We start from the raw sequence: 72,089 nt of genomic DNA on the forward strand, positions 1-72,089 counted from the left end.
TAAACAAGCTGAAAAGGAGTGAAACCGGTGGCGTCCTTCACAGAGGTCCGGTAAGCCCACAAGGTGGGGAACAACATCAGATTCCAGTTAGACTTGTGCATATTCACGGTACATTGGAGCATTGTGATCAAAACTTTGTTCACGGCTTCAACTTGGCCGTTAGATTGAAGGTAATACGGCGTCGAGCTATCTTGACGCAAGCCTAGCTGGGTCGTTAGTTTCGTCATCATGTGATTACGGAAATGTTTTCCGTGATCCGTGACGATAGCCTGGGGTACTCCGAAGCGAGTAATGACATGATTAAACAAAAACTGCGCCGCCGTGTAACCGTCTTCATTCAATGTAGGCATCGCTTCGGCCCATTTGGTGAAATAATCGACGGCAACGATGATATACCCGTGCCCCCCGGCCGAACGAGGGTTACAGGACGTATAATCGATGCCCCATTTGGCAAATGGACCTACGGTAACAACAGGGTGCAGTGGTGCAGGAGGTGCACGCATTTTCCAGTGGTAGACCTGACATTCATGACATGCACGGACGACAAGAATGCAATCCTTGAAGATAGAAGGCCAGAAATAACCAGCACGGAGAATTTTCTGGGCGGTGGCATATCCGGACATGTGGCCGCCACAAGCACCGGAGTGGCAGTCATTCAATACCCGCTCAGCCTCCTCAAGAGTCAAACATCGGCGGAGAACAGAATCAATGCCGAGGCGGTACAGGGTATCGCCAATAATGCGATAGGGTTGAGATTGGTGACGAATCCTTCGTCGAGCGTCCTTCGATACATTAGGACGGAAGGAAGACGTCTGCAAATATACTATGATGTCCCCATACCAAGGGTCGAGGGTGTTGATTAGAAACAATGTTTCATCCGGGATATGCTCTTCCGAATGAGATGGTACAGAAGGGGATGGCAAAGAACAGAGCAATTCTGCAAAGACCAGAGATTTCTTAGACTTGGCTGCAGTAAATTCCAAGTCAAACTCTTGTAGGATGACAATCCATTTCGAGTACTTGCCCCCCAGCAGCTGATGCGACAAGATGTAGGTCATTGGGTTGCAGTCGGAAATCACGGTCGTAGTGCGCAACGGGATATAGTGCCGGAATCGTTGGACAGCGCAGACAGCTGCCAATGCCAACTTCTCGACATAAGCGTAACGAGTTTCCGTATCCAAGAGATTGCGACTAAGGTAATAGATGACATGCTCATTGCCATCATCATCATCCTGCACCAGAACCATGCCGATGGTGGTGTCAGTGGCAGCTAGATAGAGAGAATAATCATGGTGATAGTTCGGAGGTCTTAAGAGTGGGGCCGAGACAAGGAGGTCCTTGAGTCGCTCGAAAGACTCCTGGGCGATGGCATCCCAACGAAAGGGTGTGTCTCGCTTTAATAACCGTGTGAAACCCTTAGCCACCTCGGCATAATTTGGAATGAATCGTCTAAGGAAATTCGCTTTGCCCTGCAAGCTCTGCAATTGCTGCAAAGAGGCAGGGGGAGGAAGATTCAAGATGGCCTCAACTTTGAGGGGATCCAGACGGATGCCTTCTCGGGAGACGATGAACCCGAGCAGTCGGCCAGATTCTACGCAGAAGACACACTTATGAGGATTAAGCCTTATACGGTAGTGTCGACAGCGGAGAAAAATTTCGCGAAGATGAGAGGGATGATCCTGACGCTTAGCTGAATGAGCCGGGAGGTCATCCAGATAAGGTTGTACAATGTGACGAATATCATGAAAGGCATAAGACATTGCACGTTGAAATGTAGCGCCGGCATTCTTTAGACCGAAAGGAAGCTTCTTATAGGCGAAGGTGCCCCAAGGACAAATAAAAGCTGTCTTATGCTGGTCTGTGGGTGCAATGTTGATCTGGTTATAGCCAGAGAAGCCGTCCATAAACGAGTAAATTTCACTTCCTGCACACTCATCAATAAGCTGATCGATGAAGGGCGTAGGGAAGTTATCCTTCGGACAGGCACGATTGATATCTCGGTAGTCAACACAGACCCGGATAGTGCCCTGCTTTTTATTCACAGGGACTATATTAGACACCCAATCCGTGAGGGGAATGGGGTAAATGAATCCAGCTTTAAGAAGCTTTTCGACTTCGGCCTTGATGGCTGTGGCCTTTCGGGGGTGCACAGGGCGTAAGCGCTGACGAATAGGTTTAGCACCTGGATATGTAGGTATTTCGTGCACCACTATACTAGGATCGATGCAAGGCATTTCCTCGTAGGACCATGCGAAGACATCACGAAATTCGCGAAATAGAGCAGTATAGAGTTGAACTTCCTCAGGAGTGCAAGTGACTCCTATATGAATGTGTTCGACGATCCCTGGTTTGACAAAGATGTTGATCGGCTAGGTTTGCATGATATTTCCCATATTGCCCTCTGAAGACACTTGATAAAGCTGAATGGGTGTGTGGAGGGGCGTGGATGGGACACATGAAGCAAACCGTTCGAGACATGCGGTCATTTCCGGATGGGGAGGGAGAAACGAAGAGCGATGGTGGTGATCTGACCAAGGGAGCTCTTCGAGAGACATGGTCTCTATGATGGCTTCGTCGGAAGGAAATATTTCTTTCAGTGGATCCGAAGTAGCCTCATCTCCTAGCCAAGGGAAATGATCATATGAATCGGGAACACTGCTCGGGGGAGCAGGTTCATCAGGGGGAGTTGATGCAGCGACAATCTCGATGTAGTTGAGTTCGGCAGGACTCAACGGCATCATATCACCCCAAGAGTCTTCCTGATTAGGAGGAGGAAGAACCCACGGATCTGAGCGTATAGAGATCATGTTGATAGGGGTGAGATTCAGAGGTGGGTGGGGAAAGACTCCCATTAAAGTGGGATCTTTGAAAAGTCCGGCACCCACATTCACGAGTGACTTTGAGGTATGCTCCACGAATGGCACATTACCTTCAGAAGAAGAGGCGAAGAAGGAGAGCTGGTCCACCGTGACAATCTTCCCCTGGTGAGGGAAACGAATGACACGGAACAGGGAAGAAGCCACGGCTTGCATGGCGTATGTCCAGCTCCGTCCGAGGAGGAGGTTGTAGGTCAGATTGGCGTCGACAACTTCGACCTCCACTTCTACGGTCTTTCCTTCCAAAGAGATGGGTAAGCGTTGGAGGATACCGTAAGGATGAGATTCTCTTCCATCGAAAGCTTCTAACGTCGTAGGAGACTGACTCAAAGCAGGGGAACCAATCGCCTTCCAGCAAGCAACAGACATGATGCAGGTTGAGGCACCTTCATCAATAACCGTACGGTGAATCGTTCTGCTATTGATGATGACCTATATAAGGAAAGCGACTTGGTGAGGCAGTCGTGTGTAAAACCCTCGAGATCGAAAGAAATCAAATCTGAATCTGCCGGGTCGATGCCACCAATCGCTGATAGCAGGGACTTCCTCTGGGAGGGGCATCTCTGGAGGACTTCTAGAGCGGACATAGCAGATGGAGCTTGAGCTAAGTCCTCAACAATGCTATAGTGCTGGGTAGCACGAGCATTAGGGTTGTAAGATGACTTCCTGAGTACACCTTTTGGAGGGGGTCGGGGGATCGTCTCAGTGCAGGGCCTTTCGATGTGGAGAGGACCAGAACTAGACGGAGGAGCGCTGGAGGGAACCTCCGGCTCTTTCCCGGCACGAGATGGATAATCTTTCGCTCGAGTTGAAACATGGATGGGGATCATGCCAACCATGAACACTTGAGAACCGAACGAGGAAGAGGATTGAGACGGGTCTGCCACCATTTGGGTCTGCTGGGAAGGGAAAGGCTCTTTAAGCACGGCAGGGGTCCCAGGAGCACCTTTCAATAACCGACTAACTTCGGACCGTCTTGGGCAGTCCTTAGTGTAGTGATCCTCATCACAGATGAGACAAGGATACTTAGGTTTTCGTTTAGCTCCTTCCTCGGGTGGAGGTTTAGGGGCGTCCTGCTTGGGCTGACCAGATTTATCTTTAGCTTTCCCTTTCTTTTTCCCTTTTGAGGATTTATCCGCCGTGGTGGACTGAACGGCGTTCACCTCAGAGGTACTTCCAGGATTAGATTGGCCCTGAGGAGCATTTTCATTAGAAGCATTTTTTTTTTGCTTCCCAGGGTTCGCGGCCGATTTCTTCGATGACGAATTAACAGAGCCAATGACTCCATCAACATATGGTTTTGGCGGAGCCTTGGTCTGTCCAGGTCTCGGGGCATCCGGCAAATAATCATATAAAGTACCCGACTGAGAGTACACTAAGTCGAGGTACTGAGCACGCGCGATCTCTTGCTCTTCAGTTACACACGCTCCCATGGCGATGTCTTTTGCAATTTTGGGGACAAAGGAAGTCGTGAACCAACGGTCAGGAGTTGATCAGGAATCCAGAATTTGATCAAGCGACGACGCCTTCTCCATTCATGTATATGATCAAATATGTGCGTCGTCGTGTCTTGTTTGAGAGACGTGAGGAGATTTGTCCCTGTCTCGTACCGAATGGGTAACTGAAAGTGAGTTAAAAACGCCATAGCCAGCGAGTTGAAATCTTGAAACATGCCGCGATTCAGCTCAATGTACCACTTAGCGGCTGAGCCGGTGAGAGTTCTTTGAAAGAGGCGAAGTCGGATAGAGTCATCAAGCCATGAGTTCGATGAACACCAAAGGTGATAGGTCATAACATGTGCTTGAGGATCCTCACCTGCTTTGCCATCAAATTTTGGACAATCACCGGGTATTTTAGTCGGAACTGGTGGCCAATACACATTATGCAGAATGGGATCATTCGTTAACTTGGACACATCCGGAAGTTCCAACGTCGCTAAGAATGGCAACTGAGGGTTAAAGGACATTTGTGGCTGTGGATTTGAGGCAGTATTAGGGTTCCAACCAGATGGTGGTTGCCCCCATGGACTTTGTCCAGATGGACTTGGCCCAAAAGGGCCTGGCGCATAGGGACCTTGTCTGGATGGACCTGGCCCAAAAGGGCCTGGCGCATAGGGACCTTGTCCGTAGGGGTTCTGCCCATATGGATTCTGTCCATATGCAGACAACTGACCTTGGGTCTGCCCCCCAGCACCCCATGTGTTAGCAACTTGACCCGCAGGTGCAGCATACTGATAATTTTGGTAAGGCGTGACCTGCATCTGTTGATAATTTTGATAAGGGGTAAACTGAGTTTGCCCCTGGGGTTGCTGGTAGCCATACATTTGTTGGGCTCCATACTGAGCCTGATAAGCAGGCTGCGCTTGGTAGGAAGGTTGGGGCTATGGCCCGTCTTGCACTTGATAACCCATTTGAGTTTGAGGCCCAGAATAATGTCCTTGAACCGGCTGGGCTTGGATCATCTGGCCGGAAGGTTGGCCTGGTTGAATTTAGGATGGACCTGCTTGCCCAGAAGGACGTGCTTGCTGGGTGCCAGGTTGTCCTTGAGCAGCCAAGGATTGTCCTTGTGGAACAGATGGCCGAGCTGGCTGGATGGCTGGCTGACCTTGCGGTTGGCTAGCATGTCCAGCTGGATGAGTAGGACGGACAGTGGGTTGGCCTTGTTGCACAGAGGGCTGGCCCGTTTGTCCGGAGGGTTGTACTGGCTGAGCAATGGGTTGGCCCTGCTGTACGTAGGGTTGCCCCCCTTGCCCAGAAGGTTGCATGGACTGAGCAGTGGGTTGGCCCTGCTGTACGTAGGGTTGCCCCCCTTGCCCAGGAGGATTCACAGGCTGAGCAGTGGGTTGGCCCTGCTGTACGTAGGGTTGCCCCCCTGCCCAGAAGGATACCCCCGCTGGACTACTGGTTGACCTTGAGGAGCATAATTTTGCCCATCTTGTCCAGCGGGATAACCCTGCTGGAAACCAGGTTGGCCTTGTTGGATGTAAGGCTGTCCCGGCTGACCAGACGGATAACCTTGCTGGGTACTAGGTTGCCCTGGATAACCAGAAGGTTGACTCTGATAGGAAAAAGATGGACCTCCCATGGCCGAAGGTTGTCCCGGGTAGGGTTGTCCTTGTGGACCCCCAGATTGTCCTAGGTAAGACTGGCCATAAAGTGGTTGCCCTTGGGGGGCTTGCACATAAGGTGGCTGGCCTAGATTAGGTGGTCCTTGAGGCTGTCCAGGAATTGCCTGGCCCCCATGAAAGGAATGAGTAACGGGATCATAAGTAATGTTTAATGGTACCGAGACTTCAACGAAAGGTTGAAGAGGCGCGGATTGAACGTGCTGGAGGTACTGACCGTTAGAATCAAAATAAAAGAGTGGACCTTGGTAATTCGGGTCCACAATGGGTTGCCCATGGGCATCATACGACCCTCCCCTGGAACAAGACCAGAAGAGGGCTGAGCATTTTGTGCAGGATCGATGACTCCAGACGAAAGCCCTGGTTGGCCACTGCTCACTTGACTGTGAGAGGGACCAGCCCCAGGGTTTGTAGATGAAGATGCTGTCACAGCACTGACGACCGGAGTTGAGTACGCTACACAAACAGTTGGATTCGTGGGAACTGAGGTAACAGGTGTATTAGGGGGTTGTGAAAGAAAAGGTTCCGTGGTGGCAATGAGACTAGGATCCCATATAGTCGTAGAAGGCATTCTGGCAGCTATTCTATCCCTCATTGACTGATACCGTGGAGGGAGTGGAGAAGTAGCTGGAATGGGAGATTCAACATTTGACACCACGGGTGTCTCACCTGCGCTGGGAGATGTCTCATCCATTTGGGAAGTTGACATCGGAGACGACATACCGGGAGGGGTAACAGGAATATCGTCCTCGTCAGGTTCCCAGATAGGGTTACAATCTTCTTCGTAATCCTTGTCGCCCGGGGCATGTACGTTGATAGGCTGGATACTCGGGACAATTGGAAGAGTATCGCTTACAACTGGTACCTCTAGAGCAACAGAAGGTGGAGAACCTTGATCACTTGGACCGGGAGTTGACGGGTCAGCCAGGATGACAAACCCCACACAAAACCCTAAAGGAAACTAACGACAAATACCCTACTCAAACTCACGCATACAAAATCTAACCAGGTGATGTTATCGTGGCCGAATAAATTTTTAAGACACAGGAACTGAACTTGACCTTTTCATGTTTCAAGAGTCGAGAAAAGGACGAAAAGATGACTCTAGTCTCCTTCGAATGTTTAATGAGCACGAAGTGACAAGAAGCTCACTGGCACCTTTTCATTTAGGGAGTCCGAAAAGGATCAAAAGTGACTGCTCTGGAGATTCTAGGAAAAGGGTTTACCAAGCAATCCGTAAAACTGCTTATACACCTTGGCAATCGTATGAGAACCAAGGACTTTCCGTACTGCAGTCAATCTTCCCGAATGCTGTGTTTGGTGCGTTACGGTTCGCAAGGCGGCAGACTCAGCTTCCTATGGATCAAGGATAAAAGCCTAGTGGGGTCTCCCTATATACGCGACGGTACGTGGGAGCACAGTCCGTGTTAGACCACTATCGAGTCACAGAAGGAGGAATCACCCAACCGTAATGTGAAACAACAGTGACTATGTTTAAAGACGCCGGAACACGTCTCTAACCTAGACCTCTAGATGTTTGCGTTAAGTTCCAATGCGTTTTTAGGTTTATTCAGTTTATTTTACGGTTGATCTTGAATTAAGTTTTGGTTTCAGGCCTTATCGTATGATCTCTCACAATTTCCTAAATGCAAACTACATGCCAAAGAATACCATTTCGTTCGATGAATTCTAATTACGAGAGAGTTAAGAGTTTTCAATCAAACCAAAATGAACTCAAACAATCAAACAATCTAATGCAGCTAATGACAAAGAAATGAAATTTTTCTTTTGAGAACACAAATCAATGAAATGCTCTTCTTTTCATTAACTATTGAATGCAAAAGACATTAGTTTGATCTCTTTTTCAATGGCACCGTGCACTTTAAAATGAATTTGAGAGACAGCAACACTGAGCAAAAAGAATCAAAATCACTCAATGACAAACACAACAAGCGTGAAAAGAGCTGATTGAACCCTAGCAACCGTGATCTGTGTCTGGGTAGTGAAACAATCCGAGGATCGGTTCAACAACAATCACCTCAAGCAAACAAGCAAAGAAAGCAAAAAAAGGAAGGTTTCCGCAATAGCAAAGGCAAGTAGCAACGAACTCTGTGAACAAGTGAACAAGTGAATAAAACAAGGTCAATCCAGTGAAAACGGGATGATGGCACTAGGTCACGGGACACAAGAACGAAATTCATCCGACAAGACTTCGCAAGCAAGTGTGTAGCAGTTCAAACAATAAATATCAAGTCATAAACCAAGTAGAAAAATCTGGAGATAGTGAAACCAACAGGCTCAGGGAGCAAAATTGAAACAAATTCAATTTTACAGGATCAACGCGGGTAGCGCTCAGCAACAATGCGCTGACAAGAGGTCACGCGTAGCAACTTGGCACCGTCAGCGCGGAAGGACATGACTTAAGCGCGCTGGTTCGATTTCAGAACCGCCGCGACTGTTTTACGTACAAGCGCGATGACAACAGGTTTAAAGAAACAGCTATGCGCTGTCAGCGCAACTGTTTTGATATAAACCGCGCTGAGGCTAAAAAAAGGAAGAATCAAGCCAAAAACTCCCAAACCAAGGCCAGAACTCTTTAAACAATTTATACACCTCCCAGACTGAACCAGGAAGTCCAAAAAGCAGAGAACTAATCCCCAATTTCGAAAAGAGAGAACAATCAAACTCAAACACAAATATGGACACAAGAGACAAAGGCCAGCTCCCCTGTGGAGTCGCCAAATTGTTGGAGAGGTAAATCCCCTCTACGGATAGAGGCGATCCCTACTAGCCCAGAATGGGTCTAGCAACAATCAATCAATGCTACTGTGCAAGTTCCTAATTGCAATTACAAGAGAGGCAAAGAACACCTACTTGGATTCCAACACTATTGTTTGATGAAGAGATGCCGCTCTCGCTCCTTCGCTCCGGCCGGTCACAATCCTCCACGATCTCCGTGAATAGATACCTGCACACACGAAGAGAAAGACAAACACAAGCGTGAAATCTAATAAAAGCAATTATACATCAGTCAGAAAAGATGTAATTCACATTAACCATTATAAAGACAAATGAGAATGGAACCATAACAGTAGTCATCTATTATTAAATCAATGACAGAGAAAGGTACAACCAAAGTTCTGACGCTGAGTCCTTCTCTAGAGGGTCCAGCCAGCAAGTCTCTTAAGCATTCACCTTTGGAGGTAGATTCTCCCAACACAAAAGCTCTCTCTCACACAAGAAACACTCACAACCTTCCTTAAGCTTCCTCTAGCAAAACCACACTTGTCACACCAACTACCTACTAGCAGCAGCAATCCAAGCACTATGAATTCCACACTATCCAAAACTAGCTGCTCATGGTAATGGTGGAGGTTTAAATAGGAGAAGGAGTCTCCATGAATGGTGGGTGGACAAGCTTATCTTCAAGGAAGGTGGTTCCAAATTACGAACAGACATGCCATAGAAGGGAGGGCAATACTCACAAAGCCAACAAACAAATCTGGAACCATCTGGAAGGCTGGCTGTTGGAACAAATTCGCCCAAACTGGATCAGCGCGGGTGTAACACTGAACTGACGCGCTGACATCGCATCACAGTAACAGAGAAGGCTGTGTCAGCGTGGCTTAATACTTTCATAGGATGCGCTGGCACGTAAAATTCGACCAGCGCGGAAAACTCGTGTGCTTCCGCGCTGGCAGCGCATCAGTTTCACTATCAGCCACCTGTCAGCGCGATTATTTTAATAACAGACGCGTTGATGCAATAAACTTTGGCAAAGTGGGTCATTTGGCCAGTTTAGAGAGCATGAGCATGGTGCATTTGATTTCATGAGACAGTAGGGAGACTGACAGGGAGACAGTGACAAATTACTGCATAACAGCATGGATGTGTTCAGTTGCAAGGCAACATGCTTGAAACAAAAAGGTAAGGTAACTAGTATGTTGTTATGTTTATTTATGCATTGACAATTATGTGTTGATGGCAATATGATACAGGGGATTGCATGGAAAAGAGACTGCCATGAAATCTTGAAGAAGCCTTAGGTTGTTATTTCCTTTGGAAGCACTCGGAACCATGGGGATTGAGTCATGGTGCCTATTGTTAGTCTTGTTCTTTTGGTCCTTTTTGATTTGCTTGCGCTTGATTTGCAGTTTTGTTATGTCTAGTGCATGATCATGCCACTTTGTTTTTTGTGTCGTATTGTTGTTGGTTTTCCATGGTTTTATTATTGTTTTCTTGTCGGTCTTTCCTTTATTGTTTTGAGAGTCTTGGGAACTGGTTGGGAAATAGGAAAGTTAATGGAGCTCAAGGAGAGATGAATGAAACCTAGTAGGTAATGTAAGACCTAGATGAAGATCGGTACATGTGTAAGGGTAATTGAAAGTAAGAATATGGCAATCAGTTGGATTGGTTTGGTCCATTGGGATAATGGACGGTGGAAGGAAAATCATGGGAAAGGTAATCAATAAAGGTAGGGTGAATGGATTTGAGGTGTCATATGCCTTGGCTATGTTGGGAAAAATTGTTCTCAATGTTGTGCATGGTGTGATTAGATAAAGGGAGTTCTCTTAACCTTGATCTTATGATATTTGGTAGATATGTTGTGATCATGATTATGCTGGGTCGATAGTTTCGTCATCATGTGATTACGGAAATGTTTTCCGTGATCCGTGACGATAGCCTGGGGTACTCCGAAGCGAGTAATGACATGATTAAACAAAAACTGCACCGTCGTGTAACCGTCTTCATTCAATGTAGGCATCGCTTCGGCCCATTTGGTGAAATAATCGACGGAAACGATGATATACCCGTGCCCCCCGGCCGAACGAGGGTTACAGGACGTATAATCGATGCCCCATTTGGCAAATGAACCTACGGTAACAACAGGGTGCAGTGGTGCAGGAGGTGCACGCATTTTCCAGTGGTAGACCTGACATTCATGACATGCACGGACGACAAGAATGCAATCCTTGAAGATAGAAGGCCAGAAATAACCAGCACGGAGAATTTTCTGGGCGGTGGCATTTCCGGACATGTGGCCGCCACAAGCACCGGAGTGGCAGTCATTCAATACCCGCTCAGCCTCCTTGAGAGTCAAACATCGGCGGAGAACAGAATCAACGCCGAGGCGGTACAGGGTATCGCCAATAATGCGATAGGGTTGAGATTGGTGACGAATCCTTCGTCGAGCGTCTTTCGATACATTAGGACGGAAGGAAGACGTCTGCAAATATACTATGATGTCCCCATACCAAGGGTCGAGGGTGTTGATTAGAAACAATGTTTCATCCGGGATATGCTCTTCCGAATGAGATGGTACAGAAGGGGATGGCAAAGAACAGAGCAATTCTGCAAAGACCAGAGATTTCTTAGACTTGGCTGCAGTAAATTCCAAGTCAAACTCTTGTAGGATGACAATCCATTTCGAGTACTTGCCCCCCAGCAGCTGATGCGACAAGATGTAGGTCATTGGGTTGCAGTCGGAAATCACGGTCGTAGTGCGCAACAGGATATAGTGCCGGAATCGTTGGACAGCACAGACAGCTGCCAATGCCAACTTCTCGACATAAGCGTAACGAGTTTCCGTATCCAAGAGATTGCGACTAAGGTAATAGATGACGTGCTCATTGCCATCATCATCATCCTGCACCAGAACCATGCCGATGGTGGTGTTAGCGGCAGCTAGATAGAGAGAATAATCATGGTGATAGTTCGGAGGTCTTAAGAGTGGGGCCGAGACAAGGAGGTCCTTGAGTCGCTCGAAAGACTCCTGGGCGATGGCATCCCAACGAAAGGGTGTGTCTCGCTTTAATAACCGTGTGAAACCCTTAGCCACCTCGGCATAATTTGGAATGAATCCTCTAAGGAAATTCTCTTTGCCCTGCAAGCTCTGCAATTGCTGCAAAGAGGCAGGGTGAGGAAGATTCAAGATGGCCTCAACTTTGAGGGGATCCAGAGGGATGCCTTCTCGGGAGACGATGAACCCGAGCAGTCGGCCAGATTCTACGCAGAAGACACACTTATGAGGATTAAGCCTTATACGGTAGTGTCGACAGCGGAGAAAAATTTCGCGAAGATGAGAGGGATGATCCTGACGCTTAGCTGAATGAGCCGGGAGGTCATCCAGATAAGGTTGTACAATGTGACGAATATCATGAAAGGCATAAGACATTGCACGTTGAAATGTAGCGCCGGCATTCTTTAGACCGAAAGGAAGCTTCTTATAGGCGAAGGTGCCCCAAGGACAAATAAAAGCTGTCTTATGCTGGTCTGTGGGTGCAATGTTGATCTGGTTATAGCCAGAGAAGCCGTCCATAAACGAGTAAATTTCACTTCCTGCACACTCATCAATAAGCTGATCGATGAAGGGCGTAGGGAAGTTATCCTTCGGACAGGCACGATTGATATCTCGGTAGTCAACACAGACCCGGATAGTGCCCTGCTTTTTATTCACAGGGACTATATTAGACACCCAATCCGTGAGGGGAATGGGGTAAATGAATCCAGCTTTAAGAAGCTTTTCGACTTCGGCCTTGATGGCTGTGGCCTTTCGGGGGTGCACAGGGCGTAAGCGCTGACGAATAGGCTTAGCACCTGGATATGTAGGTATTTCGTGCACCACTATACTAGGATCGATGCAAGGCATTTCCTCATAGGACCATGCGAAGACATCACGAAATTCGCGAAATAGAGCAGTATAGAGTTGAACTTCCTCAGGAGTGCAAGTGACTCCTATATGAATGTGTTCGACGATCCCTGGTTTGACAAAGATGTCGATCGGCTAGGTTTGCATGATATTTCCCATATTGCCCTCTGAAGACACTTGATAAAGCTGAATGGGTGTGTGGAGGGGCGTGGATGGGACACATGAAGCAAACCGTTCGAGACATGCAGTCATTTCCGGATGGGGAGGGAGAAACGAAGAGCGATGGTGGTGATCTGACCAAGGGAGCTCTTCGAGAGACATGGTCTCTATGATGGCTTCGTCGGAAGGAAATATTTCTTTCAGTGGATCCGAAGTAGCCTCATCTCCTAGCCAAGGGAAATGATCATATGAATCGGGAACACTGCTCGGGAGAGGAGGTTCATCAGGGGGAGCTGATGCAGCGACAATCTCGATGTAGTTGAGTTCGGCAGGACTCAACGGCATCATATCACCCCAAGAGTCTTCCTGATTAGGAGGAGGAAGAACCCACGGATCTGAGCGTATAGAGATCATGTTGATAGGGGTGAGATTCAGAGGTGGGTGGGGAAAGACTCCCATTAAAGTGGGATCTTTGAAAAGTCCGGCACCCACATTCACGAGTGACTTTGAGGTATGCTCCACGAATGGCACATTACCTTCAGAAGAAGAGGCGAAGAAGGAGAGCTGGTCCACCGTGAAAATCTTCCCCTGGTGAGGGAAACGAATGACACGGAACAGGGAAGAAGCCACGGCTTGCATGGCGTATGTCCAGCTCCGTCCGAGGAGGAGGTTGTAGGTCAGATTGGCGTCGACAACTTCGACCTCCACTTCTACGGTCTTTCCTTCCAAAGAGATGGGTAAGCGTTGGAGGATACCGTAAGGATGAGATTCTTTTCCATCGAAAGCTTCTAACGTCGTAGGAGACTGACTCAAAGCAGGGGAACCAATCGCCTTCCAGCAAGCAACAGACATGATGCAGGTTGAGGCACCTTCATCAATAACCGTACGGTGAATCGTTCTGCTATTGATGATGACCTATATAAGGAAAGCGACTTGGTGAGGCAGTCGTGTGTAAAACCCTCGAGATCGAAAGAAATCAAATCTGAATCTGCCGGGTCGATGCCACCAATCGCTGATAGCAGGGACTTCCTCTGGGAGGGGCATCTCTGGAGGACTTCTAGAGCGGACATAGCAGATGGAGCTTGAGCTAAGTCCTCAACAATGCTATAGTGCTGGGTAGCACGAGCATTAGGGTTGTAAGATGACTTCCTGAGTACACCTTTTGGAGGGGGTCGGGGGATCGTCTCAGTGCAGGGCCTTTCGATGTGGAGAGGACCAGAACTAGATGGAGGAGCGCTGGAGGGAACCTCCGGCTCTTTCCCGGCATGAGATGGATAATCTTTCGCTCGAGTTTAAACATGGATGGGGATCATGCCAACCATGAACACTTGAGAACCGAACGAGGAAGAGGATTGAGACGGGTCTGCCACCATTTGGGTCTGCTGGGAAGGGAAAGGCTCTTTAAGCACGGCAGGGGTCCCAGGAGCACCTTTCAATAACCGACTAACTTCGGACCGTCTTGGGCAGTCCTTAGTGTAGTGATCCTCATCACAGATGAGACAAGGATACTTAGGTTTTCATTTAGCTCCTTCCTCGGGTGGAGGTTTAGGGGCGTCCTGCTTGGGCTGACCAGATTTATCTTTAGCTTTCCCTTTCTTTTTCCCTTTTGAGGATTTATCTGCCGCGGTGGACTGAACGGCGTTCACCTCAGAGGTACTTCCAGGATTAGATTGGCCCTGAGGAGCATTTTCATTAGAAGCATTTTTTTTTTGCTTCCCAGGGTTTGCGGTCGATTTCTTCGATGACGAATTAACAGAGCCAATGACTCCATCAACATATGGTTTTGGCGGAGCCTTGGTCTGTCCAGGTCTCGGGGCATCCGGCAAATAATCATATAAAGTACCCGACTGAGAGTATACTAAGTCGAGGTACTGAGCATGCACGATCTCTTGCTCTTCAGTTACACACGCTCCCATGGCGATGTCTTTTGCAATTTTGGGGACAAAGGAAGTCGTGAACCAATCGGTCAGGAGTTGATCAGGAATCCAGAATTTGATCAAGCGACGACGCCTTCTTCATTCATGTATATGATCAGATATGTGCATCGCCGTGTCTTGTTTGAGAGACGTGAGGAGATTTGTCCCTGTCTCGTACCGAATGGGTAACTGAAAGTGAGTTAAAAACGCCATAGCCAGCGAGTTGAAATCTTGAAACATGCCGCGATTCAGCTCAATGTACCACTTAGCGGCTGAGCCGGTGAGAGTTCTTTGAAAGAGGCGAAGTCGGATAGAGTCATCAAGCCATGAGTTCGATGAACACCAAAGGTGATAGGTCATAACATGTGCTTGAGGATCCTCACCTGCTTTGCCATCAAATTTTGGACAATCACCGGGTATTTTAGTCGGAACTGGTGGCCAATACACATTATGCAGAATGGGATCATTCGTTAACTTGGACACATCCGGCAGTTCCAACGTCGCTAAGAATGGCAACTGAGGGTTAAAGGACATTTGTGGCTGTGGATTCGAGGCAGTATTAGGGTTCCAACCAGATGGTGGTTGCCCCCATGGACTTTGTCCAGATGGACTTGGCCCAAAAGGGCCTGGCGCATAGGGACCTTGTCCGGATGGACCTGGCCCAAAAGGGCCTGGCGCATAGGGACCTTGTCCGTAGGGGTTCTGCCCATATGGATTCTGTCCATATGCAGACAGCTGACCTTGGGTCTGCCCCCCAGCACCCCATGTGTTAGCAACTTGACCCGCAGGTGCAGCATACTGATAATTTTGGTAAGGAGTGACCTGCATCTATTGATAATTTTGATAAGGGGTAAACTGAGTTTGCCCCTGGGGTTGTTGGTAGCCATACATTTGTTGGGCTCCATACTGAGCCTGATAAGCAGGCTGCGCTTGGTAGGAAGGTTGGGGCTGTGGCCCGCCTTGCATTTGATAACCCATTTGAGTTTGAGGCCCAGAATAATGTCCTTGAACCGGCTGGGCTTGGATCATCTGGCCGGAAGGTTGGCCTGGTTGAATTTGGGATGGACCTGCTTGCCCAGAAGGACGTGCTTGCTGGGTGCCAGGTTGTCCTTGAGCAACCAAGGATTGTCCTTGCGGAACAGATGGCCGAGCTGGCTGGATGGCTGGCTGACCTTGCGGTTGGCTAGCCTGTCCAGCTGGATGAGTAGGACGGACAGTGGGTTGGCCTTGTTGCACAGAGGGCTGGCCCGTTTGTCCGGAGGGTTGTACTGGCTGAGCAATGGGTTGGCCCTGCTGTACGTAGGGTTGCCCCCCTTGCCCAGAAGGTTGCATGGACTGAGCAGTGGGTTGGCCCTGCTGTACGTAGGGTTGCCCCCCTTGCCCAGGAGGATTCACAGGCTGAGCAGTGGGTTGGCCCTGCTGTATGTAGGGTTTCCCCCCCTGCCCAGAAGGATACCCCCGCTGGACTACTGGTTGACCTTGAGGAGCATAATTTTGCCCATCTTGTCCAGCGGGATAACCCTGCTGGAAACCAGGTTGGCCTTGTTGGATGTAAGGTTGTCCCGGCTGACCAGACGGATAACCTTTCTGGGTACCAATTTGCCCTGGATAACCAGAAGGTTGACTCTGATAGGAAAAAGATGGACCTCCCATGGCCGAAGGTTGTCCCGGGTAGGGTTGTCCTTGTGGGCCCCCAGATTGTCCTGGGTAAGACTGGCCATAAAGTGGTTGCCCTTGGGGGGCTTGCACATAAGGTGGCTGGCCTAGATTAGGTGGTCCTTGAGGCTGTCCAGGAATTGCCTGGCCCCCATGAAAGGAATGAGTAACGGGATCATAAGTAATGTTTAATGGTACCGAGACTTCAACGAAAGGTTGAAGAGGCGCGGATTGAACGTGCTGGAGGTACTGACCGTTAGAATCATAATAAAAGAGTGGACCTTGGTAATTCGGGTCCACAATGGGTTGCCCATGGGCATCATACGACCCTCCCCTGGAACAGGACCAGAAGAGGGCTGAGCATTTTGTGCAGGATCGATGACTCCAGACGAAAGCCCTGGTTGGCCACTGCTCACTTGACTGTGGGAGGGACCAGCCCCAGGGTTTGTAGATGAAGATGCTGTCACAGCACTGACGACCGGAGTTGAGTACGCTACACAAACAGTTGGATTCGTGGGAACTGAGGTAACAGGTGTATTAGGGGGTTGTGAAAGAAAAAGTTCCGTGGTGGCAATGAGACTAGGATCCCATATAGTCGTAGAAGGCATTCTGGCAGCTATTTTATCCCTCATTGACTGATACCGTGGAGGGAGTGGAGAAGTAGCTGGAATGGGAGATTCAACATTTGACACCACGGTTGTCTCACCTGCGCTGGGAGATGTCTCATCCATTTGGGAAGTTGACATCGGAGACGACATACCGGGAGGGGTAACAGGAATATCGTCCTCGTCAGGTTCCCAGATAGGGTTACAATCTTCTTTGTAATCCTTGTCGCCCGGGGCATGTACGTTGATAGGCTGGATACTCGGGACAATTGGAAGAGTATCGCTTACAGCTGGTACCTCAAGAGCAACAGAAGGTGGAGAGCCTTGATCACTTGGACCGGGAGTTGACGGGTCAGCCAGGATGACAAACCCCACACAAAACCCTAAAGGAAACTAACGACAAATACCCTACTCAAACTCACGCATACAAAATCTAACCAGGTGATGTTATCGTGGCCGAATAAATTTTTAAGACACAGGAACTGAACTTGACCTTTTCATGTTTCAAGAGTCGAGAAAAGGACGAAAAGATGACTCTAGTCTCCTTCGAATGTTTAATGAGCATGAAGTGACAAGAAGCTCACTGGCACATTTTCATTTAGGGAGTCCGAAAAGGATCAAAAGTGACTGCTCTGGAGATTCTAGGCAAAGGGTTTACCAAGCAATCCGTAAAACTGCTTATACACCTTGGCAATCGTATGAGAACCAAAGACTTTCCGTACTGCAGTCAATCTTCCCGAATGCTGTGTTTGGTGCGTTACGGTTCGCAGGGCGGCAGACTCAGCTTCCTATGGATCAAGGATAAAAGCCTAGTGGGGTCTACCTATATACGCGACGGTACGTGGGAGCACAGTCCGTGTTAGACCACTATCGAGTCACAGAAGGAGGAATCACCCAACCGTAATGTGAAACAACAGTGACTATGTTTAAAGACGCCGGAACACGTCTCTAACCTAGACCTCTAGATGTTTACGTTAAGTTCCAATGCGTTTTTAGGTTTATTCAGTTTATTTTACGGTTGATCTTGAATTAAGTTTCGGTTTCAGGCCTTATCGTATGATCTCTCACAATTTCCTAAATGCAAACTACATGCCAAAGAATACCATTTCGTTCGATGAATTCTAATTACGAGAGAGTTAAGAGTTTTCAATCAAACCAAAATGAACTCAAACAATCAAACAATCTAATGCAGCTAATGACAAAGAAATGAAATTTTTCTTTTGAGAACACAAATCAATGAAATGCTCTTCTTTTCATTAACTATTGAATGCAAAAGACATTAGTTTGATCTCTTTTTCAATGGCACCGTGCACTTTAAAATGAATTTGAGAGACAGCAACACTGAGCAAAAAGAATCAAAATCACTCAATGACAAACACAACAAGCGTGAAAAGAGCTGATTGAACCCTAGCAACCGTGATCTGTGTCTGGGTAGTGAAACAATCCGAGGATCGGTTCAACAACAATCACCTCAAGCAAACAAGCAAAGAAAGCAAAAAAAGGAAGGTTTCCGCAATAGCAAAGGCAAGTAGCAATGAACTCTGTGAACAAGTGAATAAAACAAGGTCAATCTAGTGAAAACGGGATGATGGCACTAGGTCACGGGACACAAGAACGAAATTCGTCCGACAAGACTTCGCAAGCAAGTGTGTAGCAGTTCAAACAATAAATATCAAGTCATAAACCAAGTAGAAAAAGATGGAGATAGTGAAACCAACAGGCTCAGGGAGAAAAATTGAAACAAATTCAATTTTACAGGATCAACGCGGGTAGCGCTCAGCAACAATGCGCTGACAAGAGGTCACGCGTAGCAACTTGGCACCGTCAGCGCGGAAGGACATGACTTAAGCGCGCTGGTTCGATTTCAGAACCGCCGCGACTGTTTTACGTACAAGCGCGATGACAACAGGTTTAAAGAAACAGCTATGCGCTGTCAGCGCAACTGTTTTGATATAAACCGCGCTGAGGCTAAAAAAAAGGAAGAATCAAGCCAAAAACTCCCAAACCAAGGCCAGAATTCTTTAAACAATTTATACACCTCCCAGACTGAACCAGGAAGTCCAAAAAGCAGAGAACTAATCCCCAATTTCGAAAAGAGAGAACAATCAAACTCAAACACAAATATGGACACAAGAGACAAAGGCCAGCTCCCCTGCGGAGTCGCCAAATTGTTGGAGAGGTAAATCCCCTCTACGGATAGAGGCGATCCCTACTAGCCCAGAATGGGTCTAGCAACAATCAATCAATGCTACTGTGCAAGTTCCTAATTGCAATTACAAGAGAGGCAAAGAACACCTACTTGGATTCCAACACTATTGTTTGATGAAGAGATGCCGCTCTCGCTCCTTCGCTCCGGCCGGTCACAATCCTCCACGATCTCCGTGAATAGATACCTGCACACACGAAGAGAAAGACAAACACAAGCATGAAATCTAATAAAAGCAATTATACATCAGTAAGAAAAGATGTAATTCACATTAACCATTATAAAGACAAATGAGAATGGAACCATAACAGTAGTCATCTATTATTAAATCAATGACAGAGAAAGGTACAACCAAAGTTCTGACGCTGAGTCCTTCTCTAGAGGGTCCAGCCAGCAAGTCTCTTAAGCATTCACCTTTGGAGGTAGATTCTCCCAACACAAAAGCTCTCTCTCACACAAGAAACACTCACAACCTTCCTTAAGCTTCCTCTAGCAAAACCACACTTGTCACACCAACTACCTACTAGCAGCAGCAATCCAAGCACTATGAATTCCACACTATCCAAAACTAGCTGCTCATGGTAATGGTGGAGGTTTAAATAGGAGAAGGAGTCTCCATGAATGGTGGGTGGACAAGATTATCTTCAAGGAAGGTGGTTCCAAATTACGAACAGACATGCCATAGAAGGGAGGGCGATACTCACAAGGCCAACAAACAAATCTGGAACCATCTGGAAGGCTGGCTGTTGGAACAAATTCGCCCAAACTGGATCAGCGCGGGTGTAACACTGAACTGACGCGCTGACATCGCATCACAGTAACAGAGAAGGCTGTGTCAGCGTGGCTTAATACTTTCATAGGATGCGCTGGCACGTAAAATTCGACCAGCGCGGGAAACTCGTGTGCTTCCGCGCTGGCAGCGCATCAGTTTCACTATCAGCCACCTGTCAGCGCGATTATTTTAATAACAGACGCGTTGATGCAATAAACTTTGGCAAAGTGGGTCATTTGGCCAGTTTAGAGAGCATGAGCATGGTGCATTTGATTTCATGAGACAGTAGGGAGACTGACAGGGAGACAGTGACAAATTACTGCGTAACAGCATGGATGTGTTCAGTTGCAAGGCAACATGCTTGAAACAAAAAGGTAAGGTAACTAGTATGTTGTTATGTTTATTTATGCATTGACAATTATGTGTTGATGGCAATATGATACAGGGGATTGCATGGAAAAGAGACTGCCATGAAATCTTGAAGAAGCCTTAGGTTGTTATTTCCTTTGGAAGCACTCGGAACCATGGGGATTGAGTCATGGTGCCTATTGTTAGTCTTGTTCTTTTGGTCCTTTTTGATTTGCTTGTGCTTGATTTGCAGTTTTGTTATGTCTAGTGCATGATCATGCCACTTTGTTTTTCGTGTCGTATTGTTGTTGGTTTTCCATGGTTTTATTATTGTTTTCTTGTCGGTCTTTCCTTTATTGTTTTGAGAGTCTTGGGAACTGGTTGGGAAATAGGAAAGTTAATGGAGTTCAAGGAGAGATGAATGAAACCTAGTAGGTAATGTAAGACCTAGATGAAGATCGGTACATGTGTAAGGGTAATTGAAAGTAAGAATATGGCAATCAGTTGGATTGGTTTGGTCCATTGGGATAATGGACGGTGGAAGGAAAATCATGGGAAAGGTAATCAATAAAGGTAGGGTGAATGGATTTGAGGTGTCATATGCCTTGGCTATGTTGGGAAAAATTGTTCTCAATGTTGTGCATGGTGTGATTAGATAAAGGGAGTTCTCTCAACCTTGATCTTATGATATTTGGTAGTTATGTTGTGATCATGATTATGCTGATGTCTATATATGTATACATGTATGTATGCCTGTATGTCATGTCTGACATGGTCATCATGGATCGTGATTTTTTTTTTTATGTTAATGTTTATATGTATGTATGCCATTGTTTAACATGATCATGATTACTTAATGCTAATGTTTATATACGTATGTATGTATCCATGTATCTATGTCATTGTTTGACAAGGTCATCGGGGATCATTCTTGTGGAAGAATGATTGCTTACACATGTGAATGCAATGAAGAGGTTCCTATTTTGTGAGGAATCAAGTGGGAGAGTAGCCTAATAGATCTCTGAGGTCAGTCTAATGTGGATATGAATTGATATTATATGATTATACTATGTCTATGTTTATGTGATTAACAGGATAATGTTGAGAGATACATCAACGAAATGAAAACAATGTGGTCTCTAGTATGTTGGGGCAAGCATGGATAAGACACTGGAAGCAAGGTTGCATGGAAAAGACAATGTGGTTTTGGATGTGTGGTACTACTGTTGTGCATATGTTGTACATGTTGCATCTGTGATGTTGTGCACATGCAATGATGTGTACATATAGTGTGTGTACATGTTGTTTATGCAAGGTTATGTACCAGATGGTATAGATAATGTTGTGTTAATGTTGCATATGTAGTGTTGGGTATAGATGGTGCTATGTAAATGTTGGATATGCGATGTTGTGTACATATTGTACTATGCGCATGATGGATATGTAGTGTTGTGTGCATGTTGGATATGTAGTGATGTGTACATACGGTGATATGTACATGTTGTATATGCAGTGCTATGTACATATGGTGTTGTGTTCATGTTGTACATATGGTGTTGTGTGCATGATTTTACAAGTGGTGCTATGAGCATGTGGTGTTGTATGCATTTTTTACATGCGGCGCTGTGTGCATGTGGTGTTGTGTACATATCGTGAATGTGGCATTGTGTACACGTGGTGTCTTGTACATTTCATGCATGTGGTACTATGTACATGTGGTATTGTGTACAAATTGTATAGGTGGTGTAGTGTACTTGTGGCGTTGTGTACACATTGTGCAGGTGGTCACGTGTACATGTGATGTTGTGCATATGTTGTGCAAGTGGTGCACTATATAGGTGGTACTATGTACATGTTGTATATATGGTACTAGTGTTAGTGTGGTATTGTGTGCATGTCATACATGTTGTGTTGCGAGCATGCGATACTATGTATGTGCATTTTTTAGTCATTGCATCATGACATGTGTATTTGTTATGTTGTACTCTGTGTATGTATATGTATTGTGTGGGGTTATACATTAGGTATATATGTATTGTGTTGTGTTGTGCGCTGGGTGTAGGTGTATGTATTGTGTGGTGATGTACACCGGGTGTAAGTGCATGTATTTTGTTGTGTTGTACGTTGGGTGTAGGTTTATGTGTCGTGTGTCAAGTGTAGCTGCATGTATTGCATGGTGTTGTATGTCATTTCTGGTTATATGTGTGTGATGCACACAATGTGTATATGCACATGGTTGAGGAGGAGGCATTGGGTGTTTGTCGGGTGTGGCAATAGATACGGTGTGCATATGGAATAAGAACAAAGGTATAAGTAAGGATTGATTAAAGGATAAGTATCAATATTTTATTTTAGTTTTATTATGCATGTGATTAATGATTATGGTCTATGATGATTACATGTGATCTATGATTTTGGTTTATGATGGTTACATGTGATTTATGATGTTGATCTATGATGGTTGTGTTTTGATCTAGCCGTGTTTGATATGTTTATTCATGATAATTTGGTCAAAGATGCTATTTTGACTTGTTGTGATAGGAAGCGAATAGAATTGCAAGTGTACTTTGTTGATGGGCCGCCAATGAGGTATGATTTGAATTTATTTTAAATCTAATGGAAGTTATGTGCTTGGTACAGGAAGCATGGAAATGCCCGATGGGGTGGTTGAAACTAACTGCAAAAATTAGCAGTAGTAGTGAAAGAAATTGGAAAATGCAACAACATGCTGGTAAAGCATTCAGGAGCAAGGCCATTATGGGACACTGTTACTCAATAGTGTACATTGATTTCCATGAGCATGCTATAACTGGTATGATGGTTTTAAGGCAGGGATATGCCTTGGTTTTTGTATCTTCTAATGCGAGGAAACCTTGCCAAGGGATGGATTGCTAGAGATGGGGGTGCTAGCGGAACTTGGAAGGTGTGTGACTGCACTGAAGGGGATGACCAGATTGCCCGAGGGACTATGTAGCAGAGAAGGGAAGGCCAAGGATGGATTTTTTTTGGTCATTATCATTTCCAGATGGAATAAAATGCACATTGGGAGTGTGCCCTGAAACAATGAGCTAGTAACTATTCATTGAGAGGACAAGTGGCATAGGATTATAGCATTGGATACAACTTTGAATTGCAATGGATTCTAGACTTCCTGGGAAATGAGGTGAATCCTGGTATTACTTTGAGGGTGGAGGTGTGAGCCTTAGGATTCCCTTGTTGTGAATGTTGGCATCATATCCTTTTATTTGATGGATGAGAAAACGTGCATATGTGTATATCATTGTAAATATTGTATCGAGCTATATTTATAAAGCTCCATAGATAGTATGGTTATTTGCTGGTTGAAGCAAATGTGTATGTGTGTATATGTGGTTATTATTATAAATACCATACTGACTTGTGTTATAAAGCTCCAGTAAATGGTATGTTTGTCATGTTTTAGCATATGGTCATTGTAAATGTTGCAATGAGCTGTGTTATAAAGCTCCATGGGAAGTATGTTTTTTTTCCAGTAGTTTGTTGGTTTATAGGTGTCATTGAACACCGAGAATGGTGTTCCCGCAAGGGGGTGGGTTCTGTAACAACCCTTGTTAAAAACTCATGTAAATATATATATATATATATATATATATATATATATATATATATACATACATACATAAAACCATAGTTGATGGGACACGTATTCCAAGCTGAATAGTGGGGAAAAACATCATAGTGGGTGTTCATTCAGTTTATTATGGCTAAGGAAATTAGCGAAGGCAATGGGAAAGGCTTTGGAAAGGAAATAGGCATTAATTGGTATTTTATTTATGAAAATAATAGAAATTAGGAGAAAAGGGAGGTGAAAGGTCACAGGTTGCATGTGAGGAGGAAATTGAAGGAAAATAATGGAAAATGAAGAAAATAGAAGCCTCATTCATGAAAAGGCTTATGAGGATCAGTGGGTAGGTTTGGTCAGTGTAACCTTTTGTCAGTTCAATTTTGGAGCTCTCTCATTATTCTCTCTCTCTCTCATACTCTTGAACACTTGGAGTTTCTTGGATAACTCTTGGAGAATGTGGCATACTTGGATTTTGGAGCAAGAAGGCAAAGGAAGAGAAAGAAAGTGTAATAGGACATTAGGATCAACAACTACAACCAGGTTTTCTTGTACGTACCGAGTTGCATGTATGTTTACCTCACTAGTTTTGGCATGCATGGCATATGCATGTGGTTTGTTGGTTGTGATCTGTCATTGGCGTGAAGGATGGCTAAGATTGATAGTGGATTTGCCTAGTCTTTCCAGTTCTTGGATAGCCATGGAGATTGTGGGTTTATTTCATTATTTTGTTATGGTTGGTTCTCATTTTTCCTTAGCTTAGGTTGAGTTACTAGTTCCTGGAGCCTTGGCTGGAAATCACATTGGAGCCCTGTAATAACTTGGGTTGAGTTACTAGCCATGTAGCTTTGGTTGGAAAAACACTCTGGAGCCCTTGGTGGGTTGAGTGACTAGTCTTGGAGCCTTGGTTGGAAAAATGCTCTAGAGCCCGGTAAAAGTTGTGGGTTGAGTTACTAGTCCTAGAGCATTGGTTGGAATAAATTCTCTAGGTCCCTGGAAGTCTTAGATAGAGACCAATCTGATGATGGTTTTTTCATGTCTGGCTGTGAGGGAGAATCATTATTTGATAGGTTGAGGTGAATGGCCTCAGGAAGCTCTGGATGGTTTTTTATTGATGTGTTATATGAGATCCCACATTCATGCTTGGAATATGGGATGGGGGTGAATGGATGAGGAGTGATTTGGCTCAACCATTCTATGGTTGGGTGGAATGTGGAAGTCGCATGCCAGGTTTGGGTTTTGCATCATCAATATGAGGTTTTTTCACCTTGTAATTTTATGAGTATTATACTAGTTTACATGTGGATTATATGGTTGTGATTTCCTTGGTAATTTTGTTGCTATTATGTTGGTTATGTATACATTTTAAGACAATGGATATGTATGGCTCCCATTATGTTTTTTATTTTTATATGAATGAACAATATATCTATGACCTAATGGATGAAACTGCAGCTAAAGTGATAAGGAAATAATGCCTCATAGTGAAGCTTAGATAAGTATGAGACCCCTATGATCAGATCTATTATTTACACTTGTAGATTACATATTTGTGATATGTTTGACAAAATGTCTGTCATGGCTAGTAGGGTACCAATCAAGCTCTTATTCAAGTAATTTTATTAGTACTATTATTTCCATGTTATCTTATTGTTATGAAGGTGTCATTCAATTCTGGGCAGTGACCTCGGTTTTGGGCTTGAAAATGTGGCTTAAATCCTGAGGACGCTGGTAAAGAACTGAGAAAAATAGTCCTTGGACATTGGATTTTAGATCTATGTGAGCGTCGAGAGGTCCCTGGATGCTGGCATGCCCATAGCGTGGGAGCGTCCAGAGGTCAAGAGGTCTAAAACCTTAGTAGGATTCAGGGGCTGGTTAGTAGAAAGGTTGGGATGGTTCTTAGGAGTCCTATATACAATGTTGAAGGTTTTTATTGTGTTTCCATCGGTTCCAATTCCTTAATGTGACTTAGGAGGTCAAATCATATCATAGTAACTTCTCGTCGCATGTTTACCTCAGTTGGCCAGTTACTTGGGTAGATGTTGGAGGATGTTGTTACAATGAGGAAGCTGAGGTATTAAATAAAGGCCTTAACTTTGCCACTGCCCCCGACCACATACCGACTAAAGAAATTATTTGTAGCCTTGAAGATAGTATTCAAAATATAAGAGAGGTGGATAAATAACTAATGATACAAGATTGTGTCGTCATCTTAAGAAAAGCTAAACCTCTGAAAAAAAAACTTGAACCATGTATAATTAATGGCCCTGAGAATCTTGATAAATAATGATAACATTGTGATCTTAAAAGAAGACAAAGGAGGAGTAACTATAGTAATGGATAAAGAGGAATACATTAACAAAATTAGAGACCACTTGTACAACAATGGAAAATACAAGAAGTTTAAGGAGAACCCTATTTCCAAGATTTCTATGATGGTTAAAAAGGCCATCAAAGATTCCAACCTTGATGAAAGAATAAAGGAATGCCTCTCCCTTGACAGTGACATATTCCTTGGGATTTATGGAGCCCCTAAAATTCATAAAGCAAGTGACCCCTTTAGGCCTATTGTTAACAATATTGGGGAACCCACATATGTATTAGAAAAATATCTTGCTAGAAAACTCACCCCCTTGGTTGGAAAGACCAATTCTCAAATTAAAGATGCCAACCATTATATAGAACTGATAAAGAAGGAAAAATTAGATCCTGGGGACAACATTGTTAGTTTTGATGTGGTCCAACTCTTCATGAATATTCCTTTACATGAAGCTGTCTAGGTGGTAAAAGAAGTCATAGACACCCAGACTTTGAAGCTTACACAAATATTTCTCCGTTCTAATTTCTTCACCTTCCAAGGCAAACTCTTTGAGCAGAAATTAGGAGTGGCTATGGGATCTCCACTTTCCCCTATAGTAGCTAACCTCTTTATGGAGAAATTTTAAAAGAATGAGCTTGAAACGTTCCCACTAAAAACGAAATTATGGATCAGGTTCGTTGATGACACCAGTGTAAATTTACCTCATGGAGACAAGGAGTTGAGGAAATTCCTAGACCGTCTTAATAGTTTATCCAATGACATCAAATTCACTATGGAAGTTGAAGAAAACAACAACATTTCGTTCCTTGAAATTATCCTACTTAGAAATAAAGATGGATCACTTAGACACAAGGTGTTCAGAAAGAAAGCACACACTGATAACTACCTTCATGCAAAATCTCACCATCTCCCAACTCAAAAGATAGGGGTGCTCAAAACCCTCTTCACTAGAGCTGTAGGAATATTTGGTGCCAATCACGATGAAGAATAAATTTAGTATTTAAGAAATGTCTTTTTAAAAATTGAGTATAAAAATAAAGACATCATTAAGACCATCAAAAGAGCTAGGACTAAAAATCAAGTAAGACCCCCTGCAACAAACTCTCAAGGTTCTAACAATAAAGCCTATTTACCTTTCATTTAAGGAGTCGCTGATAAACTTGACAAGGTTCTTAGAAATAATGGTATCGAAATGTCTTTCAAATCCTTGGCTACCATAAGGTATACAATGAGATCTGTTAAAGATTGTCCAGATCACCTCCAATAGAAAGGTGATTACAAAGTCATGTGTTCATGGGGGAATGGTTACATTGGAGAGACATGCAGGTCCTTTAAAATAAGGCTCAAATAGCATGGTTCTGACATCAAGAATAAAAAAACTAGGTCTTGTGCACTTGCAGAACACTCATCTAAGACATGTCACCACATATGCCTTGAAGACTTGAAAATAACCGCTAAAGAGAAGCATCAGAATAAATGGAAAATTTGAGAAGCTCTTGAAATTATAAAGCACCCTCAAAATCTTAATAGAGATGGGGGTTTGGAAGTAAGAAAAAATTGGATTCTTGCACTTACTCAAAATACTAGATCTGCCAACCAAAACTAATCTCGTATATAAATTTCCATATCATATTGATCTCCCTCATATTCATCTTACCCTCTTAATTCTATCCCTTCCCTCCCTTCCCATAACCCTTCCATTTCTCCCTTAAATTTTCCTAACTAATAAAAGCTATTCATCACTTCAATAATAATACACTAACATATTATTATAACACTAAGTTAATATTTGTTTAATAATTTCTTCTAACTCCAATCCTTAATAATAATATTATCGTTCATTAGCTATAATTAATCTCTTCCTCCTCATTTATTCCCCTTAAAATAAATCATTAATTTAAATTTTTGTATGTACCATTCTTATTTTATTTCATCATATTAATTCTTATATACCATTCTAATAATTTTTAATAATTATTATTAATATAAGCTTAATTTAAGTATAATGTCTATTAATCTAGTTAATAATATAATTATTATACTATTAATTCTACTTCATTATTAGTAGTACTTATTACCAATAATGATGATAATTAATTCTTATAATTATAATATGATTATTAACCTTATTAATTCACCATTATCCTAAATATAGATTTATTAATAATTATTATTATCATTTATAATTTCCATTCTTAATTTATTTCCCTTAACATTTCCATAACTTTTTTTTTTTATTCTTCTAAATTATGAATTAGGGTTATCTGGTCATCCATTTCTTTTTTCTCATTCTTCCTTTCACTATTTATTACTTACTCTTCTATATGGATTTGTCCTCACTATGAGTCTTGTTGTAGACTTGAAACGTTGAAATTAAAAATGACTACTGTGGTTAATATTCTGAATACTCATTCTCAAGATTCTCACCATAGAAATATTCAATCACTCGGAAATCACCATCTTGTGGGTCATGTGTGGGGATAAAATGTGTGCGCGAAGCAAGAAACACATTTCTTTCGCATCCATGGAATTCAACCCTACTAATTACAATTATCACTATGTATGTGGATTTGCATTATTAGTGCATCAATCTACTATTGATGTTGTCAAGATGGACCAACTTTTAATTCCAAGTAATAATGGATCATAATAAATAACATTTGAATCTAAATTCATCAATTAATGGATGCTAATAATAATAATGGATGACAGCTACCAAGGAACTCCATATATGGATTCTATTAACAATTGAGAAGAATCCAAGTAACTAACAGAAATAAATACTAAATTCTTAAATACAATTAATGTTAATTTGTCGTGCGAGATGTTAATTGTATTTGTAATAATTCATGAAAGTGGCACAATGGGATGATAAATTAAATTTGTCGAAGGACACGAAAAATCAAGGTTCTTCACCTTTAAACTAATGTTGAGGCGTTGGTCATTGCCACTGTTACAAATATTGTATGACAAATGATGACATGTTATTCCATGATAGGAATGGATGACATAAATAACTAGCATTTGCACCTGATGTTGCAAAAGAAACGCCGTAAGGCATAGAGTGTGGAAGAATATGGAGATGTGAATGGCCATTGTTGAAAGCAAGGGTCGATGATAAATAGTTGCAATTGAAATTGTTAGTTATGTGTATGCTGAATATAGATATTTTATAAATAATAGTGTGTAGAAGAATAGTGACATGTGAATGGACATTGTAGTTGTGTATGTTGAATATAGATATTTTATAAATAATAGTGCGTAGAAGAATAGTGACATGTGAATGGACATTGTTGAACGCAAGGGTGGATGATATTGAGTTACACTTGAAACTATTAGTTATGTGTGTTTTGAATATGGATAAGTAATAGTAGTGTGTGGAATAATAGCAACATGTGAATGGACATTCTTGAAAGAAAGGGTGGATGATAATGAGTTATAGTGAATGTCATATAGAGGTTATCCATTATTCATGTAGTAGTTGTTGTTTATGTGAACATATTTTTGTACATTATTTTAAGTTTTTTTTTTTTGTATTTGGAGATTTTGTTTTTCCATATGTTACATATTTAAGAATGAATTGTCACTTTTAAAGAGGGCACACAAGGTTGCTAGTTGTCACAAACCATCGTGAGAGTAAAAATTAAATGTCATTTTCCTACTACATGGTTCTATCAACTAGGTGTTTCGAAAAATACAAGTGAAAGCCATCAAACTCCTTGCTGAAATCAAACTCTCTGGTGAACTTTTCGTAAATATAGGGATGCACAAATTCCTTAACTTGCCAGAACTCTATTAAAATGACATTTTTCACTACTAACTTCACATGAGATGTCATGAACTTTCTTTTGGATAAAACCTCGAATGTGTTTTTAATATCCCAATTCAACTCTCGGTGAAATTTTCATAGATATAGGGATGCACAAATTCCTTAACTTGCCAGAACTCTATTAAAATGACATTTTTCACTACTAAGTTCATATGAGATGTCAATTAAACTGTTTTATTATTATTATTTTAATTTTGTTTCATTATGCATACTAAATATTTTTTTCATATAAAACTAAATTTAAATGTTTACTCATTTACAAATACTACAACACATACCCCTTTTTCGGATTGATGTTTATGAGTAGTAGGCCAAAACTTGCGAAATGATTAAATTTATTTTCCAAAATTTTAGAGATGCCCATTTGAAAACCCTGGATATATTAGTGTTTGATATGAACAAGTTTCGAGCATACTGGTTGTTGAGGTACAGAGTTTTCTATAAATTGCTACCGAGCAAGGAAGAAGTCAAAAGAGGATTGGTACTAAAACCATGGCCGCAACTCAAGGACTTGTGTTCTTGTCCCCAAATAAGACACTGCAACTAACATATGAAGGTGAGTTTTATGAGGTACTCATAGCAAGAGCCCAGCTCTCCGCCATAGCAGACAAAGGGGGCATACCCTCATCTACAGATATTGTAAAGCAACTGTAGCCACATTTTGAATATTGCTACAAGGGCTTAGAGCATACTATATTGCAGGCTGTAAAGACTCCACATTCAAAACAAAATGGAAAGATAAGATGAGAAACATATTGGATCATAAAGCAATAGAGAGTATAGTGGAAGCATGGGATCGTTATAATTATCGTTGGTCCTCCTTAAGCCTTGCTAGGATTGGTGGCTTAGGCAAGAAGAGTGATTTTGTAGGTATCATTTTCATTTTGTTGCTCCTATGGGGCTTCTTAGATTCAGAATTTGAAGGGACCCAACATGGGAAAAGTGTTGTTTTGTGGCTTGGGCCTGTAACACATAGACTGTACTCATATTAGGCTATGCATTTATATACACCCTTTCGCTCTAGTTTTCCAACCATAAATCTCTCTGACAAAAGCACTGTCTTGACTGGAACCCTTCTTATGGTGACAATGACAAGAACTTCATGCAGAGACCCCACATTCTTTACATAATTCTCAATAATCAGTGGTAAGATGGAAATAAGGTCACTGTAGAAGAAACAAATTCCCGGTACACGTGAATTCACCCTGGCAAGCAATCCATTCAAACCTTCTATGCCGAGTTTTTTCTGTGCTAAAAATTTATACTTTTCTGCCTTCCATAGTTCCAAGAGAACATTATGGTCAGAGAAATTGTTGCAATTAGGAAGGGACACCAACCTCCCTGTGGTACCTTATTCAATACAAATGATAGATAAACGCCTTCAGAGATAGCAAAAAACATAGTGAAGGGTAGTATAAGCAAAATATTTTGTGTAAACGATGTCCCATGCACTATTTAACATAGATTATCCTTCTAATATTCTCACTAGTGAAGGAAACATGTTTTTCCAAGTCCCAAAAGTCAATAAAAACAACATATTATCAATGCAACAATGCAAAGGTTTCTATCTTCCTATATTTTACATAACAATTGAGCCTCAAGGGTTGGCACTTCCAAAGGAGCGTGATCAATTCTTCTTAAAATTCGCCACAACCAAAACAACACCATCAAGACCAGTAACAATATAAGTAAGAAAAATAAAATATCTAACCATATATATGCTATTATTCTCTGCTGGTAATCCATAAGTGCTGACGTTTCAAGAGCTGATGCAGATTCAAGTAGCAAGCTAGCCAATGTTGTCAATTTTCTATAAAACATTTGGTAAACAAACTTTGAATCTCAAATTCACCAAACAATGAGCAGGATTAAATAGCTCTAATTATCTCCATATAGCTCAGCTCACATATCCACTATCAAAACTGAAGTAAATTGAAAATGCTCTCAAAACTTTTACCTCTTCCAAAACATAATTTAAAAACACATTGTAACATCTTGTCCATCTTTTACCTATCTAATGATAACCTAAAAATCACAGAACTTTGGTAATCTTCTTCTACCATGCCAAGATTTCAAATCATGATTCATACGTATGGTCTATATAGACTCAAAGGTCATGCATGCTCATTAGTCTCCGCCCTAGATTGATGAGCAACATGTTCGCTAAATAAAAGCATAGATAATCTACCATAAATTTAAAAATGAATGCATATTTAAAACATGGTAAATGCTTAGAATTTTCATTATATATTGAATATCAGTACATTATGATATGAAATAAGGCAACATTTTTCATCCCTATGGTGGAAAATAAGCTCGGGGGAAGCAGCTAAGAGCCATTGACTGTTTTATGATTGAGAATGTTGTTGTAATCAATGCTTGACTGGCTACAATGGCTGCTAAAATGGCAACAATGAACATTGACTAATACATAGGCTGTGGTATTGCTTTGTAAAATGTAGAGCCTATGTCCCCTGTGTTGTTTATCAAATAAGTCGTTTGTCTCGTATATGTGATAAGCAGAGATGGGTAAACCAACACACAGAAAGCAAGCTGCAACAAACAACCCGAATTTCTCATTATGGTACTAAAACTTAAGGAGGATGAAGCATGTAGGTATGATGAAATACTAATAATTATGTCCTTGTCAGACATATAGCTTGGACCTGGATTGATTTCCTGTTGAAATGGCCCAAGTCTGCAAACATGGCATCGACACCTGGATCCAGTCAGAACAAAGCACTGATGTTAGTGTTTCTATTTGTATAGCTTTAACATAAATAATTGGGATAAAGTTCTGAATTTTCTTTGAGAAAATCATTGGTATGGATTTATCAATTTAGAAAATAGTTCCAAGTATACTATATGATAAAATGAGACACATATCATCATGCGAATAATCAATACCTGTTATACATAAGACTACACCTCCAAGCATCACCCATCCTTATTAGTGATATTCATGAAAGTAATAGTATATATAATATGGGTTGAATGCCTTGAATGCTCCAGGATAATATTTCACAATATTATACTGTCCTATCATGATGTTGGTCACGAACCAGGCAATCATTATGGGTGAGAACATGAAGCTAACTTTACTTGTACCAAGTACCTACACTCTAGATGAAACACCAATGTATTCAAAATGCTTCTCTGAGTATGATGATGGTGTCCGAGCTGTTTTAAATAGGTGAAATTCTGATAAGATGAATGGCACTGAGTGCTATGAATTAGATGAATGGCATTGTGTGCTATAAATTTCACCTGTTTAAAATAGCTCAAACACCATCATCATAGTCAGAGAAGCATTTTGAATATAATGGTGTTTCATCTAGAGTGTAGGTACTGGGTAAATAAGCAAAGAGAGTTTGGTTATGCTCTCAAAGATTATCCCAAAGAAGAACAAGGAAGTAGCCATGATATAGGTGTTCTGAATTCTACATATTGCAGGTTTGTTCAGGTGGATCCTAATATTTATATTCGTCGCTTGCTGGAGTGCGGAAATAGCAGAGCCCTAGCAGAGGGCAAGACGATTCATGGCCATATGGTTAAAACCGACTTTGAGCCAAGCATCTATTTGTGGAATTGTATGATTGACATGTATGTGAAGTGTGGGAGAATTAAGGATGCATGCCAAGCATTTGACACAATACCTAAACGAGATGCCTGTTCATGGACTACGGTTCTTACAGGTTATGCAAAATGTGGGTATGTGGAAAATGCACAGTCTCTGTTTGAAAAAATGCATGAACGTAGCATAGTTTCTTGGAACGCAATGATTGTGGCATTGATCCAGGTGGATATTGGTGGCCACCTGCCAAGTCCACCTGGACCCCCACCATTGTCTTTCTCAGCATTTTCAGTTTCCTTAATTGTAGCACAACTTACTATTTTTAGCAGTTTTTCGGGTCCTGAACTTCCGGAGCCGTTTTGAGGCCCTAAACGACGTTTTTTGGGGAATCCGGGGGCAACACGAGTCCATGGAATGGACTGGTGTTGCATGTTCCAACAATGATAGTGCTCGGATAGATCTTTCTAATGAGCTATTGTACGCGTCAAACGGAGATCATATGCCAAAGTTACGACCCCAAGAAGTTGATGTACCAACTTACCCCCAAACGGGGCCCACAGTTTGGCGTTTCATCTCCTAGGGTTAGGTTTTGGAATGTTAAGGGTTTTTCCATTGTTTCTCAACAATAAATAGGCCTTCGAGCCTCATTGTAACACAGTTCAGAGGCATGTAGCCATCACATCTCTTCTCAGAGATAAGCTACCATCGCCCTAGCTAGTTTATTTCCAGTTCTGTTTGTAAGCATATTTCAGTATTTTCCATTAATGAAATGAAGTATTATTTCCGCTGCATCTTTGTGTATATGGTTATCTCTGTAATTTGTTGCGTTCCTGTTTAAATCCGGATCAGTGGTATTAGAGCGGTCTGCTTTTTCTCTGTTTTTCTTTGCATGTCCCTAACAAGGTCGGGATATAAGGAGTTAGGGCTTGAACTGGTTGAACCTTTGCAAGACCAGCCTCGCAAATCCCGACGGCCTCCCATGGCGGACGAGAAGAAAGACGAGGGGGCAGGAGATCCCATCAAAATCTTGCTCGAAGAAGCGCTCGAGCGACAACGGAACGCGATGATGGACAGCTTTGCGCAGATCCTTTAGCGGCTACCCAGAAGCAGCGCATCGGCTTCCAGCAGCTCCTCTGGAAATGCCACACCCTTTAAGGTACAAGTTAATTTTGAAATCCCCATATTCGAGGGTCAGATAGACGCCGATGCCGTAGATAAATGGTTAAATCTGCTAGAGGGTTATTTTTCTGTTCATGAATTTTCGAGTCGGGAAAAGATTGTTTTTGCTCTTCTCAAAGCAGCCCCCCACGTCAAGGACTGGTGGGAAACCTACTGTGAGCAGAAGGATGAAAGTATTGGCTCACTATTTTCAGCCGCACCCACCTGGGATTCATTCCGGGATGCCATCAAGGAGCAGTACTACCCTGTCGGAAGCTATGAGGATGAATACATAAAGTGGACCACGCTGCGGCAGGGAAGGGACCAAGACGTGCCGGAGTTCACCAATCTTTTCCATACCCTTCGCACAAAGTTGGGTATCAAGGATTCAGAGCAACATTTGATACTCAAATACCGTGGCTGCCTGCACAAGTACATCCAGGAAGAAATACAGTTCCTAAACATCCCCTCGCTCGGCGCAGCATACCGGTATGCCGTCAAGGTCGAGCAGAAGTTTAAACAAAAGAAGCGAGACTTTGGATCTGCGAATCCAAAGCAGGGGAAAGGTGCCCCTAAACCACAGAACAAAGGACAAAGCCAAGGCGGGACAGCCCAAGACAACCAGCCGAAGCTGCAAGCAAAGAGCAACGCCGCGAAGCCGAGAAAGGACACTGGAAAATGGTGCGAGTTCCATAAGAGCTCCACTCACAACACAAGTGAGTGTCGGGCCAAGCAGTCACTGGTGGCTGAGCTAAAGGTTTCAGAATCAGATGCATGTTCCGACTCTGAGTCAGAACCCGATAAGGGGTATGAAAAAGGGAAGCATATCATTGATGCGGATCCTAGCGCCACTGTTGCTACCGCAAAGATCCAAAAAATGAACCTGAAGATCCAGAGGAGGAGGAGCGTCTCTTCCACTCCCAGATGTGGGTAAAGGGCTCCCCGATACAGTTCATTGTTGATAGCGGGAGTCAAAAGAACCTCATTTCGGCAGAGGTCGTGAAGCGGTTGGGCTTACCGACCACAGCACATCCACAACCATACACCATTAGGTGGCTTCACCAAGGGCGAGATCTTCGCGTGAGCCAGCAGTGTCGCCTTCCATACAACATCAAGCCCTTCACGGATGAGGTATTGTGTGACATTGCTCCCCTTGAAGTTTGTGATGTATTACTAGGACAACCATACTTGTGGAAGCGACATGCTGTGTATGAATCAAGGCCCCGTGCTGTTATTATTACATTGGGAAATAAGTTGTTCAGGATACCAGAGGTAGCACCACCTGCCGCCATCTCTTTGATTACTGCAAAACAATGCAGTAAGATCATTTCCAAAACCAGGAAATTTGTTTTCCTGATGATACGCCCTCAAGGGAAGAAGAAGACAGTGGCCGCGGCCTCCAAACGGGGTCCCTCTGCACGGCAGCTACAGATGGACAAGATTGTGGAGGAGTACGAAGACATCTTCACCTCCCTGGCAGGGGTTCCTCTGCACTGTCAAGTCAAGCACTCCATCGATCTGACCCCAGGTGCGCCGCTACCCAATGGACCAATTTATCGGCGCTCCGTTCTGGAGAACAATGAAATCAAGAGGCAGATTCAGGAGCTCCTGCAGAAAGGTCACATCCGTCCGAGTTCTTCGCCCTGTGGGAGCCCGATAGTGTTGGTACAGAAGAAGGATGGGACGTGGAGACTCTGTATTGACTATCGGGCGCTGAACAAGATCACTGTTCGTAATAGGTACCCGATCCCGCGGATTGATGACCTCCTAGACCAACTAAAGGGGGCGAAATATTTCAGCAAGATCGATCTGAAGTCAGGATATCACCAGGTACCAATTGAACCCTCAGATGTGTGGAAGACTTCCTTCAAATCCAAGGAGGGCCTCTTCGAATGGTTGGTCATGCCTTTCGGATTGACGAATGCTCCTGCAACCTTTATGAGGCTAATGGATGACATCTTGCGGCCATTCACCAACTCCTTTGTAGTAGTATACTTGGATGACATTCTGATCTTCAGCCAGAGTTGGGAAGAGCACCTCCACCACATCCGACAGGTTCTCCAAACACTGCGGCAACACAAGCTATGTGCCAATTTGGAGAAATGCACTTTTGGCATGACCGAGGTTCAGTATCTGGGATACATCATTGATGAACAGGGGGTGCATGTCGATCCAGCCAAGGTCCAAGTCATTCGGGATTGGCCCTCTCCAACCACTCTAACAGAGCTCCGCAGCTTTCTAGGTCTTGCCAACTTCTACCGCAGGTTTGTGTTGGGATTTTCTCATATTTCTTGGCCCTTGAGTCAAGTCACCAAGGGCGGGGCGAAAGCAAAATTCTTTTGGTCTGAATCTCAACAGAAGGCATTCAGGGAGTTGAAGGATCGCCTCTGCACGGCACCAGTGCTCGCGTTACCAGATTTACAACAACCATTTGAGGTCGAGACAGATGCCTCTGACTATGCTATTGGGGCAGTCCTTACTCAACATGGACATCCAGTGGCATATCACAGTGAAACACTTTCAGACACAGTCCGGAAGTACCCCACTTATGATAAAGAGATGTATTCCATTGTACAGGCCTGCCGACAATGGAAGCATTACATTTTGGGGAAGGAAACGGTCATCCACACAGACCACCGACCTCTGCAGTTCATACAGACCCAAGGGAAATTGCAGAATGATCGCCATCAGAAGTGGTCTACATACCTGCAACAGTTTCACTTGAATATCAAGTATAAAAAGGGCAGCACCAATAATGTTGCAGATTGCCTCAGTCGACCACCGATCATGGCGCTAACCACCGTGCTCAACTCTTGCGGGCACGAGACTTCTGATTGGCCACTTCTCTACAAAAGCGACCCAGAATTCGGCCACACATACCAGACACTCTTGGAGGGTCGGCAGGTTGCAGATTTTCACCTCCAGGATGCCCTATTATGCCACCTCGGTCACCTTTGTGTTCCTTCAAGCGAGCGTGCCAAGATGATTTGGGAAGCACACTACAGTCGGGCTGCTGGGCATTTCGGGGTCGAGAAAACAGTGGCAGTACTGCAAAACTATTTCTATTGGCCGAATCTTCGACAGGATGTTGGGAAGTACATCCGATCATGTACTGCCTGTGCCATTGCCAAACCGACCATTAAGAAGCAAGGCCTCTATACCCCGTTGCCTACCCCTAGTCGACCTTGGGAATCCATCTCCATGGATTACATGTCAGGCCTTCCTTCCACTAAGCATGGAAATGACTGTGTTTTTGTGGTCGTCGACAGGTTCTCAAAGATGGCCATTATGATGGCCTGCAAGAAGAATATCACAGCAGAAGCCACTGCTAAACTCTTCTTTGAAAGAGTGTGGGTGCACTTTGGGATCCCACAGTCTATCATCTCAGATCGGGACAGCCGGTTTCTCAGCACCTTTGGGTCCAGTCTCTGGTCAATGCTGGACACCAAACTCATGAAGTCCACAGCCTTCCATCCTCAAACTGATGGCCAGACAGAGGTTGTCAATAGGATGATTGTGCACATTCTGCGCATGTATAACTCAAAGCATCCACGCACATGGGACGAGAGCCTCCCCTACGTTCAGCACAGCTACAATCGAGCTCTTCACAGCTCCACTGGCCATAGCCCTTTTCAGGTGGGTTTGGGATTCCAGCCACTATGCCCCATTGATGTGGCCATGCCACTTGCAGCTACTCACATGAATTCAGCTCATGTCCAGTCCGAAACAGATAAGGCCACCAGCTTCATTGAGCGCATCCAACATATTCGCCAGCAGGTCCATGACATTCTTGAGAAATCAAATGCCAAGTACAAGCAGCGACATGATCAACATCGGGTGCCACACAAGTTTCAGGTGGGCGAAAAAGTCTGGTTGCATTTGCAAAAGGAACGCCTTACTGGAGCCTATCGGAAATTGAGACCACTCCGATATGGTCCTTACCCCATTACTAAGGCTATGGGAGACAATGCATTTGAGCTCAGCATTCCCCCATTCCTTGGCTTGCACCCAGTATTCAATGTGGACCGCCTTCGGCCATACTTTCCACCATTGCTAGACACATCCGACATTGCAGAACAGCTCAAACCCACAGAATTAAATCCAGATTGCATGGAACAAGCTGCAACTGATCGGATCATGGACACACAGATCAAGAACACTCGCCAACAGAATATCCAACTGTATCGAGTTGTCAAAGCGGACCAACTCCTTCAGCAGGGCAAGTGGCTCACCAGGGAACAAGTTCAGCAGAAGTTTCCTCATCTCATGGAGGAGCTCAACGCAATGGGGACCATTGCTTCCTAAGGGGGGAGAAATGATCCAGGTGGATATTGGTGGCCACCTGCCAAGTCCACCTGGACCCCCACCATTGTCTTTCTCAGCATATTCAGTTTCCTTAATTGTAGCACAACTTACTATTTTTAGCAGTTTTTCGGGTCCTGAACTTCCGGAGCCGTTTTGAGGCCCTAAACGACGTTTTTTGGGGAATCTAGGGGCAACACGAGTCCATGGAATGGACTGGTGTTGCCCGTTCCAACAATGATAGTGCTCGGATAGATCTTTCTAATGAGCTATTGTACGCGTCAAACGGAGATCATATGCCAAAGTTACGACCCCAAGAAGTTGATGTACCAACTTACCCCCAAACGGGGCCCACAGTTTGGCGTTTCATCTCCTAGGGTTAGGTTTTGGAATGTTAAGGGTTTTTCCATTGTTTCTCAACAATAAATAGGCCTTCGAGCCTCATTGTAACACAGTTCAGAGGCATGTAGCCATCACATCTCTTCTCAGAGATAAGCTACCATCGCCCTAGCTAGTTTATTTCCAGTTCTGTTTGTAAGCATATTTCAGTATTTTCCATTAATGAAATGAAGTATTATTTCCGCTGCATCTTTGTGTATATGGTTATCTCTGTAATTTGTTGCGTTCCTGTTTAAATCCGGATCAGGCATATGCCCGATGTGGTGATCAGGTTGAAGCCATGGATTTATATGGCCAGATGCAATGGATGGCCATGAAACCTAATGAGTTCACCTTAGCCAGTGTTGTAAGTGCATGCATGGTGGATTTAGGATATGGGAGGAAAATTCATGGACCGGTTGTTAAGCTTGGATTTGAGTCAAATGTATTTGTTGGGATTGCTCTTGTTGATATGTATGTCAAATGTGGGAGAGTAGCTGGTGCACGCCAAATGTTTTATTTAATGCCAGTTCGAAATATTGTTTCTTGGACTGCCATGGTTGCAGGATATGCCCAAAATGGGCAAGTGGACGAGGCCACAAGGTTTTTTAATCAAATTCACCAGACCGATATGAAGCCAAATGAGTTGACATTTGTCAGTGTCGTCAATGCGTGTGTTATTCACATTGATTTGTAGTTTGGCATACAGGTCCATGCGTACATTATCAGAAGTGGATTCCAGTCCCAAGTTTCCGTGTGCAATGGTATTGTTACAATGTATGCCAAAACTCAAACCATAGAAAATGAACTATGTGTGCTTGATAAAATGCAGGAACGAGACTTAATCTCATGGAATGCAATTATTGCAGGATATGCACATAATGGCCATTATCAGGAGGCCTTCAAGCTTAGTTTCCAAATGAAACAGACAGGTGTGAAACTGAATCAATTCACTTATGCAAGCATTCTCAGTGTAAGTTACAGCTTACCTGCTTTTGAAGAAGGTAAACAACTTCACAGCCACATTATCCAGACTGGTTTTGACTCAAATATGTTCGTTGGAAGTGCTCTTGTAGACATGTATGCTAAATCTGGCAGCCTACAATATGCCCGTCAAGTGTTAGACAAAATGCCTCAACAAGATGTGATCTCCTGTAATGCAATGATTGAAAGGTATTTGCAGCATGGGCATAGTGAAGAGGCTCTAAAACTCTTTTGTCAAATGCAACACACTGGTTTGAAGCCAAATGAGACAACTTTTGCTAGCATTGTTAGTGTGTGTGCCAACTTAGCAGTTCTTGAGCATGGAAGACACATCCATGCCCACATTTTTTGTATGGGGTTTGAGTCACCCATGTCTGTGGTCAACGCCCTGGTTACTATGTATGCCAAATGTGGAGGCATAAAAGATGCACGGAAAGTTTTCAAGAAGATGATTGAGTGTGATGTTGTCTCATGGAATGCAATGATTGTTGGTCATGCTCAGCATGGGGATGGGGTGGAAACCTTGAGACTTTTTGAGCAAATGCTACTGACAAGCATTAGGCAAGATGCCATAACCTTCCTTGGTGTTCTCTCTGCTTGCAGCCATACAGGTCTAGTAGATCGAGGACATTACTACTGTCATTCCATGAGGCATGAACATAACATCACACCAAGAATGGATCATCATGCCTGCATGATTGACCTTCTTGGTCGTGTTGGTCATCTATACGAGGCAGAAGATTTCATCAATAAGATGCCATTTGAACCTGATGTCAGTATTTGGGTGGCACTGCTCAGTGCTTGCAGAGTTCACGGCAATATAGATATAGGAAAGTGTGTCACACAATTGCTTTTCGATTTGGAGCCACAAAATACTTTTGCATATGTGCTGCTTTCAAATATCTATTTTGCAGCTGGTAGGTGGGATGACGCAGCCAAGGTTAGAAAAATGATGAAGGACAAAGACGCAAAAAAGAAGCTAGGGTTCCGCTGGATTGAGGTCAAGAATAGAGTACATGCATTCATGTCAGAAGATAGAACACACCCACAAATAGAAGAAGTTCATACAATGTTGAATACATTGGCCGGGAAAAATCAAGGAGGCAAGTTATGTACCGAACACAAACTTTGTCCTCCATGATATGGAGGATGAACATAAGGAACATGTCCTCTACCATCACAGTGAGAAGCTCGCCATTGCATTTGGGCTTATGAGCACACCTCCTGGGGCCCCTATTCGAATAATAAAGAACCTTCATGTATGTAGTGACTGTCACAATGCTGTCAAGTTTATTTCTAAGATTTTTGGACGTGAAATTGTAGTAAGGGACATTATACGTTTTCACCATTTTAGGATGGAACGTGCTCTTGTCAGGATTATTGGTAATACAAGATGAAGTTTGAGCACTATTTGGGAGTGGCTTGAATGATTCTCTATGTTATCCTCTATTGGTCTAGAAGTCGCCTCTTGTGACACGCGGAAATAAGGAGAAACATGTTGAGGATATGTCAGTTGTCTCGTAGCTTCTTCATGTGGAGCAGGCTCACCTCTGGTAAGTTTCATACAATATTTTGTATTGCTTTGATAGCATGAATGGATGCATTAAAAGTTTAGTATGTTAAGCTTGATTATTGACAAGACGGTTCTGATCTTGTTGCATGACACATAAGACACTTTCTTTTATAGTACTCATTTTTAACATTTTTTACTGTCTTTATAGCTGCACTAGTTTGGCAAATTGTAAAAATTTCCCTTTGGAGAAATGTTAGGAACATCACTTTCTAAAGAGAACAAAAGCATGGGTGAGAAGCAACATTACAAAACATATGTTTTTTCACAATTCTGCTTTTTATATGTTGAAGTGCTAATTCGGTCATTTATCATTATTGAGTTGCTTAGAAGGAGGGATGCAATCGATCTTTCTTGATCAGGAAACCAACTTGAACTTTTGAATGGAAGGGAACAAATGGCATGTTGATTAATGTCAAACATTGAGGAATCCCAACTTTGGAATGGCACAACATTGTTTATGTAAGCCCCCATCATTGTAAGTCAGGTTTATACTAATTTTATATTATTTCAGAATAAAGTTTTAATTTAATTTAATTATAATTTTAAGCTAGTAAAACATCAAGTACCCTAGAATGTTTCCCACTGCTAGACGGTTTTTTGTTGAAATTGCTTTACAGACCCCAGAAATGCTTTGCAGCTAGGCCTTCCAATTGATATCATTTTTTTGCAATTACAGATGTCAAGTTTCTATTCTAGAGTGATGGAGATGCAGCGTTGCGTGTTGGTGGGAACAGAAAACAGATAGAAAATATCAAAAAATTGAAAATAAATATTGTGCACAGGAGCTCCACAATATTTCAGAACTGTGAATAATGGATAGCCTTGTGTGATAATGCCTCGCATGCATAAAAGGCAAAGAAATAAGTTATTTAACCTGAATTTTAAAACCCTCCAACTCATAATATAGAGGATCCTTTATTTTTTAAAAGCAGAGGAATATCAATGCATGTATGGTATCTGCAACTTTGAATAAAAGGCATGGTTTGACCACTGAAAAAAACCTTGTGTTCTTTAAAATATTATCCATACAGTTTTTGTCTCCATGGACAAAAATAGTGCTTTCAACAAGTCAGCCAACCAGCTACCCTTGCAAAGGACAGAGGAGGTTCAAACATATCCAGAAAGAGCCGATCTAATTTTCTCAACCAATCTCTCATGCAATCCAAATTGACATGATTTGCCAAGAAGACAAGGCTCCCAAGGAGTCAATCATGCAGCTTGTTGGACTTATTTATATACTAGATCTTTATTACACACCACCTTACATAAACTATTTTCCACAATGATAATTTGAAAGTTTTAAGTAGGGAGTCAAGATGGCTTTACAAATATGGCACTGTTTAGGCCTGACACCTGGTTAACTTAAAATATATACCCTTTAACGGGGAATATAAACGGCACACAGATAAGGCATGCAGCAGCAATGGTGGGTACAACAACTCCCTGATCAAAAGCCTTTTTAATACCCCCTGTCCTGGTGACGTGATGATAGATCAAGTATGCAGAAGCCGCTATGGAAATGACTATTCCAGCTTGGGTTCCTCTGCAAATCAACAACATCCCATAAACAACCATCCACATTTCCAAACACCAATTCAATCATTTGTTAAGGAAAACAACAACTTGCCTCAGGTTCATGGCTTGATAAGGAGCAATAATCACCAGTAACACAAATAAAAATGGCAGTTCCAATTCCCCTGTTCCCAACAAATTAAGTTTTTCAAACACTACAGTTCTGTCATGCAATTCAACTCAATATACTGTGCAGAAAAGAACGACCAAGTAAAATAGGATGGCATTTGAGTTCTTGTGACTCACCAGGAATGTAGTAAAATAGTCTAACAAGGAAGACCAAAAAGGCAGTCCACAAACCATAATCACCTCTGTAATAATGTAGACAAACAAATCCAAATGTGGGGTGAAGTTTAAACTCTCAGTTCACTTCACTGGAATTTGTCTAATTTTGCAACTGGGAAGAACCTGGTCACCCGATCTGAGAAATGACATCTCCAGGTGCCTCTAGGGCCAACAATGGAACAAGGAAAGATTTGTCGATGGATGTGTGCTTTGATAACATCAAAACCCTGCAACAACATAATTGAATCATTTTTTGCCTCAACAACTACTTGAGTCCCAAAAATAAAAGTTGAATTATGACTCAAAAAAGCCTAATGCCTTTTTTAAAGTACTGACCTTTGGAAACAGGCAAAAGCAAAAGCAAATAAAACTTGAGACATTTGTGTATAAAGATCTAAAGCTGAAATAAAAATTAAACTATGAACCCCAAGGGAGCCTTTGAGGTATTCCATTTTCTGAGAGGAATATATTGACAATTGGAAACAATCAGAAAGCAAAAGCTAAAAAGCTCAACGGATTGCTGTAGTAGAAAAATCTAGTAAATTGAGGTTGCCTATCCCAAATTAGTTAGCATTCTGAAGGAGCCCCTTGTCTCAACAGTAGGCTTGAGAGAGATTTTCCTTAACAAAGTTATCCTTAGCAGAGTTTTGAAGTTGAGAGAGATTGTCCTTAACAAAGTTATCCTTAGTAGAGTTTTGAGCTGATCTTTAGAGGGGGGGGATTGTATAGCTGGAAAACCAATCCGAGATGCTCTAAGAGAGATTGTCATTAACAAATTTATCCTTGGCAGAGTTTTATGCTGATCTTTAGAGAGGGGATTGTATAGCTGTAAAACCAATCCAGGATGCTCTAAGAAAGGCTTATCTAATCATTGTTTTACACAAATTCTGCACAAAAAGAAATATGACCGAGAAAGCAAACATACTTACTTAACCGATCAACCATTAAGTTAGTAGGAGACACCACTTCATTGACAATACCACTCTGTTATCCAGTAAGAAACACCACTACATTATAACTAAACTTTAAACTGTATCCTATCTCAGTAAAAACTAATAATAAATATTTGTTTTTGAAAATTAAACATTACATAATTACATTGTTCAATAATTCAATAAGCTTTTTATATTGTAAAGTCCTACCTCAGTAAAAACTAATAATAATCCAATTACTATAAGAAAATAGATCCTTATATCATAAACAAATTATCTTTATACCAATTCAATATTTAACTTCACCATAATATTATATATAAACTTAATATATGTTCTTTCTCAATAAAGAAATAAAAAATTACTTGTTTTATATGGAAAATCATTTAGAATTGAAGTCACAGAGGCTTAGAAACAAAAATGGGATATTGCCTAAAACAGCCTGCATATCTTGACAATTATGAGTTATATAATCCATGGTATTATCTTGTTTTAAGAAGACAGAAGTCTCAGAAACAAAAATGGGATATTGCCTAAAACAGCCTGCATATCTCGACTTATTGCGAGTTGTATAATCCGTGGTATTATCTTGTTTTAAGAAGACAGAAGGTGTACTGGAGCAACAATATCATATAATGGATTGAAAATAGAATGTGTTGCAATCAGATCGAATAATGGATTGAAAATATCAAAATTAGCAGAATGAAAGTAGATTCTGTATCCAGTAAAAAATTTGGCATCAAAATAGAAAGGATGCCAGATTAAGCGACATAAAAAAATGACAGAAAACAGATAGAAAATATCAAAAAATTGAAAATAAATATTGTGCACAGGAGCTCCACAATATTTCAGAACTGTGAATAATGGATAACTTTGTGTGATCATGCCTCACATGCATAAAAGGCAAAGAAATAAGTTATTTAACCTGAATTTTAAAACCCTCCAACTCAGTATACTCTCATACTATAGAGGATCCTTTATTTTTTAAATCAGAGGAATATCATTGCATGTATGGTATCTGCAACTTTGAATAAAAGGCATGGTTTGACCACTGAAAAGAACCTTGCGTTCTTTAAAATATTATTCATACAGTTTTTGTCTCCATGGACAAAAATAGTGCTTTCAACAAGTCAGCCAACCAGCTACCCTTGCAAAGGACAAAGGAGGTTCAAACATATCCAGAAAGAGCCGATCTAATTTTCTCAACCAATCTCTCATGCAATCCAAATTGACATGATTTGCAAAGAAGACAAAGCTCCCAAGGAGTCAATCATGCAGCTTGTTGGACTTATTTATATACTAGATCTTTATTACACACCACCTTGCATGTACTATTTTCCACAATAATAATTTGAAAATTTTAAGTAGGGAGTCAAGATGGCTTTACAAATATGGCACTGTTTAGGCCTGACACCTGGTTAAATTAAAATATATACCCTTTAACGGGGAATAGGAATGGCACACAGATAAGGCACGCAGCAGCAATGGTGGGTACAACAACTCCCTGATCAAAAGCCTTTTTAATACCCCCTGTCCTGGTGACGTGTTGATAGATCAAGTATGCAGAAGCCGCTATGGAAATGACCATTCCAGCTTGGGTTCCTTTGCAAATAAACAACATCCCATAAACTACCATCCACATTTCCAAACACCAATTCAATCATTTGTTAAGGAAAACAACAACTTGCATCAGGTTCATGGCTTGATAAGGAGCAATAATCACCAGTAACACAAATAAAAATGGCAGTTCCAATTCCCCTGTTCCCAACAAATTAAGTTTGTCAAACACTATAGTTCTATCATGCAATTCAACTCAATATACTGTGCAGGAAAGAACGACCAAGTAAGTAAAATAGGATGGCATTTGAGTTCTTGTGACTCACCAGGAATGTAGTAAAATAGTCTAACAAGGAAGACCAAAGAGGCAGTCCACAAACCATAATCACCTCTGTAATAATGTAGACAAACAAATCCAAATGTGGGGTGAAGTTTAAACTCTCAGTTCACTTCACTGGAATTTGTCCAATTTTGCAACTGGGAAGAACCTGGTCACCTGATCCAAGAAATGACATCTCCAGGTGCCTCTAGGGCCAACAGTGGAACGAGGAAAGATTTGTCGATGGCTGTGTACTTTGATAACATCAAAACCCTGCAACACCATAATTGAATCATTTTTTGCCTCAACAACTATTTGAGTCCCAAAAATAAAAGTTGAATTAGAGTACTGACCTTTGGAAACGGGCAAAAGCAAAAGCAAATAAAACGTGAGACATTTGTGTATAAAGATCTAAAGCTGAAATAAAAATTAAATTATGAACCCCAAGAGAGCCTTTGAGGTATTCCATTTTCTGAGAGGAATATATTGACAATTGGAAACAGCCAGAAAGCAAAAGCTAAAAAGCTCAACAGATTGTTGTAGTAGAAAAATCTAATAAATTGAGGTTGCCTATCCCAAATTAGTTAGCATTTTGAAGGAGCCCCTTGTCTCAATAGTAGGCTTGAGAGAGATTGTCCTTAACAAAGTTATCCTTAGCAGAGTTTTGAACTTGAGAGAGATTGTCCTTAACAAAGTTATCCTTAGAAGAGTTTTGAGCTGTTCTTTAGAGAAGGGGGGATTGTATAGCTGGAAAACCAATCCGAGATGCTCTAAGAGAGATTGTCATTAACAAATTTATCCTTGGCAGAGTTTTGAGCTGATCTTTAGAGAGGGGATTGTATAGCTGTAAAACCAATTCAGGATGTGGAGCAACAATATCATATAATGGATTGAAAATAGAATGTGTTGTAATCGGATCGAATAACGGATTCAAAATATCAAAATTATCAGAATGAAAGTAGAAATCGCTCACCGGCCCACCATAAAATCATTTTCTCTTTGAGTAGCAACCACATCTGTGGATTTATTGGTAAGAGGTATCATCCAATGTACCAAAATTACTAATGCAATCCAGCCCTTTTGCTTTTCCTGCATTCATCGAGAAATTTATAAAATCTCATAGAGTGAATGGAGATGAACATAGATCAGAGAGGAAAAGAACCCGATAGGTTTTCCTGTACAACTCCACAGCAGCTATATGTGATAGCAAAACATGGTGACCAACAATATATGGCTCAACAGTTGAGTTTCCAGCAGTACAATTTCCAAATGGTTGGGAACATCTTTAATGTGGGAAAACGCCGTCTCCTGCAGTGCCAAAAACATTGGGCTCATTGAAAGTGGACCAATATTTCACTCGATCACCAAACTCTCTGAAACACACATCTGCATAACCTTTAAAATCCTCCCTGCATAAGATCGAAGTAGATTAGAGAACTCTGCTTCTCTAACCATAAGGTTATTAATGCACCATAAATTGATGCTTTGACTTGTGTTTCAACCCACATGGGAAGAAAAACAAGAACAGGAGATGACATAAGATGTTTACACAATCTGTGGATTCAAGAAACATCCATAGGAATCTTACAGAGCTCGGGGCAGATCAAAGTGGTATAATGTCACATGTGGTTGAATGCCTGAGACATGCATTGTGAAATGATTAACAGTTTTAAGGATGATAGTCACAGGAATAAAAACAAAGTAGAGAGACAGGTTTGTCAATAAATACTACCATGGGACAAAAGCTCATTTATGAGGTTATTATACTACTCAACGTCTTTTGGGTTGATGGGTCCTTTGCCATCTGCATCAATATATGTGAAATAGTTATTTCCTACCATCATTGTCCATTGAGTGTTTACTAAATTCTCAGGATTAAACATGTGCTCAGAGCTCAAACAGAAATATACCAGGAATAAGCCTGGGCCATGAGATCGAAAATCTATAGGCATCTACTCCCATCGCAGATATTAGATCAATAACCTCCTTCAAAACCCACATGAAATTTTGCATCAGGTTGATACCCAAATCATCTAGGAGTTTAACTATTGATACATTAGTATGAAAACAACAATAATGGGGTTGGACATGCACATAAATCTTGAGGATGGCTTACAAGTAGCCACTGCATATAGGTTGTCCTAGTGACATTTATTGTTCTTAGATTTGCAGATAATAATACCTTGTAATGATGGTATTGATCAACAACGACATCTCCATTACGTCCATCCACAGTAATTCCTGACAATACAGTTAAAACAAACAACAGCTCACTTCCAGCCTTGGCCTTGAAAGTCGCAAAGTAAAGTAAGGAACTGGGTAGAATGCAAATGAAGGGATGAATGAAGATATGTGATGAAACAGACCTTCCCTGTGAGTGAAAGTGTCAAAGATGCTTCGCTTCCGGCCATCTTCTGCTGTAGCTCCTTCATACTGCAGAAAACCAAATGTTATTTTGCAAAGAAACATGCTGGACAGTATTCCATATGGGCACAAACTGGAATTGAGTTTGCCATGGCAGAATTAGCACTACCGAGCAGTTTCGAAGTCCTGGAGACAAAAAGAGTTCAAAGGGCATGAGGAGGGGTTCGTAAGGAGAGAGGTGACCACCTAGAGAAACAGAGTGTGAATACTATGTTGCCTTGGGGAAGGTTATCTGGGGCTGCCTTGGGGAAGGTTATCTGGAGCTGGCTTGGTGCCAGTGGAAACCTCCCTGCCAGAGAGAAAATCTGACTTTTCCAGGCTGGACTACGGTTTTGGGCCCTGAGAAGTAATCTGTGAGAGTTTACTCTCAACAACTGGAACAGAAGGAGGAAGCTCGGGGGGAACTTGGACGTGATGGCCATTGCCAGTTCCATAGGTTGGGAGGTGTGGTCCTGTCCCAAATTCACTTCCTTGGAAAACTGTGAACGCATCAGATAAGTAATTATGTTTATGATATGCTTCTGAGAATCCAACAGATAAGAATAAGTAATTCCGTTTAGGTTATGCTTCTGAGAATGCATCAGATAAGAAAAAGTAGTTTTGTTTATGTTATGAGAATGCATTAGATAAGCCAAATAATACTGCTTATGATATGTTGCTGAGAGCGCAATAGATAAGTAAAGAATGCAGCTTAAGTAAGAAAAGACCGCTTTTGTTATGTACCTATGAATTAAACATGTAACTGGGACAACAAGTGGTATATGTAAGACTTACACAGTACTTATTTGAGTATGCATTCTTGGACAAATAAATTCTGCAATAGATAAGTAAAGAATACAGCTTAAGTAAGAAAAGACTGCTTTTATTATGTACCTATGAATTAAACATGTATCTGGGACAAGAAGTGGTATATGTAAGAATTACACAGTACTTATTTGAGTATGCATTCTTGGACAAATAAATTGTACAAATTGATAGAGCATACTGTGAGATATACCTGTCTAATAGGATTGAAATGGTAATGTTATTCAACCCATAATCAACAGAGACACTGTGACTGATAAACTAAAGTAAAGGGAGTAAATGAACCATGTTCATAGTGCCAATACACTGGTCTGAGGGTAAGTGAGGTATTAAAATACCTATCCTCCAGCCAGGGTAACCTGTTCAGGTAGATTGACCCTCTTGGGGAAGAAACCCCAATTTCAAAGAAAGAGCTCCATTGGGGAAACTGGGAAATCTCCGCTGTAGAAATGATATACAGCGAGCAAATGCAAATAACAGTATTCCTCAAAACGATAAGAATGAAACCCATAACCCTGTTTATTTATAGAATGAACTGTAAAGAGAGATATCAGCAATCTTATTCATTAACTGGAAATGAGTAAACCTGTGAAACACCGAGGAGATGTAACAGCATGACTACCCCATTTCTTCCAGACATAAATACATTTTTTTTAAAAGACTAATACAATCGCTGAAAGGGCGAAAAGGCATAGAGCTGAATGAATATTATTACTATGCTGGGAGTGATCTTGAGGGAGTATTCTGTTTGAGTTTGTTTTGATCACACAGATGGAGAATGAACGGGAGCCATCATGGAGTATGGTGGGAAGAAATGGCATGCAGTTCTCGAGTCTATTTGTGTTCTTCCAATAAAAACAAGCCTAGATCCATCCCAAGCAGCTGAGTTACACATGGGAAAATTTATATTGCCAATCAATAAGCTTAAATCAATAAATGACAGTTGAAACATGTGGCAGCCAAAAATAAATACGTCCACACTATCTACTACCGGTCTTCTTTTATATCTTTGTGCTTAGCATTAGTTTACACAAAATGCAAGATTCGACTATCTCTTGTGCCAAAATGCCAGCAGCAAGGATCTTACATCCTTTGTTCTAATATATGTTCTGTCTTCTCCTATTGTGAGAACAAACTTATTCTAACTTGTGTTGCATTGTATTTACTGTAGCATCCTTTCCCCATTTGCAAGCTATCTGTGCATCTTTAAACTCTCCTACCAAAGCAAGATTGGTTTCTTGCTAACTGCTAGTTTGTTGGCTTCATCTATCTGAACCCCAATCAAGGGATAAAACAAATTGCAGTGTAACTTCTTTTTAATCAATGGATAGAACTTCTTTTCATGTTTTCAATCAAATCTTTTTGGAAGAAACTGTGTTGGGCGTGGGAAATGTTTGTTGTTTTGAGGGATGCTCTACCTATGAAGATAGCGTTGTTTGTTCCTGATGGTGGGCGGACTGTCCTCAGAAAATTTCCACACACAACACAATTTCTTTTAGAAGCATTTTATCCACAACATCAGTTCAAACTGTGGAAATTTTCATTCCCAAACTTCTTTTCATTTAAAAGATTCAAGGTTAAGATATATTTGCTCTTTGGTTTCCCACACAAACATAATTTCTTCTAAAAACATTTGATCGGCAACATGAGTTCAAACTGTGAAAACATTTTCATATAAAGATGAAAAGATTCAAGGTATATTTACTCTTTTGAGATTATGCACATTCATTCTTTTCCATCATAATTCAATGATGATATTACACAACGTGACATACCCATCTTTCACTGAAATGAAACATCTTCGATTGTTTATCTTGGTGCAATACTCAAGCATTTTACAGGGTTTCATATAGTGAATGATAAGGCTATGAGACTGCCCTTAACAAAATTAACACCAAGGTATCTTTCTGCACAGGATTTCCGAGAACAGTAGTCGAGACTGTCATTTCTCGTTTGTGAAAAACTGGACGCGGGTTCACATAGAAGACTGTGAGAAGACACTGAAAATGCCTTTGTTATTCTTTGAATTTGGAATCCCTAAAAGGGATGGAGGATACAGGGAGAGTTTCATGGAGGTTGTGTACGAGAGTGTGCTAAGGTCTTCAAGAATGGGCGGAGAAGCAGGAGGGAACCTGGTATGGCAGCTATTGTCTCCAGAGGACAAAGATCATATGGGAGATGGGTTTGAGATCGTGTTTTCTCAAGACCAGTCATATGAACGAGTCTTAGGCCTGATGGTCTATGCATTGTGAGGTTTAACAATAGGATGTTCTATGAGAAGGCAATCAGTGCTTGAAGAGATGGTACAGATTACAATAGGATTCAACTTGTTGTGCAGTATTTTCAATGTGTGACTGGCTTCACACAACCTGAGATAATAAAAGACTTGAAGAAGCCAGTGAAAACAGATTCTCCATTTGGTTGGCCTTCGGTGTTTCTGAGAATGGGGAGTGACCCTTTTAATGCAGTTATTGCTCATAGAAATTTTAAGCCCATTTGAATATGCGGCATAGTGCTCAGGAAGTCTATTAAATAAGGTCTCTGAGGATTTCACTAGAATTGGGCTTCTTTGATTTCACTGGAATTGGGCTTCTTTGCTTAGGTAAGGGCCTAGTCTGAATATCTGCCAACTAATCATAAAAGAGAGAGATATACCCGATGAGTGCATGGTCAAGATTCCAATTTAATTTGTAGAATTTATCCTGGTATTTATTCTTCTTCATTAATGGGGGTTGTAGAGTAGCCTGTTGAAATATTGTAATCATGTTTTGCTAATGGGTTTCAGTAAGAGCACAAAGTCCAGTGGGATGTGACTTGTAAGCCAAATGAAAAACTCTATTGTTCGATACCAGAATTAACAGTACGGATGAACACTTAAAGGTCACGGTACGGATGGTAGAGTGCTATTAGGCATGTTAATTTTAAGCATGCCTTTCTTTCATTTTTGGAAAATGTATCTTATAGTTCATCAACAAAGAATACATCAAGAATTATATATTATGGAGCTAATGCTTGAGATGACAGGTTACTCGTTGCGGCATAGTGCTCAGGAAGTCTATTAAATAAGGTCTCTGAGGATTTCACTAGAGTTGGGCTTCTTTGGTTTCACTGGAATTGGGCTTCTTTGCTTAGGTAAGGGCCTAGTCTGAATATCTGCCAACTAATCATAAAAGAGAGAGATATACCCGATGAGTGCATGGTCAAGATTCCAATTTAATTTGTAGAATTTATCCTGGTATTTATTCTTCTTCATTAATGGGGGTTGTAGAGTAGCCTGTTGAAATATTGTAATCATGTTTTGCTAATGGGTTTCAGTAAGAGCACAAAGTCCAGTGGGATGTGACTTGTAAGCCAAATGAAAAACTCTATTGTTCGATACCAGAATTAACAGTACGGATGAACACTTAAAGGTCACGGTACGGATGGTAGAGTGCTATTAGGCATGTTAATTTTAAGCATGCCTTTCTTTCATTTTTGGAAAATGTATCTTATAGTTCATCAACAAAGAATACATCAAGAATTATATATTATGGAGCTAATGCTTGAGATGACAGGTTACTCGTACCTACATAGACAAAGAGTAATAGTCTATCAGTTCTGACACCAATTGCAAGAAAATATTTGTCTGCATATTTCCTGAAAATGCTATTCTTGAATGAAATCTGGACAACCAATTATGAAACCTGATCTTAAAGTTGTGGGTTCTCCCAAACTAAATGTATTAGTTGCTGAGACTATCATTTCTCATTTGTGAGAAACTGGATGCGGGTTCACATCGAAGACTGAGAAGACACTGAAAATGCCTCTGTTATTCTCTGAATTTTGAATCCCTAAAAGAGATGGAGGATAGAGGGAGAGTTTCATGGAGGTTGTGTATGACAGTGTGCTAAGGTGAGGGAAGAGGAATAACCAAACATGTTCCACAGTAATAAAGCCTACATAGCTTCAAAGGAAATCGTAAGACAAGCCTTAGGCTGAGCTCGCCAACCTGAGTGAGAGAAGTTGTTCCTGCACTTCCGGAGTTCTTGATAGCCGATAACACCAACCCCACTTGGAGTTTGTTGGGGTTTGTTGCTGGCCTGCAAAAACAACCCATGAAAACAAGTAAAACCCTGGTTTCAAATTAAACATTATAACTCAGAAGGTAAGAGCTTCCAGGGTGAGATTACCCGAGTTCTGCCGTGATGAAATAACGGGGAAGAAACAATGTTCAGTGATACCAGGCCAGAGCCCTGGAAACAAGTTCTGTGGATCCTGTGGAGGATAGCTGAAGCAAGCAAGAACAGTTCTCATTCATATCATTGCTCTGTGAAATAACTTTGTTCGCTTCAGCTTCCCAGCGCATCCAAACCCCGCGACGGTTTCGATGACGTGAGCAACCATTTAACTACCTTCTCTTAATCGAACGACTAACAATACTATAATCGTCTAACACATGATCTGACGGCGCACAGGAATGACAGGTAGATTTTAGGGAAGTTTATTTCAGAGGGAAACGTCTTACGGCGTAAATATAGAATTTAAAGCCACGTCATTCTGGAAGTGATTCATCGGTGCGATATTATAGTGTGTGATTTAGAAGTTCCAAGAGTTGCGATTAACGATCTAACATATGACAAGATATGAAAATTACTATGATAGTTAATTAAAATACCCATGTGTCACCACGAGACTACATGTAATATTTTATGCCTTAATAAGGGAGTGGGGTGCATCAACGGGAAAAGTGCAGGACATGTAATAGTTTTTTTTTGCAAGTTTCAAAATCATATAACCATTTTCATGTTTAAAAAAAACCATGAATTCTCTACACACGATGCAAAAAGGAATTCCATTACTATAGAAATCATTACATCCAACTGAGCAGAATCCAAGTAACTAAGAAAAAATAATTTAATTACTAGATTTTGAATTTTTAGGCTGTCTAGAAAGACCAAAAACCTTTAATCACCGATTCTTCCAAAATTTTATAGATTATTATGAGGTCTTATTTTCACAACTAAACAATTTTTTTACTTCAACAATATGTAAGAAAGAAATTTTTATTTATCATTTACAAGCAATAACTTTGGAACCTGGAACTAAAGAACTTGATGACTTAATACCAAATTGTATAGGAATTATCATATCAAAAACAAAACAAATTAGAATGTGATATAATAAGAATTCCGTCTAACACTATATAACAAATTTAGCAGATTAAGTCAATCATTAAAATCAATAGTACACATTCAATAAAAATCTGATATGCAAAACTATTGTCGAATGTTTATATTTATATTGGTAAACTACATAACATTAGATATAATGTAAAAGTTGAAAGCAAAAGCTGAAAAATTAAGGTCTAATTAATATTATTGGTCAATGCAATAGTAATTAGAGTAATAAGGTTGCATACAAAATGTTATGACAATTATTCAAATCATTGTTCAACGGACCTGGAACTTATGATCAATGGAATAACATTGTGACCAATACAAAATTTTACCAAAAACATTATCCAAGAATTATTCTCACCATTGCTTGATAGATTTAGAAGATGAAAAATACAACAAACTATACTCGAATGGAGTAATCAAACAACAAAACAATGGATTAAGATTGCCATCAAAAGAATGGAACTAATCATCTTCCAAACTAATCATCTTGATGACTTTCATTAATAATCTAACATGTACAAGAAGTAATTTCCATACACAAATTCTAAACATGTGAAATGGAAACCAAACAATAATTTTCATACATATAGCTTCTAAACATGTTGTGGGGGAAATAAAATAAAATACAAGCAATATAACAGACATTTCTTCTAACATCATATAACAAATTTAGTAAATTAAGTCAAATTATAACCCATCAATTTTTCTATCTACTTGTCCATAGAACACAAATAATTTAATAACTCCAATAACATTATGAATTAATAAACATAGAATTAGAAACTTATCTAATTATGATATCCATTATTAGAAGCAACCATCAAACTAAGCAATTTTTGTAGATGGTTTCCTTGTACAACTGCATCACCTTGCCACACTATGATACCAAGAAATAGTGAAATTTGGGTCCATTTTCTATCCACTAATAAAATGATACAGAGTAACCAATAGATGCACATTACCAAAAAAATCCATCTAGATTTAAATCCCAATCATGATAACAATCATTAAAATCAATACTACACATGGAACACAAATATAATATGCAAAACTATTGTTGAATGTTTATATTCATATTTATCTACAACAAAACATTAGATATAATGTATGAGCTGAAATCGAAACCTGGAAAATTCATTATCAATTGATATGCAAGACAAAGACATAACATTCAGTACGATACAATATTTCATACAAAATTTTGTCGAAATTCTTCATAGAATTGCTTAAGAGACTCAGAATTTATGACCAATGAGATATGATTTAGACCAATACAAGATTTCATAGAAAACATTGTCTCATAATTCTTCTCAATAATGCTTAATAGGGTCAGAATATATAAAACATAATAGATTATACTCGAACAAAGTAAACTAACAACAAAACAACATAGAAATATTGCTACCAAAGTACTAGAAATTGAAAAGAAGATTTTGGGCCCATGATTTAGATATTAAATGATGTCCATTTTTTTGATGCTGACAATAATTTTTGGTGCCTAAAGCACTAAGAAAAATTCAGATACTTAATTGAAAAGGAAAATTCATTCATCCCAAGAGGGACTGAGATTGGGATTCTGTGAGCCATAATGTAAATAAGGTACCTGGAATGAAAACAACAAACTACAATCAACAATGGTCTTAAATCATGCATAACACAATGGAAAAGTTGAATGATCAAAGACTTGAAAGAATTGCTCAAGTCATTAACATAACTGGTTGACAGTCAACTTGGATTAATGATTTCTTGGAGGAATTTTTTTAGGCAATTTTGAATGTAATCTTTCATTGGAGGAGTCACAATGTCCATTTTGACACATTGGTTAAATACATCCTCCTCAATTTCTTAATCTTCCTCCTCTAATTCTGCAAATCAAAGCACCTTGATCTTTGTTGACATTAACAAAATTAACTAACCATTTTCCAATTTTCTCCTTAGAAAAATCAGTTATATTATCAAAGTCTACTCCCATTGGCTCTTTTAAAGTGTTCAATCCGGCCATTAAACCATTCTTTGAAAGTAAACAATTTTCCTTTGTCACATGCAGACATTTCAAATCATAAATAATTTTAAACATTTTTAGAAATGCATCGCCTCTTCTATCATTTATCTTCTTACATTAAAAAAAATCTCCTCTAATATGTTGATTTTCACAGGTTATCCGGCTTTGATCTGCTTCATTTATTTATCCCTTGGGATCTTTTTCTCTCTTCTCCGTATTTCACAAAGTGAGTCAAATTTCTAAACAAAAGTAGACAAGTCATTATCTATGAAATGCTTGTCATTGTCAAGGTCACTTTTAACTCAGTCAATAAAACATCTAATTATTTGTGCTAAATTCCTTAGATGGGAAGCTACTTCCCATGCATATTCAATAATTTTCAATATATTTTTTATATTATCGACAATAAATGGTTTTCCTCCATTTAGGAGGTGAATTTATTTCTTAAATCTATGGGGTGTACTTAGGGGGTAGAAATTTCCAATGTTGGTACCTATATTAGGAGTGGTGTCTTAAACAAAGGAATGTGGTTTAGAGCTTCTTCTAACTCTTTTATTCTTTTCTTGAGCCTCAAATTTTATGCTTCCCATTCCCTAACAAAGTATGCCAATGCTTCTATAGTACTTTCATGTAAGTTCATGAGGCAAGTGACTCTAACTTCAGACATATCAATATCCATTTGTATTTTATTAGTAATATTCTTATTATGAACCTTTACTCTTTCAACTTTAAAGTTTTTACTACTTCTGTTATAGTTTGCATTTTGAACCGTGACGGGAAAATCATCGAAAATTATGACTTCCTCAACAATTTGTTCCATTATCCTTTTATTTTAAGTAAATGAGCAGTGACGCAATCATATGGTGTACTTGTTGCAACTTCCATGTCCATAATTTCTTCTATGCTTGGTGTTTCTTTGGAACTTTTGCATTTGGATGATTGAGTCGTGAGCACTCTTGTTGGAGTGAATTTGGGAGGAGGCTCTTTCTCATCTCCACCACCTAAAAGACTATGATTACTCAGTTTGGCACCTGAATTAGCACTTCTTTCCTCTTATTGGAAGTTGAACTTAGGAAAGTCCTAGGTGTGGAACTTGGAGGTTGCTTCGTAGAATTTTTTCTTCCCTTCCTTTATCTTCCTCCCAGAATTGTCTTGGTTTCTTAAAAAACTTATTTAATACATATTGGAAGATTTTTCTGGTAGGGATGATCACTGTTATTTTCTTCACTTTTGTTTGCAACACTGATAAATAAATTGTCATATCTAAGATTGGCCAGGTGCTTGGAAAATATAGCTTCCGGATCAAAGCCTTGAATGACTTCAACTTCACTTAAGTTAAAACATTTTGAAAGGTCTAAAAACTCTTCAAGGTGGCTCATGTTCTTGATGATCACTTCTCCAATAGTAAATGGAAAAGAATTTTTTTTTTTTTTTTTTTTTTTTAAGTAAAACTAGCCATGGATGTTATTTCCTACAGAATTTAGCAACAAAATACTTATCCATAGAAAATTTGGGCAATATTAGTGGCTTATCTTGAAATCCATATATACAAATCACATTGTTACTCTCTGTTTCTTCATGGATGCCTTCGCCCCATAGGAAATATTTAGCTCATGTTAATATTTGGGTGGGCTTTCGTCTAGTTATGATGTAACCAAATTTTCTTACAAACAAATCTTGTATTTCATAAAAATGAAAACAAGCTTTATGCTTCCACAATATGGGATACTAGAAATGGAGTGGTTCTTCATCCATATTGAAATTACGTCTATGGAGTAGATCATGAAACGAATAATTGGACATTAGGTTTGTTATCATATATGCCATCATAAAGAATATGTGGCTCTTCAACAATTTGATTAACTTGAAAGACAACTCAGGACATAAAGAATGTATTTGGGAACATTTTCTTTGGTCTCTCGCCTAATCACGTGGGAAGGAAAAGTATATAAAAGGCTATATAAATAAATAAATATCAAAAGGAACTTGGTAAGTTGGAGAAATGAAATCTTGGATAATGTTCATCATGCCTACTTGTGACTCCAAGAAACTATCTACCTGTGACAACTTTATGTACTTACTCGACTTTGGCATCTTAAATATCCTTCTAAATTCCTTTGGAGTGAGAGGAATCACAATCTTTTTGACTCATAGCATGATTTTTCTTATGCTTGGATCAAAATTCTTTACACATTAATAAAAAATTTATTTGAAATAAAAAACTTTTGGGACACATGCAACATTTTCCAATCTTCTCTTCCAAATTTTGTCACTATTCTTCTATTTGGTTAGCATGTTTACACACCAATGGTAAACAATAGACCAGTGAAAGTTCTTATTAATACGGGCAAGTGAATCGATTGTATCATTGCAAATAGTTTCTTTCCTTCCTCTGCCATCCATCTATGCTTTGTACTAGAAAATGATTGCTTAATCAACAATGTTTTCAATGAATCTTCACTGTAAATTTTCCATTTTACATATAATCACTAGTTGTTACTATTTCTTGTGTGAAATTTGTTAGATATGAAAATTTTAATAAATAACAATTTAGCATACCAAGGTTGTAGTTTATGAGACATAGTGAACATAATTCTCAAATGCAAAACCATCTTGTCTATTTAATTTGCCACTTACTCTAGTTTTAGTATCCTCCATATAATTATCATAAGTCATAAGAGAATTTATGAAGTGAAATAAATATTAAATATTTGTGGGCATGACACTTGGTGTACACGAAGTGAATAATAACGGTGTAGTCTTTAGTGCCACTTTTTGGAGGCTTTTCCAGTGGGTTTTTCCGGTCAAATTTCTCTAAATTCCGGCAGCAATTTATTGAAATCGCAAGTTTGATAGGTAATTTCTGCACAATCTAAGTGTCCTAGGGGTTTTTCAGGGTGCTGAATCCAAATATGCAGTTAAAAAACCATTTTAACTAATACAAATCAAGATTTAACCTCAATTTTTTCGGCCGGATTCCATCATCAGAATCTCCAAAAAGTCGCACTAAAGACAACTCCAATAATAACTTTAAGTGGAAAAGCGTGTAAAAAAAGTAGTGCTGCACGCAAAAATTCCTACGTTCACACATAAGTCAGTGAAAGGTAAAACAACAAATATCTTCTCTGTTGTTTTTCTTAGAAAGATGAAATGTATTGTCGACATTCTCAATATCATTTAGATTTATTTTTTTCACTTTTCTATATAATTACTGGCTGTTCACGCATAAGTCAGTGAAAGGTAAAACAACAAATATCTTCTCTGTTGTTTTTCTTAGAAAGATGAAATGTATTGTCGACATTCTCAATGTCATTTAGATTTATTTTTTTCACTTTTCTATATAATTACTGGCTCTTACGATTTGGTGTGGCTTCCTTTGGGTGAAACAGACGAATAAATATAAATTAGTAGGTTAAGAGCATTGTTTATGGGAAATCATGCCAATAAACCTCGAAGTTTTAATGATCTCATCCATTTAATTCAAATATTTATTTTCTTTTAAAATATTTAATATCAACACCAATTAATGACATGAAACATTAATTACGTGAGATAAATATTTGGCTTCCAAATGTTTTGATCATCACAAATGTACAAAAAATCACTAGTTACGAATGTAAAAACGTTTGAGAACTGACAAGTGCAGAAGAAATAACTGTGGAGGACAAGAGTTCTACATAGTCAAAGATGTATGCGGAATAAAGAATATCCACAAGAGGGAATATATGTGCTATAATGTATGGCGACGAAATATCTGTACAGACTAAAGAAAAAAACATTTTTCCATAGATAAAATTTGGCTAAGTATAAAAACAATTAACAGTCATTTCAAGTGTCAACATGCCTAAGGTGGGACCAAAGGGAAATATTTAATTTATAATTATATTCGAAGATTAAAATTGAAATAATCATTGTAAAAAATAAATCTAAAAAAAATTAAAATAAAAAAAACAATAATCACAATTTCTAAACAATGTTTGTCTAAACTATAGGATTAGATAATCAAGCTATAAAATTAGCTAACATGCATTGTTCCATGATACCCATGTGTTCTTGCATCCTCATATCCAAAGACAAAAGTTTCGAACATGATTATGTAGTGCGGTTCTTTTCTCATTTTTTTTATTCTGAGTTTCGTGGCTTTCTTATGCAAAATAGAGCACGACCTTGATTGTGCCTTCAACCATTGAGAACCATTTGAAAGAAGTTAGTTCATGAACGTTTATAGTTAAAAGTCAAATATTACAATAGGATGTAAGTCCATCTCTTAAATCATTACACTCTCTATTTCTAATGGATATTGTGATTGTTTCTCCCTTTGTATGTTTTCTTTACTAAAGACTCCGTAACCAAAACACTTATATAGTTGGTTCTTGAGTCTTGGAGTGATCACATTGAAAAAAATAGTCAATGAAGCAGTCACATAGTGCATTCAATCTCATAAAACTGAAGAATACATTATTGATTCCTTGCTAAATCTTTGTATTTGATTTTAGTTTGGTTAAAGGTTGTCCACTGCAAGGTAACCCACCTAAAAATGGTGTTGCAAACTATTTTTAAATACACATATAAGTATAATTGTTTTTGCGTATTTGAATTATGATCCATGAAATTATTTTTGTGCTTTTGACTACTACATGGTCATGTATATTCATGAATGAGTAATCACACATGCCCTCATTTTCTAGAAATATTTTTTTCCTACAATTTTCATGGCCTAGAGTTATTTCTCTTGTCAGAAAATACAATATGTACAACTCTAACTCTCTTGTTTCTTACTTGGAAACAATTAAAGAGGAATTTATAGTTACAAAAACAAAATTGAGCTTATGAGAACAAGATCTATTGATTGTGCCAATGGGAACTTGTGCATATATTAATGTCTATATATTTGTGTGATAAATGTCCAAGAAGAGAGTGTCAATGGGAAAGGAATTTATACTCACAAGATAAACTTTTAATTTATGACAATAGAATTTTAATTCTTGAGAAAATTTATTAATTTCATTAACATAAATATTTGTTCACATATTAATGTTTATATACATGTGTGCTAGATGTTCCATTTAGAAAATGTTTATTAACTCTAAAAGTGGTGCAACAAAAACATCTACCGAAGAAACATTTTTGCGTATATAACACATGCACAAAAAATTTTGCCTTTTTTTCTCACCTTATACAAAGGTAGAGTCTTTCTTTTGTCTCACCTTGTAGGGACCTAAGGCCTGCTTTTTTTCACAACCTATGTGTAGTAGCAGAACGTACTTTATCAACTTCGCACATGCTTCATCTTCACACCTACTTTTGCACACACTATCTCTGCACATTTCTTGCTTCAAACATTAGCACTATACGCCTTTAGATAAGTATCGTGTTATGATGTCAAAATTTTCAATAACTTACACAATTCCCATCTCACATTTCTATTTAGTGTGCTCGTAATTTGAGAAACACCTTATCAAAATCCCACATCGCAACGTGAAATTTTTTAGTAAGATTTTCTTGTCTCTTGCTCTTATTGTTAAGCCATAAGTCCTTGTAGTCCCATGGTGGGACATGAATATGTTAAATGACATAAATTCGTGTCTGATGGATACTATTAATTCATCGCACCCATCAATTTTAAATGATGCACCATGAATTTGTGCCAGGGAATTAGTCCCATGGTGACGTGGTCTTGAACTCCATGCTGGTATCACATGGAAACCCATAACTCTAGCACATGCCACCTATTTTCACTCAAAACAATGTATATAAATTATGTTTTATAATTGTTGTGTCACTATTTTGGGGTTGGCACGTTAACACTATACAAACGTTCTTGTGCACACCTCCATTGCACACAACAAATTTTCACAGGTACTACGCACAAATTCTTTTTTGTAATTTCCATTATAGGGTTTCCTCAATGCTATTAACTACTTGCATGCTATCTATTGTAATTATAAAGATAGGAATTGTGTATTTTTTCCCTGCAAGACTTGTATAAAGGCATGCTTGTAAATCTTAAAACCAAAATACAGACTTTAGCTGTGTACATGCTTTTGTTCCACTAGTTTTAAACTTCGTAAAGTTTTTTCAAAGGGACACCTTAGACAACATCATTGTGGATTTCATTCCTTGAGATGTACTCATAATGCATCATTTAAAATTGTTGACAACCACCAAATGATAGAACTCAAGAGAAGGGGATTTTTGTCATTTAACACATGTTCATGTCTTGGCCCACACTACATGTAAATATTTACAATTTTACAACAAGCAATTGTGGAGTGATTAATGGAAAATGAGAGACACGAAAGTCTTATGATAGATAATGAAAAATTTGACGTCATGCCGCAGGAGTTTTATTAAGTGTTCCTTGAACATGAAATGGAAATTGTGTATGTTAGTTGTTTTCAACTTTGTTGTCATGCCACATGACTTATGTAAAGGTACATTTTTAAAGAGTAATATCAACAAGTAGACTTCACCTGCACACATGCCTTTGTCCCATTAGTTTTACTCGTTCACAAGAACTGTGTGGAGGAAAGAATGTGTGTGACAATGTAGAAGTGGCATCATGCAAGACAAACATAAGAAGCAAAAGTGGTAAATTTTCTTGAAATTTGAAAAGGATTTAATTGTAAGATTTCCAATAGTATTTATTTAAAAATTAAGTATAAAATTAGTAACAATAGTTAATGTCTAATAAATTCAATAAGTCTTGTTGCTTCAAAATTCCTACTAACTCTAAAAATTGTTGGAAGAGAATTGTGAAATAAGGAATGTGCAGAGCTAAGGCACACAATGAGGTCGAATGAAAATTTTCACTGCTCTACATAGATGGGATCAAATTCCAAATATTTAATTTATAATCATGTTGACAAATATGCCCAACTATTTAGACTTGGGAAAAAATGTTAAACATCTTTAAATAGCTAAAAATCGTCTTTTACAACTCTTCGAAAATTATGCATAACATAACTTTAACAACAAACAATAAAATATGAGGCCCATTCTGTATACATTAACAAAATGAGACACAACAACCAACAAAGCCAAAAAAGCAAGAACTCAAACAATATTTAAAATCAATATTGTACATGTAAAACATATTTGAAATGAAAAACTCATGTTGAATGTTTACATTCATACTGATCAATGAAAGAACATTATATATAATATACAAGCTTAGGCTAGGGCTTACAACACTCATGGTAATTAATACATCTTCCTACCATCATATGACTCAAATAAATTGTTTATATTCATATTGATCAATGACAAAAGTTTCCATATAATATAAACCTTAGAGTAGGGATTGGAAAACTCATGGTCAATTAATACATCTACCCACTATGATAGGATTTAGAGCCATAGAAGATTTTATATAAAATTCTATCTAACATTCTTCACAACATTCCTGATCAGACTCGAAATATACAAAATAGAATATATCATATTGCAACAAAGTTGTTGAAAATGCAATTGTCCTTGAATTAAATTAGGAATTAAATTGTAATTCCACATCTCATGACAACTTGTCATAGTTAAGTAAGTTAATTTGACTTGGTTGGCTCAGTTAATTCGATTTGAGGGTCTAACTAGAGTGATGTAGAGTTTCTCCTACATTATAGGATCCCTGGTTGAGTTTATTTTGAGTTTTAATTATTTAATTCAGCCTAACCGAGTTAAATTCAGTTAAACTAGTTCCAACTGGTGGAGGAATTAGTGGGAGATCTAGTAGTGGGGTGTAACCTATAGTGATCAACTAGTAAACTGAAGATTCCCTCATAATTAACCCATGCATGTCAGATCATAGAAAGACCCAATTGATATTGGAGTTCAGGGAAAATGTACTTTCAGTTCTATAATCATGTGAATTGTACAGTTGGTGCATGCAATCATAGGAAAGCCTATGAGGATTGCGTAATTAATAATTGTGGAATTTCCCAATTAAATAAGGATTAATTCCTAAGGAAGTTGTGAAAGGAAATAAGAGTTTGGCAAGAAGAAGAATTGGCTAAGTATTGGCTTAAGCTTGTCTGAGAAGCAGTAAGATAGCTAGAGATAATGCAGAGGTTGCTCAGGCTTGAGAAAAGTATTGTAATCTTCTCATTTTTTATGATTAATGTAATATATAGATAGCATGGGTTTTTAACTGTGGATTTCCCTAGGAAATTATTTTGTTATGTGTGGTTGAATTATTTCTCTTATATTCTTCATGATTTCATCGATCGTTTATTGTTTTCGTTAATGAGTAGAGTAGATTCAAGTCAATTATTTTGGCATATTACAATATGCAGTTTGAATCTACAAGCAATTTCTACTTGGTATCAGAGGTGAAATCACTATAGAAGAGGAGAATACGAGTTTGTATTTTGCAGGAGAAATTGATTTTGCAGTATCATACTTCAGAGCTAGCAGGATATCATTCTACGTATTAAGACTCAAATATGCCCTTTAGGGCAGTTCAAACTATATTTATTGGAAGGAAAGTATGGAGGCAGTGTTGGAATACAACAAGCTTAAGGAATTCATAGACAAAGACATTCCTAAGCTAGCTTATGCTCAAGATTTGGTAGAGTGGAGAAAATGTGTGGCAAAGGAAAGAAGGATTATCCTAGAAGGAGTTCAAGATCATGTTGTCTAAAACCTCCATGGTAAGGAAACTCCATTTGAAATGTGGAAGGCCTTGAAAAAACCGTTTCAAAACAATAATGACCATAGGAAACTGGAACTGAAGGAAAAATTCAGAAAGATCAAGATAGAGAAGGGCGACTCAATATTGAAGTAATTGACCAAGTTCACCCCATGTTGAGATGAGCTTGGAAGTGTTAGTGTTATAGTTCCTAAAGACGATCTAGTGAGCCTAGCACTTCTAGGCCTTCCCAAGAGCTAGCAGAGCTACCAAGACTCGGTTAATGGGAGGGAGAAGCTACTAGAGTGGGAGCGATTGTGGTCCAACTTGGTACAATAAGAGATTCGGCAGAAAGGGAAGGGGAAGTCATCCCATTCCAAATACGATTCTAGTGAGGGTAAAAAGAAGAAGGACAAGTCGAAGATTAAATGTTTTCACTTTCATGAGTTGGGAAACTATGCTACAAAGTGTCCACACAAGAAGGCCGGTAAGAATCCTTCTGGAGGAGTGGTAGGTGAATCTCTTGCTTCACAATTCAAATTGGATTTCACCCTCATCACTTGCATGGTGACATTAGTGATGTGTAGTGTGTGGTGCCTGGATAATGGAGCCTCATTCCATATGGATGACAACAAAGAGCTCTTGAGTGACTTGGAGGAGAAGGACCTCCAGATGCACATCGAGATGGGAGATTATGGGAGGTATAGCATAAAAAACATTGGTATTGTTACCTTTCAAAGGGAATTTTCTTCTCGTCTCACATTAAAAGAGGTCATGTATGTTCCAGGTTTGAAGAAGAATTTGGTTTCAGTTTCCATGTTGGAGGACCATGGCTATGAAATCATATTTAGCAACGGAAAGGATTTCCTTCTCCACATAGCCTTAGGATAGGTGAAGCATATCGTGGTTCAGGTGACGAAACTATACAATTTGAATGTAGAAGATTGCACTGCTTTGAGAAAAAAAGCAGAGAAGGTGCAAAGCCGAGACATCGGTGACTTGTGGCATAGAAGATTAGGTCACTTGCACCACGGATATTTGAAGATAATGGAACAAATTTCTACAGGACTTCCCAAGGGTACATTATAGAAGAGAGACATGTGTAAAGGGTGTATGTTGGGGAAGTACATGAAAGCTTTCTTTCATGATAAATACGGTCGAGTGCAAATGATCCTTGATAGAGTTCACTCGTATGTGTGTGGATCGTTCTTGACAACATACACGACCAAGCGCATGTATTATGCAATATTTGTTTATGATTTTTCTCGTAAGTTCTTGATTTTTGTCATGTAGAAGAAAGATCAGATGTTCACTAAATTTTGTGAATTTAAAGCACTTGTTGAGAAAGATGGTACCAGGAAAGTTAAATCTTTCAGAAGTGATAATGATGGAGAATATGTGTCGAATTAATTCAAGAACTTCTATGAATCATAAGACAATTGATAGGAGTTAATATCACCTCATAACCCACAACATAATGGGGTGGCTAAAAGGAAGAACATAAGTACTGTGGGAGCTACACGAGCGATGTTACATGGTTAGGGCCTATTGTTGCACTTGTGGTTTGAAGCATGCAACAAAGTTGATTCTTTGTAGAATAGAAGATCTCATCAAATTGTAGGGATGAGTACACCAGAAGAAGATTTTTTAGGTAAGAAACTAGATGTGGCACAGTTCGGGATCTTTGGTTCATCAGTCTATTGTCATCTTACCAAGGATGCATGGAAAAAGCTAGAGTAAACAATTGATTTGGGAATATTTATGGGGTATACGGATACACCTCACAACTATCAGGTGTACCTACCATCCAAAAGGATGACAGAGGTTCATAGAGATGTGAATTTCGATGAAGATAAGGACATGAGATGTTCCCTTGAGAGGGAGCTTCAGTTACATGCAGATGAGGATATTTTAGCTCCAAAGGAGGAACCACATGATGATGTGGATTAGCCACATGCAAAGGAATAGAGAGTGGAAGCACCCACTCACATAGAGACTTCCAGACATGGAAGGAAGCGCATCAGAGAGGCTGACAAATTGATACATGATGCTAGAGAGAATGTGGGAGCACCCATATCACAACGCAAGCAGAGGACGTCACTAGATCAGTACATTGGCTACATGGCCCAGATGAGAGAGAGTGTAGAGGTTGAGACATCCTCATGCGAGGAATAAATGTAGCAAATAGTATGGGTTGATGCCATGGTTGAGAAGTATAACTCCATTATCAAAAACAATGTTTTTTATTTGGTCCCAAGACCAATGGGAAAATCCATGGTGAGTTCTAGAAGGATTTAAAAGGTAAAGCAAGCAGCATATGGGAGTGTGGAGAAACACAAGGCTAGATTTGTGGCCAGAGGGTTCTCTCAAGTGGAGGGAATTGATTATTATGAGACCCTTTAACTATTAGAAAGGTAATCTTCAATCAGATCTATTATAGCACTCTAAGTGCAGATGGGATGGAATATACATCAAATGGATGTGAAGATACCATTCCTCAATGGTATGATTGAGTAAGAGGTGTATATTGAGAAGACAAAAGGATTTTATACCTTTAACAAAGAGACACATGTGTGGAGATTTAAGAGAGTGTTGTATGGACTAAAACAAGCACCCTGTGCTTGGTACAGAATAATTGACAACTATTTCACTGGTTTGGGCTTCAAAAAAATTGAAGAAAATGTGAACCTTTACCATATTGTGGTTGAAGGTAAATTTTTTATTATAGTATTATATGTCGATGATTTGATTCTAATAGGGGATGAGAAGCTGATGAAATATTGCAAACAGGATCTTGCAAGAGAATTCAAGATGAAGGACCTCGAGCTCATGCATTACTTTCTTGGTATGAAAGTATGGCAAGGAGATGAGGAACTGTATGCATCTTAGGGAAATTGTGCCATTGAGATACTGAAGAAGTTTCACATGGAGAGTAGAAAACCCATGGAGACTCCTCTAATAGGTAATTGGAGGAAGGAGGATGTTACTTCATGTTAAGTAGTAGAGGATACTATTTATATATAGCTTTTTGGTTCACTTATGTATTTGGTGAACATGTGACCGTTCATGTGTTTTGTAGTTAACCAACTTAGTCAAGCCATGGTTAAGCCAACCAAAATCTATTTGAAGGAAACTAAACATGTTTTGAGATACCTTAGAGGCACCACTCAATTTGGTATTTGGTACAAACAGATAGAGGGAGTGAAGCTTCAAGGCTTCATAGATGTGGATTTTGTGGGGACTCCATCAGACAAAAAGAGCACATCAGGGGGAATCTTCAATATTGGGTCAAAAACAGTGTCTTGGTACAACAAGAAGAAGATATTAGTTGCACTCAATTCAACATAAGAAGAGTACATAGCTACTAGTCAAGCAACTTGTGAGGCTATATCAATGAGGAAGATCCTTGTTGCATTATTTGGTCAACATATGGATCCTACAATGATTTACTGTGACAATCAGAGTTGTATCAAACTCTATGAGAATCCAATTTTTCATGATTGGTCCAAGCATATCGAGATCTTATGTCACCATCTATGAGATTTTATGCAGAGGAGAATCATGTTGCAGGATTACATTCCTATAGAGGAGCAGGATGAAAATATTTTGATAAAGGCATTGTCAAGACGCAAATTCAAGTTTCACAGAGGAAGGATCGAGGTATCAAAGAATCCCTTTCTTGTTGAGAGGGAGTGTTGAAAATGCAACAAGAAAATCCTAATTTAAAATTTTCCTTGAATTAAATTAGGAATTAAATTGTAATTCCACATCTCATGACAACTTGTAATAGTTAACTAAGTTAAATTAGCTTAGTTTTCTTAGTTAATTCGAGTTGAGGGTTCAACTAGATTCCTGTAGAGTGTATCCTACATTATAGGAGCCCTGGTTGAGTTTATTTTAAGTTGCAATTATTTAATTCAGTCTAACTGAGTTAAATACAGTTACAATAGTTCCAACTGATGGAGGAATTAGTGGGAGATCCAGTAGTGGGGTGTAACCTGCAATGCTCAACCAGTAGATTGAATATTCACTCGTAATTAACAAATGCATGTCAGATCAAAGAAAGATCTAGTTGATATTGTAGTTTAGGGACAATGTACTCTCAATTGTATAATCATCTAAATTGTATAGGTGGTGCATGCAATTATAGGAAGGCCTATGAGGATTGCATAATACATAATCGTGGAATTTCCCAATTAAATAAGGGCTAATTTCCAAGGAAACTACGCAAGGAAATAGGAGCTTGGTAGGTGACAAAACTGGCTAAGTATTCACTTGAGCTTGTCTGGGAAGTAGTGAGATAGATAAAGATAGTGTAGAGGTTGCTCAGGTTTGAGAAAAACATGGTAATCTTTTCATATTTTTTTATTAATGCAATATACAAATAACAAGGCTTTTTAGCTATGGATTTCCCCAGAAAATTATTGTGTTGTGTTATTCAATTCTTTATCTTGTATGCTTTGTGATTTCATCGATCATTTATTATTTCAATTGATGATTAGAGTAGATTCAAGTCAATCTTTTTAGCATATTATAATCTGCAGTTTGAATCTACAAGGAATTTCTACAGGAGCAATAAAAATGCCAAATATTTTCGATGTCAATAATGATATCATCCATTCAAGCTTTAACGGTTCCAATTGTTGAGAATACACGTAACAGGAAAATAGTCTCCGAGATGTCTTGTTTGTATTGATCACTTAGAAGAGTGAAACTTAACTTTCCTTCTCCATGCTTGATTGTACACTACAAATTTTGTTCATTAGAAAATAAGGTTTTGCAACCACAACTTTTGGAATAAAGCATATTATCTATTAAACACTACATTTCTCTAAAAAAATTCACACATTGAAAAATGGCTTATATTGTGCGAAAACACATCAACTAGATTGAGTATTCCAATAATCTACGAGTTTGTAAGGATAAAAAATAGTGAGATTAGGGGAATATCAAATAATTACAAAAAAAGAATAGAAAATTCTTATAAAAGCTTAAGATGTAGTTGAAAACTTGACTGCACATTTTCTTTTCCGAGTTTGTAAATGTCATTTCATCCATGCATCATTAAGTGACTCAAAGAAACTCAATAGAAATGCACATATGCTTGTTGGAAACTAAACTAAACTCAGAGGGGGGATGAATCAGTTTAGTACATTCATGGACTTAAAATTATAATTTATTTTCAATGATTTATTGAACTATTAAATGAGTAGCATACACCTTATGAACAAAAAATTTAATATATAACCAACATTTAATAAGTAAACCAAAATATAATAATCTTCATGAGAACATAAAATCAACACACATAAACATCACATGTGGACACCAAATATAAGTGGAAACCCATAAAGGGAGAAAACCACAACTTTTTTTATTGTTGTGATGTAAAGGAAAGCTCCTACTTCCTCTATTACATCAAATTTTTTGTAGGCTCCAACCTATAGGAGGTTGCTACCTCAATTATTTTTCAAGATTCAAATTGATAGGAAGTTCCAACTCCCATAAATTTTCTACAAACTACAACCCATAGGAGGCTCTTACCTCAACAAGCTCCAACTTGTTCTCTATTGTAGGTTTTAACCCTGTATAAAAATTACCTGCATATGAATTCTAAAACACAGAGAAATAAACAATGTGAGCGCATAAGACATAAAACATATATACACAGAGATTTTCCCCTGGATCCCAAAACCGGGACTACCATCTTGATTTTTCATTATATTCCTTTCCATGTTGCAATAAATATTTATACATGCCGAAGCATCCAATATCATGGACTGAAACCCATCACGTCCAAAACCATGGACCAAAAACCATAGGTAGGTTCGCCCAACCTAATATAGGGTCCAATTTTTTTTTTCCCGGGGCGCTGCCCCAGACCCTGTAGAAGGGGACTACCATCCCCCTCAAACCCCATGGATATGGGGGGCTGCTGCCCCCCCTGTGACCCCCCCACTACGCAATCAGCGGAATGAATGGGGGGCTCCTTCCCCCCTCTACCCCCCCGGTTCACTACGTAGGTTAGTCGTGGGAAGAATATAACACAACCCAACATTCTCCCACTTGTTGTTTTCTTTCCACAGGGGGGCACATGAGAGCTTAGTCATTTTTCCAACCCTGAAACGCCCATTATTTCTCTACACCAGGAAAACTTCTCAGAGCTCACATATTTTGTCAATGCATTTGCAGTATTCTTCAAAGTGTCCACCTTTACCAGCAACACCTTTTTGTATTCTATCATATCCCTGGCAAAGTGATACTGAACATCAATGTGCTTTGTCTTTGAATGGTAAGCAGGGCTCTTTGCCAAGAAAATTGCACTTTGGTTGTTACAGTCTATCCTTATAGCTCCCTGTACTAACCCCATACTTGAACACAA

General features: G+C 40.0%; 1 protein-coding gene and 1 pseudogene across 15 annotated transcripts; one reads left to right on the plus strand and one right to left on the minus strand.

The window, feature by feature from the left end:
- The first annotated feature begins 5,369 nt into the window (after nucleotides 1-5,369).
- On the plus strand, nucleotides 5,370-41,844 carry LOC149263439 (putative pentatricopeptide repeat-containing protein At3g13770, mitochondrial; annotated as a pseudogene).
- A 1,113-nt stretch (nucleotides 41,845-42,957) lies between these two features.
- On the minus strand, nucleotides 42,958-54,432 carry LOC149263440 (cold-regulated 413 inner membrane protein 2, chloroplastic-like). 15 transcript variants are annotated; one of them, XR_016259267.1, is made up of 11 exons: nucleotides 54,093-54,432; nucleotides 53,912-54,002; nucleotides 49,894-49,933; nucleotides 49,062-49,128; nucleotides 48,878-48,936; nucleotides 48,606-48,681; nucleotides 48,428-48,499; nucleotides 48,284-48,332; nucleotides 46,766-48,104; nucleotides 43,849-44,114; nucleotides 43,653-43,727 (listed from the first exon to the last, which is right to left on the minus strand). XR_016259267.1 is itself a non-coding variant. In XM_089426289.1 (9 exons), exons 1-9 carry the CDS (start codon nucleotides 54,214-54,216, stop codon nucleotides 43,393-43,395), a joined length of 954 nt encoding a protein of 317 aa, XP_089282415.1. In that variant the 5' UTR covers nucleotides 54,217-54,432; the 3' UTR covers nucleotides 42,958-43,392. The 15 variants fall into 15 exon arrangements, 5 of the variants coding, with proteins under 5 accessions (XP_089282415.1, XP_089282420.1, XP_089282423.1 ...); XR_016259266.1 differs by having other exon boundaries at nucleotides 48,245-48,332; XR_016259268.1 differs by lacking the exon at nucleotides 48,284-48,332.
- Between the last annotated feature and the right edge of the window lie 17,657 nt (nucleotides 54,433-72,089).

The sequence above is a fragment of the Pinus tabuliformis genome, chromosome 6, assembly GCF_031772625.1.
Source record: "Pinus tabuliformis cultivar Carrire ecotype Pingquan chromosome 6, CPIR1, whole genome shotgun sequence".
NCBI classification, from domain to species: Eukaryota; Viridiplantae; Streptophyta; class Pinopsida; order Pinales; family Pinaceae; genus Pinus; species Pinus tabuliformis.

What these genes read in the sequence shown, in the direction of transcription:
- LOC149263440 (XM_089426289.1), bottom strand. Translation starts at nt 54,216, where the DNA reads ATGAGAACTGTTCTTGCTTGCTTCAGCTATCCTCCACAGGATCCACAG. An exon ending in GATGTCATTTCTTGGATCAG is followed by an intron (nt 46,768 to 46,872) that starts GTGACCAGGTTC and finishes ACATTATTACAG; the next exon opens with AGGTGATTATGGTTTGTGGA. An exon ending in GATGTCATTTCTCAGATCGG is followed by an intron (nt 43,914 to 44,018) that starts GTGACCAGGTTC and finishes ACATTATTACAG; the next exon opens with AGGTGATTATGGTTTGTGGA.